Source organism: Cyprinodon tularosa, unplaced genomic scaffold (genome assembly GCF_016077235.1).
Source record: "Cyprinodon tularosa strain WSP-4 unplaced genomic scaffold, ASM1607723v1 ctg50, whole genome shotgun sequence".
NCBI classification, from domain to species: domain Eukaryota; kingdom Metazoa; phylum Chordata; class Actinopteri; order Cyprinodontiformes; family Cyprinodontidae; genus Cyprinodon; species Cyprinodon tularosa.
Genome location: NW_024039230.1, coordinates 977,349 through 1,049,437, shown reverse-complemented (window position 1 = coordinate 1,049,437; position 72,089 = coordinate 977,349). Strand labels below are relative to the sequence as shown.

At 38.4% G+C, this 72,089-nt stretch overlaps 1 long non-coding RNA gene across 1 annotated transcript; it reads right to left on the bottom strand.

Annotated features, from left to right (window-relative positions):
- Nucleotides 1-14,672: 14,672 nt before the first annotated feature.
- Nucleotides 14,673-44,226, bottom strand: LOC119795127. The gene is made up of 6 exons (XR_005282292.1): nucleotides 43,898-44,226; nucleotides 17,680-17,722; nucleotides 17,367-17,482; nucleotides 17,200-17,274; nucleotides 15,847-15,942; nucleotides 14,673-14,952 (listed from the first exon to the last, which is right to left on the bottom strand). It is a non-coding gene; the product is annotated as an uncharacterized LOC119795127 (long non-coding RNA).
- Nucleotides 44,227-72,089: the final 27,863 nt, after the last annotated feature.

Sequence of the window (72,089 nt, the reverse complement as noted above, 5' to 3'; positions counted from 1 at the left end):
GAATGACTGTCAGATAAGGAACTGCATTATTTAGATATTGGGATCACACCAGCAGAGGAGTAGCTTAGCAGAAAAACACAACACAATAATAATAAAAATGCTGCATATATATACATTTATACAAAATGTTTCTTGTACCTTGTACCTTGTACCTTGTACACTAAAAAGTGTCACATCTTATTAAGTTAAAACTTTGATGTACTTTATTAGGATTTTATGCAAACAGAAAACATTTTCTTATTTAAAAGTAAAAAGGAAAAATATCTATGGTTACCAGTACCGTTTAGAGATTGAAAATATATAGGATGTTTTGTACATTCATGGGTACCTGTATTCATAAAACCCTAAGTCAATCAAAATCAGTAACAAATAAATATGAGTATATGTGTAATTTGCTGAATCACTTTAAATTACATTGCTGAATTAATGTTGTGTTCTATGGAGTTCTTAAAAGTTTCATTATACCAGTTTCACTAGTCTCTGTTATGTGTGTGTTTAGTTCAGACCGTAATTTCTTCCATTGCTGGACCCAGCTCTTGATACCTAGAAAATACATCAATCCAGATGAAGAAGATAATCTGATTATGTGCAGTTGAACTGAACATGCTTTATGCATCTAACTCTGAATTCATCAGCCCTATGTTGAAAGATGGGGGCGGTAGCTTCATGATGAGGGATATTGGTTAGAGTTAAATAGTAGACAATGCTCAAAAAGAACATGATAAGGCTAAAATATATTTAGGAGTGTGGTGGCAGCTGAATATTCAGCACAACAGAATTCCTTAAAATAGATATGTAAAATGGTTTAGATTACTATTTATGTTGCACATTTTCAAAGAATATTGTGCAGAGCTCTACAAAGAAATGTAAAGTTGGTATAGGTATATTTTTTCTCTCAGAGTATCAGACTTCTTGGTAGTCTACTACACAAAATATCAATAAAATAAACTCTAATTGAAAATAGATGGAATCACCATCAGAATATGACAGGTCCAAAGAGGTATGATTACTTTTGCAAGGTCCAATAGCTTACAGACTTAAATAAACTTTTCCTAATGCAAGACTTAATGCCAGCCATTCACCAGAGGATGGCAGAATGGTTGATAAATCCAGCTTCATACAGCTTTGATTCTGACTGTGCCTGCCTTGGGTGCAGGGGAGGGCTTAAACAGTGAGATTTGGGGCCCATTAAGCACTACAAACCTTATTAGTTTTTCAGTTCCACACCTCTCTTGAAATCATTATACAATCTATGAATTGTGAGAAAGGAAGGAAACAGCAGAGAAATCTACTTCCAAAAGGAAATGTTGCAACGCTTTAAAAAAAATACCTCTAATCTTTTACAAAAGTTTTAACGGACAGGTTTGACGCTAATTCTCAGACTCTAATAAATAAGACTACATATACACCTACACACGAAATCCGTCCGTTCCATTCTGATAATCTAACCTGACAACCATGTCGGTAATGAACAGATACCTGTAAAGTTAAAGATTAACTTATTGAGTATTTTTAAAGCTATCCATTGTAGCACTAGAGATAAGGGTAAATCAAGTCTTAGCAGTGAGTGCCTCCAGCATTTTATATATATATAAAAAAAAATTAATAATTAGTCAATGGGCTGGTCACTTTTCAGCTGTATTTATCTCTCCATCTGGGTGTGGTTTCTAGATCTTTTGAGCCGTCTGTGGAGCTAAACCCTGTGTATGGTATGATCCTTTTGGCAGCTAAACATGCTGCACGCTAATGAAGAGGTAATGAGCCAGCAGATCCCTGCTATCTGAATGGGGGCCACAGTGCAAAAGTTTACGTTCCCAGGACATGGAGGGAGAGCATGCCGTACAAGCTGCAGGATGAAAGCTAGGCCTGAGTCGGCCGCATAGATCTACAGCCACAGAGGGGATTACTGACACCTACTTCCAGCTTAAGCTGGAGTTTTTGAAGTTTGGGCATAGAAGGGGAGGGATCCCTTTGGCAGAGTCCTGTTTGATTCTGGTGGGAGTCCATCCCTAATCCCCCCTTCCAGTTCTCACCTTCTGCCTGATCCACTGCAGCCTCTCATCCCCGTGGTCCAGGATCATTATCCACCTTGGCCAAGGGGCTCCCCCTCATTAATTTCCCTAAGCAGATTACAGAGTGTGTGTTTGTTGTTGTTGTTTGAGCCATCTGATTTGCCTAAGCCCTTTGTTTTTTCATCTGGTTTACACTTTAATGCCCCCCGAATGAGTTTCAATGATGGGGAGGATCAACCTGACCCACTGGCAATGCAGCAGAGAATTTAAGAGAAGTGGGACTAACCAAGGGGATGGATGAGTGAAGGAGTGCATCTCATTTCTCTCTACTGCAGATTTAGTTGTTTAGAAGGAAAAGACAGGTCTTGATTTAGCCTCAACTTATCTCCTCAGAGTGGGGCTAAATACTAGATATAGGACTGGATAAACGGCTGCAAGAGCTCAACCAACAAAGAAGCAGGTCCCAAGCTAAATGAGACATAACTATCCCCTCTGTCCAAATACCTCTTCGAAAAATTTACCTTCAGATTAACATTGTCAGTTGGCAGGCCACACAAACTGGAGGTGGGGGGTTAGTCCACAATGACTGCTTGGTCACTTTAGTTGTTCTGTCTTCTCTGTGTGACATCTCATTAGTGAGATGAACACAGCCTGACTTGGGTCCAACGGCACTTGGCAGTCCAGTAGATATAGACTACTGTCTGACACACCTCTCACACATCATTATTGGCTATTAACCACTTCAAGATAAATGTCACTTCATTCTTCCATCTCTTCATAAGCAAAAATTCCACAAATGGGTGGATTTACTTATATAATGCAGATCTATTGGACAAATATCACTGATTTTGTTACCAATCAATATAGAATTGGGAAAAGTATAATTTTTATATATATATTTGAGAAAAACAAATATGATAAGATTTCAGGGGTGTGGAAACATCCTGGATTGTCATCCCTGTATGGCTAAAGTGTCCACTGTCAGTACCTGATCTGTACCGGTAACTAACTGCATTGTGTACCGGTAGTTCTGTTGTACAACACCCTTGGTGGTTAAATTTTCATGTCCATAAAGTTTCTCCTCAGTTTAGCTGCTTTCTTTGCTTTATTCACATACTACCAGGTGACATAAGCTTTTCTCAACCCACAGAGATTATATTATATATGACACATAGGAGAAAAGGTTTAAAATGTTAACAATTATGAACATAAAGACAGAAATTACCAGAAAACACATAATATAAATAATGGGAGCCCCTATTATAATAGTAATATGCTAGTTACACTTTTAACTGTAAATACAATCTGACTAAATACCAACAAAACTAGACCCACCTTGGTTAAAACTAACTATTATAAACAGTCATGAATTGAGCTGTTTTTTTTAACAGACTGCTGTAGCAAAGAAATGTTACTGAGCTCATTAGGAGCAGCAGCAGGAGAACGACTGCTGCATCCATCTTCTCCAGTAGAGAAGGACATGAGAAGGTTTTACATAAATACCATCTACTGAGCATTCAATTATGGCCTTTCTGTGCAAACCTCAAACGTGGGCTTATAGAGTCTATCTGTGTTTAATGTGGTTAGTGTTATCGATGCACATTTGCTTAGGAGATCAGACAGAGCTAAGTTCCAAATAGAGGTTTCATTTTTTGCATAAAACTATCATTCTCCATCAGTGCTCAGCTTAGGGAGAAACCACAATTGCATGGCTGCTTTGATCTGATGAATCATTGACAGATACAGAACTACCTACCTGTTTTTTTTTTTTTTTTTTTTTTTTTTTGGATGGCCTTGAAGTGACTAAGATGGTAATATTTCAGCTTTTGTCAAAGTTCTTCAGTTGCAGTTTTAATATCAATTTATTGAATTATTAAGTCATAAACACAATAGAGGGCATTGAACTCTCACTGAAGATATGCTGACATGTTGTAAATTTTAGCTTTATAGATTTGCCATTAGATCTAGGAAGATAAGTTTAAAATGTAAATTCCAATATGAATTAAAGAGTAGTGGAGGCACTACTGTAAATGAACAAGGTTAGGGAAGGGTACAGCATATTCCACCAACAATTATAGAGATTGACCATTTCTCACTTAATGTCTAAAGAAAACTTTTTGTTTTATTTACAAATGATCAGACAGCCAGTTTCAGTATAAAAAAAGAAAAGAAAATAAGTGATCTTGTTTTTTTTTTACATCAGAATCACAATTTTTTTTTCTAGTCTGCCCTTTCCATTAATTCTGACCAGCATTTCTTTTGCTCTCGAACAAAAGTTTGCCCACAACATGATGCTTCCCTTACCATGTTGAAACATGGTAAGGGAAGCATCATGGAAGTGTTTTCAAGATGACATTAGGTGAATTTCTACCACACACTGCATTAGTTACATATTAGTCATTTTTATGTTTTAGAAAGAAATAGAAATTAAAAGTGTAGGTGGCAACACGACTTTTACAATGTTTATTTACCCAAAGATGGTTTAATCTTTTGGAGAAAAAGGAAAATGACATTGTGAGACTCGTGGAAAAATAGTTGAGTAAACACAGTTTTGTTAAACCTATAATGTACACAATTTACCACTGAGCTGCACCTGGAAAACGTTGTGGTTTGTTTTGCCCCGACCAGCAATCAAAGAATTATGTCTGTGTATATCTTCTCATTGTAGCGTCAAAGTGGCACGTTTGAATCACACACAGACCTCTACTGCATGTGGCAACGGAACCTAGGAATTTTTGTCTCAGTTTAGACTAGGACATAAATACACAACAACACAAGCATAAACTGTGATTTATGCATGTGTAAGCAAAGTATTTGTAAATGGCTCCCGTTTGTCTTAACTGCAAGTCTGGAGTGCTGACCACATCTGTGTTCTATAACCTGCTTATTTTCTTCCATGAGCAATATGCTTTGTTTATCTCCATCTAGATCTAGACAAAACATTTTTTCTTTCCCATTTATTTACCAAAATGATTATTTAAAGCATGTCAGCTAAGTAAAAAACAACAAAAAACAACAGCAATAGAAAAAAAAAGAACCTTATTTTGATTACATCAGCACCATGTGGTTTGGCTGATATGCACGTAACAAAGGTATAACATGGATGGATACTATCAATAATGTCTATAATCATCATAGCTTAAATAAATAAAAAGTTATTGTTCAATGTATTTTTGATTATTACATTAACCTAAAACAGTACTTATGATCGCTCTCTCTTTAGACAATCATCATCTGAAAGGTTTCCTTAGTTATGATCTGTTAGTTTCTACCTTCTTAAAAAAATTCAGGATTATGCTCAACATCTGGTTGAGCTCTTTTTCAGATGAACATCCTGCTGTGAGCATTTATTTTCCATGACATCCTCTGTACTAAGTATGTACCTAATGTATTTGAGATTGGCCATAACTGTCCTTATTTTTTATTTCTTATTTTTACAATATTTTATGTCCCTGTTACTACAAAACATTTACTACATAAAACATGACAAATGCATTTGACTAGGTTGTAAGTCTTTGGTTTGTCAAATATACAATGTAGTGCTTGAGTCTGATAAAACCTACTTATGTATGGCAAAACAGACCGTCTGTTTCTTTTAACGCCTTAAAGTGTTAGCAAAAGGTTTGCATTAACCAAGACTTAGCTTGTCAGATTCCTCTGCTTAAAAAGAGTGACATTGGAGGGAGTGGGTTAGGGTTGACCAGTAACCACACTGGGTTTAGTGGTAGAGAGAAGCTGCAGGCGTTGCCATGTGCTCCCTCACTGCCTTACACCGCATATCCCGCAAATTCTGTAAATTCTGAATGGAAATCAGTAGTCATGGATATTTAATAAGTGCCACTGCTTTGTGTTTACCCACAGAGCCCAGGCCTGTTGCTGGGAGGCACATGTGTGATGATTTACCCACAGACACTCATCGAGCTTTTGCTAAGGCAGACAGAGGGAAGTCCCTCTTAATGCTGCCTTTTTCTGTGCCAGAGAAGGAGCTGTGACCCCAGGGGCTGTGCTGCTCCAACCAATATAGACTCTGTACGTCCTGAGGGGGAATAATATGTAGGGCCGGTCCAATCCCGTTTCATTTCCCCTCCCTCCTTTTCCTCTCTTTACCTCCCTTCAAAGGCCGTGCTCAGCTGCGCCTGCCAGGCTACAGAGCTCTTTGAGTTAAAAGGACAGAGATACTCATTTGAAATCGAAGCCTTTGCTCCCTTGTTCCCATTTTCAGGGACTGGCTTGTGCTGGCCGTGCCACACTGTGCAGTGCTCTGCCATGACAACTAAATAGGCCCCCTAATACCACTTCATAAAGCAAAGGAGTGTCCTCCAGGCAAAGAGCTGTAAATTAAAGGCATAAATGTTGCCTTCTAGTAAGCGCAAAGAGTGAACCTTCCGTTAAAATGACAGGAATGGCTTAACAGAGCAGGCTAAATGATACCTTTAGCAGACATAATTTATAGGGGCATTCTGTGGTGAGAAATAAACGGATCTTCTGGTTATAAAGAACATGTTGCTTTGTGTGTGTGTTTAGGTTTCTGTGGGTGTGTGTGAGTGAAGGCAATGGTTTTATCAACAAGTATAAAAGAAAATGTCAGCTACTGGGTGAAAATAGAGATAAATGATGTTTTTTTGTTGTTAAGTGGGAACTGACAATGGTAGAGAAGTTTAACCTGAGGTATGTGTTGACAACACTACAAAGTACGCCCACTCACCCAGCAGGTGAGATATATTTATGTCTGTCATTTTCTGTGGTATATATATATATATATATATATATATATATATATATATATATATATATATATATATATATATATACATACATTCATCACTTATTTCTAGCAAATGGAAAAGAAGTGGGTATTACAATTTTAACTGTCATCACACATCACTGTCCATCATAGCCACACAAACAGTTTTTGTTAGTCTCAAAAACCTTTCAGCTGTCCTGCCCACCAGTTTGCTTGTCATTATTCATTTTCTGAAAGGAGGAACTCAAAAAGATGACAATAAAGGAGAGAAAATAAACAATATATATATATATATATATTTATATATTTTTTTTAACATCTCTGAGGCCCCATCCACACGAAGACGAACCCTGGCCTAAACGCACAAATTTTTCACCAAACCAGCCTCTCATCCACACGAAGCCGGCGTTTCGGGGGTCTGTAAACGATCTTTTTTTTATTTAGCCTTCAGAGTGGGAAGATTTCGAAACGCAGTTTTCGCGTTTCCATCTTTACGCTCTAACCGCATATTTTTTTTTACACGCATGCATACACGCCTCTAAACACGCATGCGCGACCAGTATCACAACAACAATGGCGCCGTTGCTGCTAATGCTACTCACCCTGCTGTCGGGCTTACAACAGAATCTTCTTCTTCTGGAATATCTCCAGGAAGAACAGAGCAATATCGACGACATAGTTCAGCACCTGAATTTGACTGAACCACGAAAATGGACCCGCAGGGCAACCATGTATAAATATTAGTGCGCATGCCCAACATTTCGTCGCCTATTTTTGCTTTGGCACCACAGCGCCACTTACAGGCCTGGCATACATTTTGCAGCGTTTTCATGCATTCGTGTGGACGCTCACATTTATTTTACGTCTCCGTCTTTACGGCAAACGTTTTGGAAAATATCAGCGTTTTGTGTTCGTTTTGACTTCGTGTGGACGGGGCCTAAATAAATGATGATTAGAAACTGGATTATTTGGACTTGGTTGCTTTTTTTATAGACAATAGAAAACTTAACAGCTTCATTTAAAAAATCTGATTAGAAAAGGTGAATACCAGAGCAGTCAATAAGAGCTTTTCTGACTTCAGAAACCATTACTAACTCAGGACACTGAAGATTATATTAGTACCAATAGGTTTGAGTGTTAAGATGTCTCAGAATGAAACTAGGAGAGCCTAAATAGGGTTGTAATATTTATGAAACACCTGTAGGGTGTGGTAACACTGCCACAGACGTAAAGAGGGCAGAAGAAGGAAGAGCAGGGTGAAAATAACAAACCAAGAAGTTAGAAAAGAGGCCCCTGTGTGGATTGCTTATGAGGGGGTCCACATAAATGCTACAGAAGAGTAAAATGTGTTGGTGTGAAGTCCAAAGCAAAAATTGATAGCTTATGAAACTCGAATGCAGCTCTGATGTTTTCCAATGTTGTTGTCTGTGTTTGCGCATGTGTGATAATAGGGAGGAGAGTCCTGTGCAAACCAGCCAATTTATTGCCAGTAATGTGGATTGGGCTGTCCATTTCACCTTTGCCTTCTGGAAGCAGGTTTGTATATATTTTCTAAAGATTCCTGAGGACAGGAACCCCTGGTGACTTGATTATTCAAGATAAGCTTTTTTGAAAAATAAATAAGACATAATTTTTAAGATAACAGAGAGGAAGACATTCTGCAAACAATTTGGAGAAAGATAACACTTCAAAAAATTAGGCTACATTCCAAAATTACTTAACAGAGCACAGCACTTACTCATCTACAGTGTTTTATAAATGTCAAACAATGTGGGGAGAGTATGATGGTCTGGGGATTCTTCAGGTCATGGAGGATTTCTTATAATTGATGGAACTACAAATTGAAATGCTCGCAGAAATGATCAAAGATTTAGCCATCGATTTCTAAACTTTACCTCTAAGGCCTCAAGGGATTCTCTTAAAATGTGTGGCAGGAATATTCTGCTCAAATCAATTGGAGTCTTTTCACCTGTTACAAACTCTATGTAAACAATCTTAGCATCAAAATACTGTAAACCAGACACTTAGGAATTTCTATAAGAGATTTAAGTATCACAGCAGCTGTTACTGTTTCAGAGACAATGAGGATAGAATATAGAAAAAAGGAGGCTGTACTCTAAATTAATAGGCAGTAGCTATTGGCTAAGCTTTTGACTATCTGTATATGCTCTTTATCCTTTTTGACATGAAAACCAGCTCTTTGTTTCTCAGACAGACTTATCTATGGAGTTAGTTTACTGTTACCATTTCTATCATATAAACTATCTATGGATCAGTGCTTCTCTGTTCCTTCTGTATGTCTGTTTCTGTCTCCTTCAACCCCAGTCGGCCTCAGCAGAAGGTTGTTCACACTGCTGGAGGTTAAAAGGGATGTTTTTCATCCCCACTGTTTCTGTATGCATGCTCGATATACAGTAAGGGATTGCTGAAGAGTAAAAGACACAATGCAATCAGCTAGGTTTTCTTAGATCGAAACTTTAAATGGCTTTGTCTCTATGATTTTATGAAAGTATTAACTACAGATGAAATGTGTTGTGAATTGGAAAATTTAATTACATACTATACGTACCTTTCAAAATGATAAAGAATGAGTTCACAGACATTTGAAAACCTTAGATCCCTTTTTCTCTGCAAACATTCATTCGGCTGAAACTAAAACAGAGGTTTTAGTAAACACATATTTATGACAAAATGTCGCACACCTTTAACCATCTATAAAAATAGTTATCTTGTGTTTTTTTTTTTTACTAGAAAAATTTATTTGAATTCTATTTACATTTATTAAATATCAAATGTAATATTTTGAAAACACACATGTTTAGTACCTCAATGAGCTTCTCTTTAAGCTCATTGAGGTACTAAACATTCATCTCAGAAAAATATTACTCAGCCTACAAAAATTAGAATATCCCGATTTCAGCTGCTTTTATTGGAATATTTCCCTTCAAAAATATCATAATTCAAAACCTGCATATTGATTTTTACTTCATCGATATCTTGTGAATATTCTGAAAAACAAAACAAAAAAGATATCTCTATCCATGAAGACATAATTCAAAAATTTCTTTCATTTTTTACCATGTTGTTTTGCTTTTTCCAGCAATCAAAATGCCTAAGTCTTGTGCTTATGGTGACTGAGGCAAGAAAGAAGAGCAGACTGACCTACCATAGAAGGATGCTGGGTATCTCTGAGGGCATGTTTGGTTTTGTAATTTCACCCTTGGAATTTGTGATTACAAACGGGACAACTTTTTTTAATTTTCTCTTTTGTCTGGATTCAGCTGGCTGACAGTCTGCCCCAGCAGCCAGGCCTTTTAATCAATCACCTAGATAATCAAATGTCACTGGGTATCTGCTCCATGTAATTACTTTTGCAATTAAAAATCAATCTCCAGTCACCCCATCTAATTAGAGGGATGGGCAGATCTTCATCTAGATTGACTTTATAATACATATTGACTTCAAATGCCACAACATTGCCATATTCTCTCATTTTCATGCATTGTCGCATCAAAACCAAATGCCAGAGATTATGGGGACATGCAACACGGGGTTGTTCCAATTCTGTGTACGAGGAAAAGGTCTGCTGTTTAGGAAAGGTTCACCTTGCTTGCATGTCTGTACTGACAGGACCCATTCTCTCGACTCAAATTGAAAGGGGAAGAGAGATACATGGAGGTCCAAAAAATCACATGAAAGACACCAACTACACAATGAAGTCTTTTCCCATAAAACATTTTCTCATCCCAGTCATTTATTAGGGTTACGATGCTTTGCAAAAACTGTTTCTTCATAACCAGTGACCATTGTTACATTTTTTGAAATCGCAACTAGATACACTCACCGGTCACTTTATTAGGTACACCTGTCCAACTGCTCGTTAACACTTAATTTCTAAGCAGCCAATCACATGGCGGCAACTCAGTGCATTTAGGCATGTAGACATGGTCAAGACAATCCCCTGCAGTTCAAACCGGGCATCAGTATGAGGAAGAAAGGTGATTTGAGTGACTTTGAACGTGGCATGATTGTTGGTGCCAGATGGGCTGGTCTGAGTATTTCAGAAATTGCTGATCTACTGGGATTTTCACGCACAACCATCTCTAGGGTTTACAGAGAATGGTCCGAAAAAGAAAAAACATCTAGTGAGCGGCAGTTCTGTGGGCGGAAATGCCTTGTTGATGCCAGAGGTCAGAGGAGAATGGCCAGACTGGTTCGAGCTGATAGAAGGGCAACAGTGACTCAAATAACCACCCGTTACAACGAAGGTGGGCAGAAGAGCACCTCTGAACGCACAGTACGTCGAACTTTGAGGCAGATGGGCTACAGCAGCAGAAGACCACACCGGGTGCCACTCCTTTCAGCTAAGAACAGGAAACTGAGGCTACAATTTGCACAAGCTCATCGAAATTGGACAATAAAAGAGATTGGAAAAATGTTGCCTGGTCTGATGAGTCTTGATTTCTGCTGCAACATTCGGATGGTAGGGTCAGAATTTTGGTTCTACAACATGAAAGCATGGATCCATCCTGCCTTGTATCAACGGTTCAGGCTGATGGTGGTGGTGTCATGGTGTGGGGAATATTTTCTTGGCACTCTTTGGGCCCCTTGGTACCAATTGAGCATCGTTGCAACGCCACAGCCTACCTGAATATTGTTGCTGACCATGTCCATCCCTTTATGACCACAATGTACCCAACTTCTGATGGCTACTTTCAGCAGGATAATGCGCCATGTCATAAAGCTGGAATCATCTCAGACTGGTTTCTTGAACATGACAATGAGTTCACTGTACTCAAATGGCCTCCACAGTCACCAGATCTCAATCCAATAGAGCATCTTTGGGATGTGGTGGAACGGGAGATTCGCATCATGGATCTGCAGCCGACAAATCCGCGGCAACTGTGTGATGCCATCATGTCAATATGGACCAAACTGAGGAATGCTTCCAGCACCTTGTTGAATCTATGCCACGAAGAATTGAGGCAGTTCTGAAGCCAAAAGGGGGTCCAACCTGTTACTAGCATGGGGTACCAAATAAAGTGGCCGGTGAGTGTATTTCTACATGTTTAATATAGATTTTTTTTTAAACGGCAATCATTTTCAAACTTAAATTTTTCACCTTATTAAAAAAGAAAACATACAATTAAAAAAATGTATGCCACAAAATATGTGCAGTACCTGTTTACATCTACAGCTCTTTTAACTTAGATTGAAAGAAATGCAGATTATGTATCAAATGTACCAGGTCAATGCTAAAAAGCAATAATGAAAATACAAAAAGAAAAATTTCTTATCAATTTCGGCACAATATCTATTTAAAATGACATGTCAAATGTTCATATAATTTCAACTACGTTTACTCTAAGTATGTCCTACCATTTTCATTGTTGTGATTTTTTTTTTTGAAGAGGATAAAAAAGCACACCTGCCTGTGATTTTGTCCATCGATACTCTTACTTTCTGAACCAGTATCAAAGACTTACAGAAAGTAGAGCATATTAACTTTGATAGACTGTAGGTGAACTCCAGTTTAACTAATTGTCAAAAAGTATGCTAAAAAAGTTTATCACAAAGCTATGAAGAATTTAATAATATCTCTGAGAAGAAAATGTATGCCGGGACTGCCAACCTCCCAAGAGAAAGGCACTGATTTAAAGGGACTTACTGGCCAAACAGAGCAATAATCAGAAGAGCAACACAGAAACAAAAATTAGCAGTGGGGGAACTTCATAGTTCCTTAGCTTAGGCGGGACAATGTGTTGAGCAAAAGACCACATACTGTATGTGTATATTGCAGTGTACATACATCTGTTTTTTTCCAGCGATTTATTGTCATTACGCTGACACAAGTTAGAGCAACGACATGAATCCTCTGCATTTAATGGCAGCTGTGGGCTGCCATTGTGTGGCACCTAGGGAGTAGTATGGGGGTTAAGGGTCTTTTCTCAGGGAGCCAGATCCAAGCACACTGCCTTACCACTACTCCGCCACTCCCCAAAGCAGGCATTATTGTGAAGGGTCTTGCATAAGGACCCACACTGGCAGCTCATACCCCCGAGCTGTCTCACGAACCCAGGCTTCCTGCTGGCAGGACAGGTGACCTAGGACTTGAGCTAGACAGCCACATTGGCCACTTTATTAAGTACACCTGTCAAACTGCTTGTTAACACAAATTTTTAATCAGCCAATCACATGGCAGGAACTTACTGAGAGAAATAGTTTAATTTGTGCCTCCCAGTCGTTGCCCATAGGAAGACGTTACTGGATATAACCTAACGGAATACCTTTAGAACAGCTCCAAATGCCACAAAACTCATATGGGTGAGCAGAACCTGATGTAATAATGTAAAATCAAGGGCCCAATGTTAAAAAACCAACATTCCCCTTTAAGCATAAATAAACTCAGACGTTTTTCTTTATTGAAATGGCCTGCCCAATCACCAGAACTCAATCTAATTTCAATCTAATAGAGCGCCGGAAACATCCTTGGGGATCTAGAAATGTGTATCTTGGAAGCATAACAAGAACAAAAGCCATTATTGAAAGGAAGACACAAATAACTCCCGTTTAACCATCTGAATGTAGCTGCTGTAGACGGTTAGAACAGGTTAGAATTGAGACTTTGCTGACCACAGATGGGACAACAACAAGGTAGAATCAACAGAAGTTTTTATATCAAAGCTTATTTATGTGCTTGAAAAGTCACAGTCCAAATCTACTTCAAATATTGAGTCTATGGAATAACTTGAAACCTGCTATTCATTCAAACATTCCACAACATGGGAGAATTTGGGATATTTCCTAACAAAAGTTTGTAGACACATTCCACTTAAAGAATGACGGCTGCTGTTACTGTAGTGAAATGTGTCATTAAAGCCCCATGTGTATATATATATATATATATATATATATATATATATATATATATATATATATATATATATATATATATATATATATATATATATATATATATATATATATATTTATATGAAGGAAAAATCTTCACTATTTAATTTGAATCTAACACAAAAAATACAATGCAATGTCAGCAACAGTAATATCAAAGAGTTAACACCTTAGTGAAGTCTCCAGTTAACATCAGTCTTGAAATTAAGGTAGCCGCCATAGCCTATATGGACAAATGATCTTCACAACAGACACGCTGTTGGGGATTTTCATTTTCCTGTGTTTCCAGGAAACAAACAGATGTGTCCATCTGTATGACATAGTAATGGCCGGAGTCCCTGCCAACGGGGACTGACGTGTGACAGCCATGTGTGTACCATTCCTCCCCATGTGTCTTTTTGTGTCTCATCTCCATCTTGTTGCCTTCAGGGAGACTTACAGCATTGACAGGTTCAATAATGACACTTTCGAAAGTAGGCTTTTTTAGACCTATGCATTGAGCTTCATACAGTAAAATAGTAGGAAAAAAAATACAAATGCAGACACCCATTATCAGTCACAGCCTCAGGGAAAGTGCCACTCATTCACACAGGCAAAACAGTGGAGCCTACAGGGAGACATGAACCTCAAGGACCAGCTGTGTGCAAAAAAAGTAGAATGCATATTAAAAGTGAAAAAAGATTTTGTCTAGCTTGTAATACAAATATGTACACAGCTAAGTACTTTGCTAGTGTATATTGAAGCCTCTCACTTGATTGCTGCTTCCTCTCCTGAGTGATTACACTGGCTGTAATGGATGAGTTCTCTTCTATTATGTCTATAAGTGATTAATTTTGTCCATAAGAGATGTGATGAGGAGTCTCCTTCCTCTCCTTGTCTGTTGATAATGAAGACCTCTGAAGTCTGTAATAGTCAACCGTGTAAGATGTTTATGAAAGGGGAAGAAAGTTTGTAACCATGGAGGAAGCCATAACAAGTTGATATACAACACATATTATGCTTTATTGTCACCAGGCAGCATAGGGAGTATGATTTAACCTGTTTTAGTCCAGCATTGTCTTCTCCCAGAGAGACCAGTAATAAGGGCAGCACTTATCATGTGTTGCCTCCAGCCACTACCACCTCCACTGGAGCAGCTCACTCAGAGGGAGAGGGGAGAGCCCACCAGTGTTGAGAAGTAATTAATCACCATGGAGTGGGAGCTGTCAAATCCCCAGGTCTTCTGAACTGATAACGCTGCCCACCACAATTTAGCCTGATGGAGATGAGATTTTCTTTTCACCTCTGGCAAGAAAGAGACAAATAAAGTGGGGGAGAAAAATAGAAAAGAGCAAAAGAGGGAGAGCAGCAAATATATTTTTTGAACAACAGCAGGCAGTTGTGTACTTAATGATTGCTTTGCTCCTCTTAAACCTGACGTCCTTATCAAGTCTAAGTGTCCCGATCAATACGTTTCCTCTCCGGCATTCCTGAAATAGCTCACACATCAGCTCTCTACAGCAACCGCCCGCCGCCCCTGTACTCTCCCTCTCTCTGTTACGGCACCATCTGTTATTATAGCCTGATCGCTTTCTCTGCCAGTCAGAAGAAATAGTCAATATTTGTTCTGTTACAAAAGTTATGCCTATTGCTATGCACTTTCAACCTCAATGTTAGTGCATGAGAACGGATTTTGTCAGCTAACTGCAGTAGTTACCAACTGGGGATGTCAATAATAGCTCTCATGCTTTGCTATAAATCAAAACAAAATTTGAAATCACACTTTTTATTATTACTTATTTTACCCTAAATGTTCAATTTCACACAGCTTTTGTTGAAACATGAACAGGGACAAAATATGCTTTGAATATAAAAACAGAACCTCAGGGCAAATAAACAATTTTTCAAGGATTCTGTCTGTAGAGATTTACCTCTGTTCAACATCTTATCAGGTTGTAAACTGATAATAATACAAGAAACACAAAACTTTAAAAGTTAAATTGAACAAACAGCAAATCTTGGTGTTTGATGTGCCTCCCCTGTTTTTCTTTGGTCAAGGTGCCCTCCAAGGTGCCAGAGTTCATGACCTCTGGTGGTATGTTTGCAAAACTAAGAGAAGGTGCTAAGAACTAGTTTTAACAAAAGGCTGGACTGGACATAGTATCTGCCTTACAGCCAGACATTGGAATGTTTTCTTACACTTTTAAAAGCACATTTCTGTCCAGGTTTATTAGGGTATTCAGTGTCAGGACCAAATCACCATGTTGTCTGTCCAGAATCCGGAAGCTGAAGAGCCTGCAAATAGAGTAAAGGCCATACAGTCAGACACAGAAGAGAGACAGCTGTGCTCACTGAAAAAAATTATTCAACCGTGTTTTGCATTTACTTAATCATATTTAGTTGCTTTAACAGAGTTGTTTCATGTTAGCAGGGTTGGACATACAACAATTGTGTTAAAGTAACTAAATATGATTAAGTAAATGCCAAAAATGGATGCAGATTTCTTTATTTTTATCAGATTCACTGGGTAGGGTGTTCAACTGTTATAATTGCATTGTATATAAAGTTCTCCGAACTGCATGCTTTAATCTATTCTTTAATTGTCCTGATATTTGCAACACACATATTTCAGATTGCTTTTTAACTTTGCACAAGTTACAAGGGCAAGAGCTGTATTATTTTATTGAGTTAAAGGTATAAATAAAGATGTAATTATGAGTAGTGCAGCTATACAATGTTCAGCAACTTTTAGATATCTCTGTTCGATGGCTCATTATTTCTTGGTCAACACATATAACCTTTATGCCAAGAGGTTGCCTTAGGTTCAACTTTTAGGTGTCTCTGTTTGATGGTTAGGATATCAGCCAATCACATGGCAGAAACTCAATATATCTACAGATCTAGATTAAGTCAATGATGCTAAATTATTAAGGTTCAAAGTAAAAGTAAAAAGAGTACTGAAAGAAGAATATTTTCTGTAGAGCATGGTTTTTAATACCTGGTCAAGTTAGGAATTAATTATGAACCATCTTTTGCGTTTCCAGGTAATGGTTCAGAAAGAGAACATATATTAAGGAAAGAATATTGGTAAGGTATTGGTTTGGGATTATAGAAAGGTTCAAAAAGTCCCTCAAATAACCAGACATCACAACCAATACCTCCTCTAAATGGTCAACACATATAACTTTCATGCCAAGAGGTTGCCTGATTAAAGGAGTTCTAGGAGTTTAAGTGTGGTACTCAGTTGTTGGGATTAGGATCATGAAAAAATAAAACAATTGACATGCTGCTATGATTCTTGAATCACAGAAAGTTTGGTTGTCCTAGAAAAGGTGCACCAGGGAGGCTCAGATTGGATCGTTCTGGGGAAGAGACACAATCAGTTATGTGGCTACAGGAGGAATCTTAGGTGATGAGAGAAGGTTGTGCAGTCCTTACGATTCTCATATGCCAGGAATTGTTTGGGGGGGAATTAAAGACATCCAGGCAGGATGGGAATTCGGTTGGGCTGCAGCGCACAAATACTGATTTACTCTTTCTTTCTTTACTGACCCAGAGGGAGTGTCGATGAGTCGACAGGCAGGTGAGCGCTTAAGGATGGATCCAGGAAGCAGCGGGGGAGACGGACTTGGAGTCAGTGCGAATGGAACGAGAGGAAAACAAGGAAGGTGAATTTTCAACAAGAATATCAAAATTAAAGGGGATAGCAGGTAAGTTACCACAGTGCAGAAGTTAACCAACTGGCATCCGTCCTGGGAAATCCACTCCTCTAAATTCTGCCTCCTGACTGCAGTGAAGTGGCATCAGCTAGGAGCTCATCCTGCCAAAACACACCCTGGGGAGGAGACAGGTAAAGCACTTAGACCCACAACTAAGTTAACAACAATGGGACAACCCTGCCACTTTTTTTGGTTGTGCTATCAGTAATATGGGGATATTGATTTGTAACATATGTCCACATAGTACTAAAAAAGCAACATTCGACATGACACTTTTTGACCAAATCAAACTCATACACTTGTTGTTACCTACCATAATTTGTGTCTTGAGCATGATCTCACCATTCTTTAATGGCCTGCAGAGTCAACAACAGAGTCAGCAGTGGAGCAAGTATAGGATTTTGGTGAAACGAAGGTTCAAATAATGTATGTGCACTTATAAATCTGCCGTAACTACATATTCTCAGGAATATTTCCTCAACCTATGCCACAAAGACATAATTCTGTTTTGAGGAAGAACTGTAATCTAACCAGGTATTTGAAAGAGACACCCAATAAAGCTCTACTTGTGTAGAATTTCTTATAACAATAGATTTTTTCTCATTTTAAATGTATTTGGTTAATACTACAGCTTTTTTTCCTTTCCTGACTCTGCTACTAAATTACCATGTCAACATGACAATCCTATTGACATTGGAGATGTTTTTTTCCCTTTGTCCTGACTTCACACTTTGAAGGTAGAACCTTCACCGATGGAGAACAGGTTCCCTTTTTATTGCCGTGACATATAGTCAATACTCAATATAGTTCTCAACGGCCTGAGGCCCAGTAGCAGTCACTTGTGTATAAAGAGTGTCAGCGAGTTATTTTGACCCCCTACTGTAATCATGACCTTTTCAATAACACAACTCCCCCACAGAGTCTCATTCCCCAAAGGGTACTCCAACTCGGGGGCCAAACTGCATTACCGCCAGTCGGCATTCACAGCTCAGCAGCTTCTAAACAAGCTACTGTTGACACACACTGAAGCACACATCCACTTGCTGTATGTACAGGATGCATTGCAAGGACAATAAATAGCTCACCAGCACACGCTCAAACCCGCGCATGCCACACATGCAGTAGCACAGACTTAAAACAGACATTCATCTGCAGAGGAGCAAGGCTTGGATATTTAGCTGAAGGGAACATAACGTGTAACCAGTGATATCATGCATAAATGAAAGGGAAAATGATATGGCATGCATTTCATTCTTTTGTAAGATTGCGTCCTCAGGTCATTGACTAAATAATTAGGCGATTGAAGTGACAGATTAAAGGCAGATTGGAAGTGACTGTGAAAGCAGGATAATGTTTCCCTAATCAGCTTGGTTGGAGAAATGCAGATTGTGAAATTTTCCAGCTACTTCCTTAGAAAAATGCATTTCACTTCTGATTAGAGATGATTAGTGTGCTGGTGGAGAAGGAGGGGTCAGGGCCTTGTGATCTTGGGTTCCTGAGGACAGAGCTGAAGTTTTGAGGAAGGGAGAGAGGCTGGGGCCATAGGTGGAGTGCCAGCAAACATACGTAAGGAGTTGTGCCTGGAAATGATGAAGCTGGAAAGAGTTAGAGAAAATACCAAAAAAAAATCCATACTTCCTTGCTAAAGAAGGATGATTTAGGAGTAGATAAGCTTTTAAAAGAAGAAAAGATCACATAAGAGGAAGCATGGGATTGCTCTCTGTCCTGTCTCATAAGGCAGGAAATAGCAACGTGAGCTCCTCTTATCACAGCATTTGAACTGGTGGATCATTTATTTGGTGGGCCAGGACAAATATGCCAGATTTATAATGGTTACAAAGTTACAATGTGTAGTCCACTCCAGTTATACGGGGTTAATAGTTTCTGAGCAACAGCACGGCAGAAGGTTAAATGCAGAACAGATGTAAAGTGTAAAATACAACAAGATCAAAGCTTAGGCACTCAAGACAGATACGAATTAAAATGATGATGAATGACTCTCTGCAGATTTGTAAAGTCTACACAAATGTAGCAAACTGCAAAGGTGGGAGATGTGGTGGGGGCTGCAGTGAGGGGGTGGAGTGGGGTAGACACCAAGGAGCAAAAACATTGTCCAAACTCATTGAAATGATCTGTTGCAGAAGGGCCCCGCGATTAAGTTCCTACAGCAAGAATCACAGTTTGGAAAATGTGTAATTGATTTCCCCAAAGGCTCAGAGAGCACCCTTAGTGATCCCTGGGATAGCCTCCCCTGTGAAAGTTTGCTTTTCTCCCAGGCTTGCGGACACAACTGAATGACATCATCAGCTTGTGCACATTTTTACTTTTATCTCTGAAAGATATATTATCCATGTGCAGCGCTCCTGCAAGTGGAGATCAAAGGCAGCACTCTTTCAGGCGGCATATTAAAGTGGAACACAGTTTTGCAACAGAAAAAAAGGTATGTTTATTTCAGGTTTGATTCAGGTACTCATCTTGATTTCACAATAATACACAACTCAACCCGACTACGGTGCTTTTAGACAGAAAAAACAACTAATAAACAACTCTGGTCGTCTATTGCTGGTGATGAAACAAACAAATAAAAAAAAGAAAATAACGAATAAAAAATTGTGTGCATCTGAGAGATAACAATTTATTGTAGTTCTTTTTTGTAAAAACAACCATGCAGATGCTTTTCATTCAACCGCAGTCATTTCACCCGTGTTACAGCTTAGGCATATCAGCCAGACTCTTGCTCAGATTTCTTACACCTTTACCAGCACACACACAAACCTGAAAACAGACATGCTGCTTAAAGCGTTGAAGCCTTGTCCACGATGATCTTTGGCTTGCTTGAAGCTGGTCGTCACGCTCAGAGGGAAACCAGACATTGGGACACATGTTTGTCCGCTCCTAAATGAAGTGTGACCACGGCACACCTCTGAAGCAGGGGTTTGGTTGGGGGCTAATATGGGGTTTGACAGCAGGGGGGCGCTGTGATAATTTGATGTGAACTAGCTTGATAAATCACTGTGTTGTTACCTTTGCTTTAGTATCTGTTTATGTCTCTACAAATTGAAACCCCACTGGCACAAGGCTGAGGCAAAGATGTACCCTGGCCCCCAGCGATTAGTTCAAGGTGGGGAGAGTTAAGATGGCTGGCCCTCATTGGCCATCTACATCTTGCTGTTTTGTCTCTCCCTGCTGAGGGAGAAAGCCGTGGACATGTGTAAGCAATAAAGCCAAAGGTCTGCCTTTCACCACAGCCTGAAAGAAAGGAATGCAGAACCAAACTATAAAATAATAATGGGCACTAGTGAAGAGAAGGAGCAGTAACGGGATGCAGTAGGAAATGGGGGGTAAAAGAGACACACAAAGAGTGTTAAGGTGGGGTTGAGTCCTAAAGTAGAGCTCTCCTCTGACCTCTGGATGTGCTGTTAAAGGCAGAGCGTAGCAAGCTGCCCAGACTGGCACCACATCAAAAGGCTGACAGATGAAGGGCAAAGACCAGTTTGACCTGGGCGCTAAGCTGCTGCTAAGCCTCTTAAAGCCATAGGAGAGGTGCAGCAAAAAGGAGAAAGTAAGAGAGGGAAGGGAGTAAGTGAGACTAAGAGTAAGAAATATCATTCGCAACTCCTTCCTCCTTTGTAATAATCAAAGGAAGGATGAAAAAAGGCGGTCGTGTAGACAGTAAATACAGATGCACAGAAGTCAGAAGAGATAACATTAAATACCTCATGTGAAACCACTGAACGAGGGGCACGCTTTATCTAAAGCTAATAAACCAACATCCCACAAGCCTGTTTAAAGCAGGTTTTCATAATCACGAAAATAAACTACAATCAGGACAATAAGACAGACAGATGGAGTCCTGAGGCATTTATCTGCTTTAAACATTTTCCCTTAGAAGCTACCAACTTATCATGAGCTTGTCAACACAGTGACACCATTCTTTCAAATGAAACGCTAATGCGCTGATCTGAGCGCACAGCGCCGGTATCTGTTCATAAAATCTGAGGGTTGATCAAAAGGTTTGCAACATCCAGTTCAGTGTATACCTTGGAAAATAAGTGGAAATCATCACAAGTATTCACATAACAAGGGTACAAACACAGTGGTTCTGCTTCTAATGTGAAGCAGTGTGACAAAGCTAAGCAAATAACATCAAGAAGGGGGGGAACGACAGACAGGAATGAAGGTGAGATTAAAAAGAAGGAGGAAAGAGAAAACCAAAAGGAAAAGAAGGAAAACTTTGGAAAAAAAATCTACTCAAAGGAGGCAGAGATATCCCATGATGCAATGGGACAGGAAATGCCTACTGTGAGGAAAGGATGCCCCTCTGGACCCCATTAAGGGAATGCATGAAAGTAATCGCGACACCATGTTGCTTAGTCAACAAACGCAGGTTGATTGATGAAGACAAACGGTCAGGGTGATAGCCAGTTGTTAGCTTTCTCTGGGATGTGTCATTTTCAGCTAGCCTCTACTTCCAGCTAGAGAAAGGGATACAGGCTGTCAAGCCAGCCCCGGTTCGAAAGCCAGTCCTGTCACTCAAACTCACTCTAGGATGATTTTCAACACTTGTGCGAGGTGGCTAAAAAAGACTGTGGCTGAAGTGCTGAAAAAATAATACTTTTCAGGTGTAATGTTAGAAATTCAAACATCAATCATTCTTTGGAAAAATACAGAGAGAGAGAGGATTTGGTTGCAGCTCAGCTTTTATTGAAAATGACAGATATAACAGTTGTAAGACACTTTTTTAGCTTTTATTATTAAAACAAATTTGAATCATATCCCCAAATAACATCCCTCATATGAAACTTAACAACTAATTTCACAAACAAAATAAAGTTACTTTCCAAGATTAGCATTTATATTGGAATTTCTTTTCAAGTGGAATAGTTATGAATCCTTTGCATGAATCAGACATAAATTATATTTTGAATTAAAAGAATGTTTTTGTTGTTCTTTATAATGAAGATAATATGGCAATTAAAACCTGTAGGAGAAATTAAGATATTGTCATATTTCACAAGTAATGGTTCTGTTCATTTATGATGCATTAAAAGAGTTCTGTATCATTCTCAAGTACTTTCTTTATGTTGATGATTCATAGTTCTGCTCTAAATGAGCACATTGTTTCTTTTGGCTGAAGCTGAAAAAGCATCAGGCTCTTAGTTTGTAGGCTGTTTTTTTAAAAATCTATTAGACGTGAGGAATAGAAAATATATTGAGCAGAGGATTGGATAACATTTTGCCTCAACAACATAAAACACCTCAAGATATTATGGAATCAGCTTCAGTTAGATCTACACTGCAAATTATCTTCAAGGTTATGTAAATGCATATTGCTCTGTTTGCCAAGGAGCATAAAATCTATATTTATATTCCAAGGGATAGGTGGCAAAGGTGGTACATTAGCTTATTAATTCCAAACAAGTTAGATCTGATTATTAACCAGGTAAAAAAGCTTTAGACATCACATGTCAGCAAAGAGCCTTGGCAATGCTGGAGGACATCACTAGTGGAAGAATGCAGAGGATAGTAGATGGATAATTACATGGTTTAAATTGTTCAGCATCACAGAGGGAAACCAGAAGGAACTCTGTGTCTATGTGCCCGTTCAAGATCTAATTTCCCCATTCTTTTTTAAAAGGTGCTGATTGACAGGTTGGGTATTTAACAGTCACCATGAGGTTGCCCCATAAAGCCACATCCATATGTTGCTCAGATATATAACATTCCTTGAAAATATGCTAAAATAGTTAAATATCTTCTCAAAATTTTAATTGTGCAGATGTGAACAGGTGTCTCCCATATGAAATGCATATTATACAGCTACAGTAATTATTATATCCCTTCTAAATAATAGTTGCACTGGATGCAGACTTCTAGCAGTCTCCATGGACAAAGAGTGGCTTCTATTTAGCCTGATCTGATTTATCTATTAGTCCCATTTATTTTTCGGTGAAATTTCCAACGTTAAGCGTGCATAACATGTTTGCGTGGTGGCTGTATCACTAATAGAAACTTGGGGATCATAAATATAGTCACCTGGGTACAATGCTAAGCACTAACCACTGCTAAGATGCTCGTTTTCATCTTGGCTCTTGCTGCACTCGAAAGAAGTAAAAAGCTGACGCCAGCTCCAATCAGATCATTTGAATCTGTGCCTTTTCTGTTTGATCATGCCTCTGCCATTCTTGTTGCCTGATGGCATTGTTTTGATTTCTTTTTTTTTTTTTTTTATCTTGTATTGGTTGTTGTTAAATAGGAAGACTGCACTAAATTCAGCAAATTTCATGATGGAAACAGAAATGTTGTGAATTGACTAACTCCAATACATCAAATGAAGATTAAGTCACTTGTTTTTTTCATAATATGGTAAATGGCCTGTACTTATATAGCTCTTTTTCAAGTCAGGAGACTTGACCAAAGCACTTTTCACTACATTCAGTCATTCACCCATTCACACACACACTCACACACTGATGGTGGCAAGCTACATTGTAGCCACAGCTGCCCTGCTCACTGACAGAAGCGAGGCTGCTGTACACTGGCACCACCGGGCCCTCTGACCACCATTAGTAGACAATGCAGGTGAAGTGTCTTGCCCAAGGACACAACGTCACTGAAAGTCGGAGCTGGGGCTTGAACCGTCAATCCTTCGATTTCAGGGAAAACTCCTACATCCGACACCACTGTCTCAGACTAAATAAATAAAAACTGGTCTGAGAGATTGAGACTGGAACATAAAGAGGTAGAAAAGTCAGATGAATTCAGTTTTATTTCAATTCAACTAAGTTTATTTATATCGCGCCAACTCACAACACGTCATCTCAAGGCACTTTACAAATCAACCAGATCATACAGTCAAATTGATTCAAAATTTTCTATCCAAGGAAAACCAGTTTATTGCATCGACTCATTGACTTGAAGGCAATCCCTCACACTAACCATGCTTGTGGCGACAGTGGAGTGGAAAAACTCCCTTTTAACAGGAAGAAACCTCCAGCAGAACCAGACTCAGTGTGAGCGGCCATCTGCCGAGGCCGACTGGGGTTAAAGGAGACAGAAGCAGACATAGAAAAAGAAGCAGAGATACAAAAGGCAACTGTAAACCAGCTCCACAGGCGGCCCCGTCCAGGCAACACACAGCCAGCACCCATGTCAGAGGATGAAAGAGAGCACATCCAGCCAGTAACAGTCAGAGAAACAGGACTACTCTGAAAAACAGGCCAATTTTGGAACATCTACAAACAAACAACAAACACGCCAGAACAGTTGGGTAGTCATAGTGTCTGGGATCCATTAAGAGTATGGCCAGCTACTCAGATTGATAAACCCAATATCCCAGGAGATTTCTAGGAAATGTAACATTTAGCTCAAATTTAAAAATACTTTCTGAACTTGCAAAAAACATCAAATTACATGCGACATTTCCAGGTGGATGATAACATAGAATAATTGAACAATAAAAATTACAAGTTATTAGCAGACATTTGACTAAACTGTGAACATCTGTATTTGTCTGAAGAAATTGTTTTGAGTAGAATAGCATTATTTTAATTTTTGTTCTTCTTGATCACAAGATTTTTCTCACCCTGGACACTGAAACATTTCTCTTCAAAGTGCTCATATTATAGTGTTTGGAAAATAAAACGGTTTCATCATCTCAAATTCTATGCAGCTGCTCAGGGGAAAGTAACTTTGATTTAGTAACTATCTCTGCACATCTCACGTTTTGAACATCAAAGACACATATACAGATATCAAAGCATAGTCCTGGATCGTCTATCTTTGGCAGTTTGAATGTATTTTCCATCTCAAGCATGAGGTACACCAGCAGTGCAAAGCAGAAAGAAATAAAAAAGCAAATATTTCACTTAGGATGGAACAAGTTTTTGAATTTTATGGTTATTCTGGTTTTCATTTCCAAGATCTGTTGGAATCTTTGTCATTTTGCACATACCTGGGTTGGCCTGTAACAGATACAATGTAAATAGCATCAGAAAGGTATCTACTAGCTAAATAGCTGTTGTTCTTGAACCTTTATTACTCATTATTCATGAGGTAATCCCAAAATAAGAAAATTAGCAAATCAAATCTCAATACTATTCAAAAAAATATTAAAGCAGGTGTTTTCTTCAACATAGTAAAGTAAAACACAGATGTACAGCTTAAATGTTTCCTGTGAGGTCAATGCATTTCATTGCAGATTATTAAGAAATCCACACACCTATCTTTAAAAAGTCCAACAGTTGATAAAGCAAGTCAGAACACAAACGCTAGCCATGGAAACAAAGGTTTTAACTATGGACCTCGGAAACAGGATTACATCTAGGAGGCATACATCTAGTGGAGGATACAATAAGAAATTCTGCTGCTTTAAATGTCTCAATAATCACACAGTTGCCTCATTAATAGTAATTGGAAGAAGTCTTATATCATTATGAGTCTTATCAAAGCTCTCCAGCTGTCTAAAATGAGTGATCAAAAAGAAAGTTTAGTTGGAGAAGTGACCAAAAACCCAATAGTCAATCCGTCAGAGCTCCGCCGTTCCTCTGTGGACAAAGAAAAACCTTCGAGAATTGACAACAGTCTCTGCAGCAATCCAATAATTTGTATGTATGGTCAGACAAAAGTTATGGCCATATGGCGCTCATTTTGAGTTTGCCAAAAAAAAAAATACATAAAGAAAGCATGGCTGAAACTGTCTAAAGATTGCATTGTTAAGCTTGTAATTGCTGCCAAAGGTGAAATAACAAATATTTCAGCACAGTCCCTGAATACATATACAAGTGTGTTTCTTAGTTTTTAATTTTAATACATTGGCAAAAATTAACATACAAAAAATTTTATAAAGTGAAAAATAAAGCCATATTATCATAATGGGTATTTGAGTAATGGTATTTTGTCCAAAATCTTTAGGACAGACATATAATTAAAAGTGTTTAGAAATATTCAATGACATAATTTAAGAGTGTTAAAAGTAAGGCACTGTGAACACTTTCTGGTTCACTGAAGACACTGGGGATTCATATTCAGCTGAGTATCTATGTTGAGTAAAACATTATTTTTACCTGCAGTCATTTTCTTCTGTGCATGTTTTTCATATGTACATTTACATGTGAGAATCATGTGAGAGGCCTGTTTTGCTACTACTAACACATCTATCAAGGTAGAAGGAAAAGTCCATTGTGTAAGGTTCATGTTGACTTATTATTTGTGTGAAATCAAAGATCCATAGACAAAGATGGAAGTGTTAAAAAAAAATAAAGAAAGGATTTTAGTAGCTTTTGATTGCTGTACTTCATATGACGGGAAAGGTTGTGAAACTGAAGTCCTGCAAGCTAAACCCTGCCATCATCTTCTTTGAGACCTGAAACAAACCCAAATAACAAAAGAGTTACACTAGAAACAGAATTATCTGATATATAATGATAACTTGCTTAGCAAATCCAGACTAGAAAAGCTACTATTAGTCTTAAAAATGGAGGTCTGAAATGTGGAAGAAATTTAGATGTAATTTGGTAATAGGAACATTTCAGCTTTTTTATATGCCGGCAGACCTGAGGTTAAGCAGGATATTACCCGTATGGCCATCACACTATGACTTTGTACGCTACAGCATTTGATATATCAAAGCCTGTTGAACAGAAGAAGCTGGCGGAAACATAAGGATATAGGATGGCAGAGATGCAAATTACTCCGTTTATGTTCATGTCCACATGGTGGTTTGGAGGAGATCACTCGACCAGTCCCACAGGTATAAGATGTTCTCAGTTGTAGTTTCATGGACAAATAACAAAGATCCAACATCAGATAAAGGAATTTGGCTCTTTGGGAACAGAGTGGGAAGCCCAGTGCAGCAAAGAGGCTGTCCTTCACTTGCGGAACCATTCTCCATACTTGGCACTGACATAAAAGCTGCTTCTACTCCACTTGAAGTGCTCACACATCCAGCACCTACACACATGCACAGTAACAAAGACAGACATGCACACATTTTCAGGCACACACACACACACACACCTTAACTCACGCAGAATGCAGGAAGTATGCCTGTCACGGACAAGCAGGGAAGGGAGGCAGCGAAAACAACTTTCTGTCGACAGGAATAAGAAAAACAACGGTTGAAAGGGGGTCTGCATGAGAGAGAAAACGCAAGTCAAAGGCAGTCGCTCCGTCAGAACTCAGTCTGCAGAGGGAAAATATGTAAGGAGATGCAACCATATGAGTCCTGTCACTGTCCTGCTGAACACAACAGGAAAGGGACAGGCTGTTGAAAAGCTTACTGAGCCGAAGAAACCTTCAGTAAAGACCCATCAGCATTAACAGAGGCATTGGTAGGTTTGTCTTTGGTATACACAGGTCTGTAAACTAGACAGACACTGTAAACACATGACCAAAACAAACTTTTTTTTAAGCAAGCAATATAAAACAGAGGTGTTTAAAGCTTCATAATTAGTCCCATCGCCCAAAGGCATAGGCATTGGTTAAAAAGAAAATAGAGAGAAAAGGAACAATTTGAAGAGCTCATCAGTGGGGGCCAGATTACCCTGGGGCCTTTAGGGCCACACTCCAGAAGAGAAGATAAAAGGGCTTATTAATAGCCCTTAGATTTACATGCTCCGAGTGGATGTTTATACTGGAACTTGCTGCTTATGTGTGAACATTCAAGAACTGTAAACAGTGCCATTCAGGTCTCATTTCCTTTACATCATTGATATTGTTTCAGCTAGCAACATCAGCAGCCAGAGTTTAAAAAACATCATTCGGGGCATTATCTTTTAAGTGGTTGCACAGTTGAGTCTCCCCAGGGCGGTAATCAAAAAGCTTCATTGTGGACTTCCTCATCTGCCTGCTCACATTTTGCTGACCTCGGTTTAAACAGCTGAGAATTGGCAGACTGAAAGTCCTCATATGATAAGAACTTCTCACCATGTTTGATTGAATTCATTATGCTCAGGTTTAGGTTCCATAAATACGAAGATCTTTTGCCTGTTCGAAAATTGTGCCCTTAAATGTTCTATTAGAATGAAAAAAACAACAACTTTTTATTGAATTTTAATGCTAGAAAACAGTTACACCCATGTGTGAGGAACCAGGAAGCCCCTCATTACCTCATCAACCACAAGAAAGAACAGTAGTCAAGGGAAGTAAGTTATGAGGAGGCATACAGAGTATATCTGTAACCACCAGTTCTTTTATTGGACAAATATAAAATTAACAACAGTCAAGAGCTGTAATCGTGCTCCGAGTGGCTTCCAACACAAATTTCCATTTTGAGGTCAGCTTTACGGTTCTATAAAACTTTACAAGGCGGCTAAAAGAAGAGCCCTCACTTTACAAGAGACAAACTTTTCTAATTATTCATTGTGTGAATAACCCTCAAGCTTTTAATGTGCTTTAGGTCTAATGTATGCCACTATTAAAGGTGAATGGAGGGCAAAACCCAACCTAATGACTACCTATGCAATTCAGTAAAAAGCCATTGTAAAATTTTCCGTTCTAGGGTAGCTAATATGAGGACTGTAAAAGCACAATGCACACCAAAGAGGAGTGACCCAGCTTTAAGTTGTAAATTTAATACCACCCATCTGCTCATGTTTTACAATGTCACTTTTAACAATGTCCTGTATGAGCAAGGTATTAATCGTGTAGTTGGTTGCAGTGTAATCAGAAAATTAAATGAGAGGGAATAAAACTAAAAAAATAAATATCTAATGATTTGATCCGAACACAAATAGAATTTAATTTCTTCACTGAAAAGGTAAAAGTGTTGGATTTGCCTTCCTTGTCACATTCATGAAATAAAATAACATGAAATAAAGCAAGACGTTTAACAGATACTCCTAACTTGTAGATCATGTGAACTATGGAGCATGGATGTGTTAATAGACTGGTTTACAAACTTATCATTTTCAGGATTCCATGCTTGAGTGTTCCTTAAGAGTGTAAGGACATGTCATCATTGTACTCCCAGGACATCAAAGGGACATGCCAAGCTATTTGAACAATGACTCCCATCTATATATAGAAGTGATGGATGAAAAGAGATGGATCTATGAGGTCATCGTCAGAATACAAGGAAAATCACTGCCAGCATCTACTTGATGATGAAAGAGGAGCAAACACTTATACTTCACTAGTACAGGGCTATTGACTGACTTCTTAATATGGAGCTGTCATACTGCTAAGAAAGGCTAAGTCACCTTTAAATTCCGTCTCTGGGTCATATTTCACTTTGAAAAAAAAAGACAAAAAAAAAAAAAAAACAGGGCAGCATTTTCCTGCTTAAGTAATATCCAAATCATTGAAGTAAGGCCCTGTAACATACGAGACCTCTCCCTGATAAGATCAGAAGGAGATTAGGCTCCTGTATCACAGATTAGGCAAAGTTTGTTTTCTTTCTGTTTGAACCTGGATGGGAAGAGTCCCAAAGCCTGCACTCCAGGGCCTGGACATAATGCTATTAGTGGTGTTTTGTTGACAGCAGGCAACGGTAAATGAGACCTGGCTTTAATCAGCTGCATGCTAGGATGGTGTCAAAGTTCCTCCGATGTCTCCCAGGTGAAAGATGAGCAGGGAAAAAGATGGTGTCTCCACCTTAATTAAAAGCTACTCTCCTCAACAGAGGACTCAGTGTGGTTACTACCAACTCATCCTTTAGAAAGCACTACTAAAATCTCAGCATAAACTCTGACTATTAGGTCACGCCAAGAGAGGGGGCTGAACTGCAAGACGTATAGTAATTACTCTGACTTAGAAATTTTATTATTAAAGCACAGAGGGGGGATTTCTTAGAAAAAAAGAAGAAAATTGCCAGACAGGACACTGTAAAAAAAACAACAAAAAAAGAAAAAAAAAACATTTTTATGGGGAACAAAATATAGCCCTGCAAAAACATTAGCATTGTGTTAACTGATTAATGTTGGTCTGTTACAATCACAAACATCAAAATGTTTAAATAAATTATCTATAATAAACCAGCTAGACAAATATTATTTGTCTGTTTGTTTTTTACAAAAAAAAGTAAATATAGATAGTTATAAAAACATTTAGGCACATTTAGGATGTCTCTGTACTATATTTGGTTGAACAGCATTATTGATCAAACACTTCTAGACTGATAGTTTTTTATTATGTATTTAATTATGTAATCCCTTTGAAACTGAACAGGCTTCCCTGTCCATCCTTAAAAATATTATTTCCACAGCCCAAAGAAGCCACCACCAGCTGATTTTTTTCTAGACTGGTTGCCTTAAAGTGACCTTTTGGGTAAATTTATCCAGAGTACGTCCTTCTACATGTATGTTGTGTCCCGACAAGGCTTGTGGCAAAGTGGAAATGGGACTCCCTATGGTTTTTTTCAGCAAGAGCATTGCTCTTCCAACTCTTCTGTTTAGACCATATTAATAGCGTTCATTTGTCTCTAGATTTGTCCACCGTTTCTTGGCTTCTCCACTGATCATTTCTATGAATGATGCCCGTCTTGCAGTTATCCAACACCTACTTACCCAACCCTGTTTAAATCTTCCTACAGCTTTCTTCTTGAGCCATCAAGTGTTCTTCCATCTTAATGATGCTGTTTGTTCTCTTATGTTTTCTTACTTTTCAATGAGTTAAAGCCTGATACTTTACACATAAAATCCTTCTGAAGTTGTATTCAAATTCATGTTTAATCATGTTTAGGTGATAACCATGAAATTAGCTAATTTGGATACAAATTCATGCCCCTTTTTTTCCTGATAAAGGTAAGCTTAAAGGGGAACACCTGTTTTTTTTTTTTTTTACATTGGCCCTTGATTTTACGTTATTACATCATGTTCTACTCACCCACGCGTGGGAGGAGCTGGCATGCGCAGAGAGTGATTTTCTTCTCTCGAAGCGGCATTTTTTCGCTCATGTGTGATTTTGTTGTGCAGTGGCAGATAAACCATGAGCAGAAGTAGTTTAACATACATGCGAGTATATTTATTTTGCTTGCAGGTGTTTTGAAATAAATGTGACGCCAAAGTAGTGGGTCAGTATTTCTATTTGTGCAGCTTAGCTATTTTGTAAGAGACCCAGAAGCAATGGTAAACTGTTAATGTTGCTAACGCTAAATCCATGTGACTGAGCATTCATTGAGGAAAATTCTGATGCGTACTCTTGTCAGAAACAAAATGGGGTACAAAATAATTTTAAATTAATTTAAAGACAAATTCTGAATTATATATATATTTAAAATTACATTTTTTCCAAAAGGTTAAAAAGTAAACTGTGTGCTATCTATTTTATGTTTTGCCACATATATTCCCATTAAAACACAGGGAGGTTTAAATTTCAGTGGGTAAAGAAAAACGTTTATAGGGCAGTATATCTGGGAACTATGTAGATTAGTTCTCTAGAAAGGAAGAAATAAGAAAAAATCCTACAAAATCAACTTTTTGCTCTCTGAAAACAAAGACTGTACAATGATCTGTGTCCTCTTTCTCTTTACCAAAACACTGAACCACACTGCATGTGGGAGATACATGAGAAACTTTCTTAGTCTGACTATTTACCAAGGAATCCCATCCTTCACTCCAACTTCCTGTTTCCTTGAAGTGAGACTTCCCTTCTGAAGGGATAAGCTCGTGGAACCAGACAGAGATTCTGGATGTGGATACTGATTTTGCCTGACCATGCCTAGGTGCAATAACACACTCATGCTGTTCATCCCTACTGCCTGCCGTGAAACACCAACCCCTTCTCAGCAGAGGTTCTTAGGCAGAAGGCATGCTGTGTCCTCGATTTGGCCTGGGTGGGTGAGACAAAGAAGGTTTGATAGAGGGTGGGTAAATGGGATGGAGATGGTTAGTGTGGGAGTCCCCAGTCTTTGCTTCCAAACACTATGAAGCCTCCTACCCTCTAATGCAAATGAAGTGTTGGAGGTAAAAAGAGGAAAACAACATGAGGGGAAAACAGACACAAAGGATAAATGGGTGGGAAAAAATCCAGCTAAAGGCGCTTGGATCATTATGTGTTTTCTTATTTATTTATTTTGTGTTTGGTTTTTTTTCTTTTTTAACAGTCTGAGTGTCAATCAAGCATGCTGCCTTAACAACATTAGACCAGTGCAGGCAGGGCTAATGTCCGCTGTGCTCTACCCTACCCCCTTTACCACGTTCCTCAAGCCCCCTTGTGACCACATGAATTCGACTAGTGACAGCTCGGCATCCTGTAATTTGCCAATTTGCATGCATGTCAAAAAGCCAGACTGTAGTGAATTATGGCCACAAAGTGGGAATATTCCAAAAGGAGGGCATGATGTCTGTAACACAGGGGAGGATAATGGGGATGACGGGGAGAAACAGCAGGATGAAATAGATTTGAGTGAAGGCTGCAATCACAGTTTGGGCCTCCATCAGGCGATAGTCAACTCTACATTTGACAGAACACAGCCTGTTGCGGCACACTCACACTCTGCGTATTTTGGTTTCTGACTCACTGCACGGAGAAGATTATCATGTATGCATTAGTTTATGAGACTGCATGTGTAGTTTGTATCATGAACACCGCAGGGAGTCAGTGAACAACTCTGATTGGGATAAAGAAGAAGAGATAAATGTGATTTTCCACCGTTGAGCCATTAATCACGAAAATTATCACCACATTGCTGGTAAAATCTTTTTAGATCCAACAATCCATGAATATGTTCTCATTAATCTTTATGTAGATGTGATGGTTAAAAGGGTGTACATAAACTATAAAACAAATAACCTCCCCATATTTAATCTTTCCAAGAACTGGAAAGAAGCATATCAGGGTATTAAAAAGTAATAGATCTAAGTAACAACTCAACCTCATATTTCTCTCAGTGAAAAAGGCTTTAATGCACATATACACTATATTGCCAAAAGTATTTGCTCACCTGCCTTGACTCACATATGAGCTTAAGTGACATCCCGTTCCTAATCCATAGGGTTCAATATGACGTCGGTCCACCCTTTGCAGCTAGAACAGCTTCAACTCTTCTGGGAAGGCTGTCCACAAGGTTTAGGAGTGTGTTTATGGGAATTTTTGACAGTTCTTCCAGAAGCGCATTTGTGAGGTCGCACACTGATGTTGGACGAGAAGGCCTGGCTCTCAGTCTCCGCTCTAATTCATCCCAAAGGTGTTCTATCGGGTTGAGGTCAGGACTCTGTGCAGGCCAGTCAAGTTCATCCACACCAGACTCTGTCATCCATGTCTTTATGGACCTTGCTTTGTGCACTGGTGCACAGTCATGTTGGAAGAGGAAGGGGCCAGCTCCAAACTGTTCCCACAAAGTTGGGAGCATGGAATTGTCCAAAATGTCTTGGTATGCTGAAGCATTCAGAGTTCCTTTCACTGGAACTAAGGGGCCAAGCCCAGCTCCTGAAAAACAACCCCACACCATAATCCCCCCTCCACCAAACTTTACACTTGGCACAATGCAGTCAGACAAGTACCGTTCTCCTGGCAACCGCCAAACCCAGACCCGTCCATCAGATTGCCAGATGGAGAAGCGCGATTCGTCACTCCAGAGAACGCGTCTCCACTGCTCTAGAGTCCAGTGGCGGCGTGCTTTACACCACCGCATCCGACGCTTTGCATTGCACTTGGTGATGTATGGCTTGGATGCAGCTGCTCGACCATGGAAACCCATTCCATGAAGCTCTCTGCGCACTGTTCTTGAGCTAATCTGAAGGCCACATGAAGTTTGGAGGTCTGTAGTGATTGACTCTGCAGAAAGTTGGCGACCTCTTCGCACTATGCGCGTCAGCATCCGCTGACCCCGCTCCGTCAGTTTACGTGGCCTACCACTTCGTGGCTGAGTTGCTGTCGTTCCCAAACACTTCCATTTTCTTATAATACAGCTGACAGTTGACTGTGGAATATTTAGGAGCGAGGAAATTTCACGACTGGATTTGTTGCACAGGTGGCATCCTATCACAGTTCCACGCTGGAATTCACTGAGCTCCTGAGAGCGACCCATTCTTTCACAAATGTTTGTAAAAACAGTCTGCATGCCTAGGTGCTTGAATTTATACACCTGTGGCCATGGAAGTGATTGGAACACCTGATTCCAATAATTTGGATGGGTGAGCAAATACTTTTGGCAATATAGTGTATGTGTCTCTCGAAACATGCTTCCTGCACACATACCCATAGTTTAACACAAGAAAGAGCCATGAAGCCTGTATAAATCTCTATCAGGAAGCCAGCCAACCTCTCTGCCCCTCGCTGTTGAAAACCATATAATAGTCTAAGGAACCAGAAACACATTTTCTGGATAGTTGGCAGCAAATGTTCCATAATCGTTTGGGCTGGGTAACTTTCTAAATGTTATTTTTATTGCCAGGTCTTAAAGGCTGGTCAAAAAGAATTGGCTGACAAATACACAAGTTTACAGTAGCGCTCTCTATATATGTCAAAATAGGAACAGAGAAGGCATATATATATGTGGAGTTTGTAACTCCACATTATGCAAACATAATTCAAGCAAAATGGCTGTAATTATACAAATACTGCACCAAAAGAGCCAGTGTGCATTTGTACTATTTGAAAATCCAGCAGCTGAGTCTACCCTTTACACTTGTTTAATAATGTTTTACATATTAGATAAGAAACCAAACACTGATTAACACCTGACAAAGGAGCAATCATTACCGCAGGAGATCTTCTAACCATCCATGAAAGTGAAAATGAGAAGCAATTCTGTTGAACACCACACATTATGATGGCTATTTACCACACCATTGTAACTCTAAAAGGTGGACCTTTAAATCTCTCACAAAGTAATCTTGCCTTTGGTACAGTTCACTGCATTCTAAGCCTTACAATCTGTCTTGCGTTATTTGCTTCCCTAAGTGTGAGATGTTAGAGGGCTGAAATAAGGACAAAGCTGACATTGCTTGTGACTTTTTAGCCTGAGCTAAGAACATCTTAAAGGGAGAAAAAGTGAAAAGGAAGCAGTTTATGTCTAGTGAAATTCTTGTCTCTAATCTGACGGAGCAAATTATACAAAATTAGATGTAAAATATGTAGTATGGATCCAGAAATGTGTGTGATTGAAAACAAATGTTTGTTTCAAATGAGTGATTGTGCAAGTAATTCTAAAGTTGTTGTACAGCAGTAAAATGGTGTACAGCATTTTGATACAAACCCATCAATTAAGCCTCTATCCTTATTTAATGATTTAGCCACAGCATTTGTTCTTTGCCATAAAAAAAATAAAAAAAAACACTGAAAAATAACATAGATATCAATTGCTATGGCTATGAAAATATTGTAGCTGGTGAATCATTAAAAACCAATTTAGGCAGGACATTAAAGGAATAGTACACCCAAAACATGATTAGCCTTTATTTTCTACTCACCCCCATGCTGAACAACACTCTGGAGTACTTTTTTGATATCTCAAATGCATCTGGAGATCTGGGAGGCTTCTTGCTGTCTGCTGACATTCAAATAATGGAGGTCTATGGCGCCCGAGGCAGAAAGGTCCATAAAAGTCCACAAAAAACGTGTCAATATTCCTCCATACTGCTCGTCCAATGTATTCCAAGTGTCCTGAGTGGGTAGTGTCCATAATTCACTCGAAACGAAGTCATTTAGAATGTTTTTAGAGCATAAACAGCAGTGTATAGGATTTCCTAAAAGCGCGTTCACGAGTCTACGGAAACCGCGGCAGACCAAACCAGATGAAAGTGCGCATTCAGCTCGGCAAAGAACTCATGCTCTTCCTCAACACTGAAGTCCTCAGACATTTTTCTTTCGTTGTTTCTTTCTTTGCACAGGTAAACAGCACATTTCTTCTTCTACGCTTGCATTATCGGCAGAGCAGACGCTGAATGTGCACTTTCATCTGGTTTGGTCTGCCGTGGTTTCCGTAGGATCGTGAACTCGCAGGCACGCGCTTTCAGGAAATCCTATACACTACGGTTTATGCTCTAAAAACATTCTAAATGACTTCGTTTCGAGTAAATTCTGGATGCTACCCACTCAGGACACTTGGAATACATTGGACGAGCAGTATGGAGGAATATTGACACGTTTTTTGTGGACTTTTATGGACCTTTCTGCCTCGGGCACCATAGACCTCCATTATTTGAATGTCAGCAGACAGCAAGAAGCCTCCCAGATCTCCAGATGCATTTGAGATATCAAAAAAGTACTCCAGAGTGTTGTTCAGCATGGGGGAGAGTAGAAAATGAAGGCTAATCATGTTTTGGGTGTACTGTTCCTTTAAGGACTTCATTTAGGGGTTAAACTAAATTCACTTTTTTTTTAAACAAGTCTATTTTCGCATGATTTGAGCACATAAGTTAAACAATCAGTAAATGGAATATGATTATTTAAGTAAAAATAAGGAATAAAAAATTTTTGTACTTATTCTTACTTATCTTGTGAGATTGATGTCTCATCAAACTCATTGTTACAGCATGAAGCCTACTTTATTTGTGACACACAAACATATGTAGAATAAGATATAAGCATTAGATAAAGGAATATTAATTTTAGATATTAAGCAGGAGTATTAACTAACACAACCAAGAAAGGATCAGATTGTATGTATGTTGTTCAAGTTGAGTGCATTTTTCTGCAAGTCCTGGCAGAACTTTGTACAGAGGAACTTGCATAATCAGATATCTGTATGTGTGAGGTGTCCTTTAAAAAAAAGATTACCGTATGTTTACTTTGGGAGTAATTCTGTTTTGGCCGAGGGATTAAATCTCAGCCTGCAAAGTCTTTCATGTCTTGTTTCTCTGTCCTGGCCCTTAGATGGACGAGTGACCTGCAGAGGTCATGCATTGTCTCTTTTCTGATGATTACAGTAAAATGCTTCAGCTACACACCGCTTAGAACAAACTATTTATATCAATTTGCAATAAGCCTAATAACCAATTTCCTTGTTGGTCAAATTTGTCTTTTACAGAAACTCTTTCTGAGACTTTTCAGTGATTATGATCAGAAATTTTCCCTTTTTCATATAAACTGCTCAATAGTAGTACAGGAACAGTTTAAAAACATCAGATCTCAATCAAAAAAAAATATTATCATGGATATTCTGTATGTACTAATACGTAACTGTTAATGGGTTAGGGACAAGAGGATAACACATCTTTTAAAATCAGTTATCAACACACAGAGAAAATGGAAGTGATGCAGCAGGCTTTTCCAATCTGCTAAAATGTCATTGCAGCTACTCAAAATATTATGCTGTTGTTGTTGTTTGGAGCCAAGCTCTCATATGCATGCCTGACAGCATGGGAACATGCTCTTTATTAGAGGAAGGATGATGTCTCCTTCCATTCTCCCATATCCTAACATCATCTGAGCTCATGGGCAACCCGGCGTGCCATATCACGCCGGTCTGATGGACCTAAACATGACCTAGAGCAGAGGTAGGAAACCTATGACTCACGAGCCAGGTGTGGCTCTTTTGATGATTGCATCTGGCTCGCAGATTTCGGCTTTTCATATAAAACACAAAACATTATAACTTGTTTTAATCCATCCATCAGTTTTCCACTGCTCATGCCCTGTTCAGGGCTGTAGTTGCCAGCCATCTATTGTACTTTTGTTTTATAGGGTTTATACTGTGTCATAAGAAGTGTTATTGTTGGATTGAGATTTAGTATAGGCAACGGCCTAATAACAGTATCAAAAGAATAATGAATTGGATATTACTGTCAAAAAGCCTAATTTAACTTGAAGCCAGCCACTTGAAGCCAATTTATTTTTACAAAAATTCAAAAATCTAATCATTTGGAACACAATACCCTCAATTTTGAGGGAAGTGTGTCATAAAAAGCTATTTTAACAGTCAAAACTAAGAAGCAATAGTTCTTTCAAATGCTCTACAGCAAATTCATTTTAATTCAACATTTGTTTGACACCTAAAACCCACATGCAAAACTACCGGTACATAGAAAACTGAGAGCTTACTATGGATCAAGCACAGCAAATAGAAAGAAAGGAAACAACCCCAAGGTAAACATTGATGTTAAAGTGCAGAGAAAATGAACTCACAGTTACCCATACAAAGAAAAATAAATGGCATAAAACAATTGCCAATCAAACCACTTGTTTACATGACAGTCCTTCCTTTTAGCCACAATTCTAAATTCCGGTATAAAGTAAATGAATGTGAAGATTTGCAAACATATCGACTCTAATTTGCTCTGTTCCTTTTGATGGAAACCAACCATATTTTGTGTTATAAATACAGTTAACACCATTGCTTGGAAGCACAGAACAGCAAAGTCATGGAATATTACCCAGGGAGGCAGGGTGGAGAATCAGTTTCCATTTCACCATGACCTTTCCCTGGTCCCATGGTGGCCAGCGCACCACTACCCCTTCCTTTCACATTCCCACAGAGCAGTCTCTGCTGCACTGCTGCTCTTTCCGGTTTTTCATTTGTCAACCTATCCATCTCCACATTTTTACACACATAGCACAGAGCAGTTGACCCCCCACCAACAACACGATCAAATTCCCATAGCTCATCTATCTTCTCATCAGCTGTTTGCCCCGATTTAAGTGTTAGCATTGCCCACAGTTCACATGCCTGACGAATACAGATTTGATGATTACTTGGAAAATTACCTGTAAACTATTTTATATCAAATAAAAGAGCATCAACTTAATTAGGGTGAATTTTCCTCTCAGGATGGGAGGCATAATTTTCCAAAAACCAAAGCTATTCTTAGTGCAGGTTACTATTGTATTCATCCACCAAATGCTAAGTACATATTAAAAACCTTGTGATGACGTCTTCTAACGTTGACAATGACGGGAAGCTTTTTGTCACCCAGCTGACCACACAGACTCAGACAAACTCTGGACACACCCTCCATAAAAACTGGAATCTTCCATAATCAGATATTTGTTTTTACTTTTATATAGCTTGATGTTCCAAAGCATTAAATATACAATAAAAGTAAGAAGTGGATAATCATGATTTATTTTGAGGCCTTAATACCAGTTTAAATCAAACTTTCAGAATATTATAAAGTAAGGACAAGCATATTAAGTACTTGTCCTTACTTCAGAATATGAAAAGAATATAAGATGAAAAGAGAGAGGTTAAACAATAAAAAAGGAACAAAAACAGGTTGGATAGTTTTGTAATTCTTTTTTTATACAGAAATTATGGAAAACAATTTTTGGTGATCAAGGAATAACCCACTACCTGTTAGATATAAAGTTTAATCAGTCACCAGTCATTGGAAAAACTCACATATGTATTCATGATATTTTGCAATCTACAATAAAGCTAAAGTTTAAACAGATCAGGAAACCAGACCCAAGCCCCATTTGAGGATGTAGCATCCCTCCAGCCACCTCATCTGAACCACTTACTGGAATGTTACCATGCCAGTAAAGAACACCCCTACCTGACTCATATCAGTTTCATAAAAGATCATATTTGGAACACCATGGAACCCCAAGAAGGACACACCACACATAGAGACAGACACACACACACACACACATATATATATATATATATATATAGTGATGGTGCAACGTAATAAGGGCCGGATATAACAACTGTGATTAATTGAAAATTCCATGAGATTTAGTAGGGTTCACCCAATTTCCAAGGGTCACTTCTGCGTGAAGGAGTACAAATTTACATGCTCATATTAAGGAGACGATGTGGCGGGATTGTGGAAGGGGGTGGGGGGCAAAAATTTGCCTGCTATTTACAATATAAATCCTTTCGACAGCAGCAAGGATGCTTTTCTTATAAAATGTGTAGAAGAAATTACATTAATTATACATGCATGATAAACTGCCAAAGAAACAGAACTAGGGCCCTTTGGCACCAATCATAGAAGTTTTACAAATTATTCTTTTTATTTTAGATTAAATTCCTTTTAGATGGAGCTGTAGTTCAACGGTCAGATCTCTGCAGGGGTTATTGTTTTTGGAATGTTCAACTAAAGTCTTAATTTTAGTTTGGCTTAGTTTGTCCGTGTGGTACAAAAAAAGTAATAGAGTACACAGGAGATACATTCTGAGTCTCCTACTAACAAATTAGGCAGAGATCTCTGTCTTTTTAGTAGTTTAGTAAAACAAACTTGCATAACAGAAAACACAAAGCAAGGGTAATCATCGCTGCAGTTGTGCTCTTCATACATTGATAAATGAACCCATTGTGAAGTGATTATCACAGTTATTCATAGCCGCTTTGCTATGGGGATGGTACATTTGTTGCATTGCATGGGAGCAGACACTGCTTAGCCCTGCACATGTTTCCCTGTCAATGTGCATTACAGAACTGCCAGTGACATTTATAAATACTTGGTAATCTGCACGGCTATAAACACTGAGTTATTAAATTGTCATTATTTTGGCTCCAACTTGGCCCAGCCAATGATTAATTGAGTACTATTAAGTTGAGGTAGCCTGTTTATAAATGCCGCTTTTACCTTATTTATAAGTCACGGACTAATTAAAATGTATAATTAAATGGCTGAGTTTTGCAAACATTTGGATTCTTTTAAATGATATATCACAATAATCATATTATCATATTATTACTTTATTTTTTCCACTGATGCTGTAGTAAAGCCTAGTTTAAGGAGTCTCTCAGTGTTAGTTTGGACATAATAACATAATACAAGGAATCCTCAAGAATTTGTCAGCCTGCTTTTCCCATCATTGTGAAAGACACTTGGGCTTTTAAATGAGCCTAATATAAACTGTGCTACACCTTCAGACCTGTGGATAGTGTTAATAATGATAATTGAACTTTACTGATCTCACATTGGATACATTTACCTCTGCATTTAACCTATCCCGTTGGGGAGCAGTGTCCTGCCATTGTGTGGCGCCCAGGGAGCAGTGTGGGGTTAAGGGTCTTGCTCAGGGACCCAGAGTGCAGGCTGTGGGGATCAAATCGGGAATCTGCAACCTTCTCAGAGCATAAGCGCACTGCTCTAACCATTAGGCCAAAACTCCAATAAGAACACAAAAGTAGTAGTAGAGCATTAGAGTTTTGTACTTGGATAGTTGCTTTCATTATTAAGTTGCACTGAACCCATAAAAAGGAAAAGTTAAAATAACAATTTGACAATTAATTTTTTATCAACCAGAAAAGGAATATTTTTTAAAAAGCTTTCTTTTTTAGGGGTTAGCCTGCAGTATTATTATAAGCAAAAATTACCATGAAGAAGAAGTTGTATAAAAGTGGAGTTGTTGGTGTTTATTTTTGGACTCCAAAAAAAGACACCAACAATATTGTTCTCCATCCAGTAAATAAGGTTTACATGAAAAGCCAGCCTGGGAGAATAAATATATTTTTTTTATGTTCAAGAAAAGTGAAACAGCTCTGCTTAAACATGAGTGTAAACTGTGGCAAGTGTTTGAAATCAATATCTCAGTTAACATTAAAATTTGAAAAATTTGCATGCAATTAATATTAGATTTTCTAAACTGGTACTTGCAGTTTTATCCATATTCTAACAAAACACTATAGTCACTGCAGCATCAAACAGGAGCTCAAAGTACTACCACTCGGTTACCTGAACTAGCTAAAAGTTGGGATGAGACAGCTGTGGTAAACATTTCAGAGCAATCTTAATGTTTACCATCTAAAGCTTTTTCTGTATCTTGTTAACCAACCAACAGCTCCAAGACAGTAAAAAAAGTGAGTATCGAAATTTATACAGAGAAGCTACTTTTTGGTGCATCCAGTGTGCATTTGATTTAAATACTTGCTTCACCCTAAATTATTATCTCCACACATGTATGAATGTGCTAGATATTTATTAGTAAAGCAAGGCATTCAATAACCCAAAGTTTATCATAAACAGTAAATTCCACAGTGTTAAATATGTAATGTCAAATACATTGACTCTTTTAAAGTCATTACAAATGGAGTAACTATGTAGAGAATTTAACACAAACTCATACCTGGACCAATGCACTCGGATTGGTGTTAAATTACACTCTTAAAGAGTAAATTTAACACTGCATAATTTAATGTGTATCTGAAAATATAGGGATGTTGAGAGAATTAAGTTTGCCTGTTGATTCAGTTTGATCTGTGTAGATTTACTCGAAACTGTCATTCAGCAAAATTAGAAAAAACTTAAGCAGAGCTGAATGTAGCGTAAAATTTGTTCCAAGTAATGGTCTAACACTCTAAATGCTGGACAAAAAGGCAAGTAACAACACCTATTGTTACCATATCTCTGTGACTAATATGTTAAAATGTGCACCTAATAGGCAGCAGAAACAGTTTAGAGAAACAAGTGAAGAGAATGTGATAAACAAAGTCCTGATAACAAAAATTATTGCTTAAGAAGCTACAAGTCTTAGGTTGTATAGCTTAAGTCTGTTTTTGAGCCTTTTCTGTATTTCTATTTAGTGCAGTCACTGGTTATTAATAGCTTTTGTCATCCTCCTCCAACAGGTTGCCATTCTGCAAAGCCCTCAAGGTCTTTTAAACATCTCTATAAAGATAATGCATAACTTTGTTTCCATTCCCTTTTTCAGCACTCACAAGCTACATTACACTGGCACTTCTTATAAATGGCAATTCCCATACCATCCTTACAGTTGATGCTTAGATTTTCTTTTTGTATTTCGCAAGTAGTATCCTTTGTCTAGCCCTGTAATGCTAAAACGAGTGCAATTCTGTTAGTGGACCGGTGTAGAAGCAGTTTGTCTGTGTTCATTTTGGGTATCTATCTTTGCTTTGGTACAACCTAGTCTTCAACCTCAATAAGAGGTGACATGGAGTACAGAGGAAGACCTGCCCATCACTAAAACCTGAAGAAAAGGGCACCTGGTAGCCTAAGCACCGCTTACTCATTCTAACCATCATCGATCCTCTAGCTTTGACAGAAGGTATGTATTTTAGGAGAGACCCCTGTTGATGTGATGGACATGAGGGCCCCATTTGAAATGGAAACCTAGGCATTCTGCCCTACCAGGGGAGATACAGAAATACCCCAGAATAGTTGGTGAAAGGAAATGGAACACGTAGAAAAAAATGCTCTCTTTATTGAGGGTTTCCTTTCAAAAACACCAGCAAAATATAGCACGACACTTCCAATTCAGGATATGATGCTGTAAAATGCACCAACGTCAAAAGAGTACTCAATGGCCTCCATGGGCACTGATAGTTTCGTTTTACTCACATCATCGCTCACACTTGTACACACTGACAACACATGCTGACTCAGATAAGCGAGAAAATAAAAACATGATAAGAGAAATGAATGTACTTCAGGAGAAGAGATAAATCGAGCGACAGACAAGATTATCCTCCCTGTGTGCCCCGCTGCCTTCCATTTACCATTTAATCTTTTGTCTTCATTCAAGTTTCAGCTTGAAAGAATACAAACTTCAAGAGAAGACTTTTTGTTATTGAACATGCCCATTGTCAGTGTATGTTCATAGCAGTGTCTATGAGTGTACATGTACAACCCTGCTTTTTTAAGTTTGTGTATATATAGACGCTGTATATGCATGTAAATGTCGGAATGTAAAAGAAAAATAATGTGCTGCCCCTTATCCTCTTTATAACTCACCTTGACTGATAAAGAAATCCAAAGAACCGTTTCCTACGCCTGCTACTCATTCAAATAGCTGGCGTTTGTAAACATGAGCTGCAGTTATCCATGTAGCGGTCAGATAAGAGGAGGAAGGAGACCTCCGGAGTGATGGATCACGAAGGGGCTCCCAGTTCTCCTCTCTTCCCAGCACCGTCCTGCCACCTTGGGATAATAAACAGCCACGGAGCAGGGGGCCAGATAAGAACCATCACTCACATTGTCCGAGCTGATAAGACACAGACGCTCTCTGTCACCCTCCATGACATTTGTTTTTCATTCCACTTCAGACTCAGGGAGAAGTCAACCTCATCAATGGGTTCGGCTCAGGATCCCCCGCTGAGTGGGTGCCACCCTTTGACACTGATGGTAGTCAGGTAACGGACCGTGTTTTTCCTGCAAGAAAACAACAACATGATACATTGTGTCCTGATTGTGTCTTCTTCCACAAATTAATTCTCTCATACTGAAAAAAAACAGTTCAGAAAATAAACTCTTCAGCTCTGCTAAATTGTCTAGATTTCGAATTTTATGCAGTAGAGCAACAGTAATGGATAATAGGGAAGCAGGACATAACAAGTTTATACAACTATTAATCTGAAAAGTGTGATGTACATGTGTATAGTCTCTTTTAAGCAGAGATGGCAAAAGTACTCACTTTCCGTACTTGAGTAAAAGTACAGATACTTGTGTTAAAAAATACTCTGGTAAAAGTGGAAGTACTGATTAAACTTCTTTACTCAAGTAAAAGTAACAAAGTACAGGCTTGTAAATTTACTTATAAAAGTAAAAGTATAAAAGTAAAAGTAGAAACCACTTTTTTCATGCCGTTGCCTACATTTTAAATGGATGTCTGCCAATAGGACTAGATCTCCATTGTGTTCATTTTCAATCATCTCGTCGTCCATGCTACTATGCTAACGCCACCGCCACCAAGCTGCAATGATTTGCCGCCAATGAATACCGCCGAATCTGTCGATTCATCTTGTAGTGGTGCGTCAAATGCAACGTAGATTCCCATCCAATTAGACTGAATTTGGTATTGATGACGTGAAAAATAATAACGGTAACTCCATTGAAATGATTCAAAACTAAAGTAACGAGCCAATTTTTTAAAATGTAAGGAGTAGAAAGTACAGATATTTGTGTAAAAATGTAAGGAGTAGAAGTAAAAAGTCGCCATAAAAATAAGTAGTAAAGTAAAAATATCAGAAAAATCTACTTGAGTACAGTAACAAAGTATTTGTACTTCGTTACTTCCCATCTCTGCTTTTAAGTCAAAGTTAAACAACCATTTGTTTAGAACTGCCTTTGACTGTTAAAAGCCTCTTTCCCACTCAAATTAACAGTTTAACAAGGATTTTTTTAAACACAGGTTGACCTGCTAACAATTTGCATTTGGCTCCCTTCCCATAAAAAAAAGCTGGGTCTGACCTCCCGCTGGCAAGCTGAAAGGTCTCTGTCCCCTTACTGCTGCGTCTCTGCTAATGGCATCACGCTGGGTTAGCGTTGATGATGTCATCAGTGAGACAGAAATCAGGAAAGTAAAAAATAAAGAGCAATCTAGAAGGGAACCAGAGCGTAGTCGGTGTGCTTTATTGTTTGTTTTTTTTGTCCTTGTGAATCTCTCTCACTAGCGCTGCGTCATCTTTGCAATGTAAGCAGAGTTGTTTTGGCTTGTTAGATTAGATGCGACTGGTGCGACGTGTTGACGTCCATACGTCCTGCTCAATGGCATCACATCAATTAGCGACTCAATCCTGGTCTGATGTTCCCAGTGTATGCCGATCGGGGCTGAGCAGTTTGAAGTAGATTATAACCCGAGTCGCTTCAAAGGGGTCGACAAATGTCAGTGAACCATTCCCACTGCCACTAAAATCTGATTGTTCCGTAGTTTAAACAGGTTTTTAAGCCAATGTGAAAGGGGTAAAAGATAAACTTACCTGAGGTTTCATCGGTTTAAGTTTGTTGTCCAACAGTTGCATTTGCTTTGCTACTTGTTTTGACCATATATTTACCTTCTCTTGTATAATTCTGCTTTTATATTCCTTTTATTTAATTGTTTAATTCATGTAAAGCACTTTATATTGAATTTTTATCGAGAAAATAAACTTGCCTTGCCTTCGGTTTAAACCTTTGAAAAAATAAAAACAACTCCCTTCAATTTTTAGCTAAAATAATTTGAAAACCATGTAAAATTTTCTTGTCACTTCTTTTTTATTTGTAAATTTATGTTAGTTTATCATGTTAAAATTTGAATCAGGTACACTGATAATTGTAATTTTAAAGCAACGAAATGTTCTAAATGTCTAGGTGGAAAAATATTTTGCAAGGCATGTAATTGATTAAATGTTAGTTTTAAGAATAGAAATATTCTACTGAAGGAGTATAGACAAAGGGTCTGATAAATCCTGACGTTATTTCTAAAGATGAGGACATTGTTCATCAAAATAAGAAAAAAAAAAATGTTCACACCCAAACCTCTAGAGCAGTGTTGTATTATCTTCATCATTTATATCTGTATAGCTATGCTTGAACTATTTTTACATGCCATGTGTCATTTTAATAGACCATCCTAGAGAGACTTCAAATTCAGAAACAACCAGGAAAAAAAAAGAGGTGGGTCTCTATTCATCCCTCGCGTGCTGTAAAACTAAAGGCACATATCAATGTGATTTTTGTGTGTGTGTGTGTGTGTGTGTGTGTGTGAATAAATGCAATGCTAAGGCAACAAGTTGTAAATTATGCTTTAGAGACTTATATTTCTGACTAGCTGCATAGTTGCATTATTTGATTCATTTTACATTTTTGCACCTTTAACTCTCTAAAAACACAGAGGGCTATCAGAGGGAATATGCAGCAATTGTAAATCTCCCTAGCCCAACTCTGCTTCTACCAGGGTCACCAGCAAGTCACAGATTTAAGAAAGTATAAAACGGTTACTTTATAGTCATCCCGATTGTTATACATAAGACTTATGTGCATTGTACTTGCGCTAATGAAGGTCATAAATTCTCAGTTTACGACTGGACCTAAACATTGAGGGGGGTTGTAAAGCACACGCTTTTTGTGTTACTTGTGTCGCTCATCAGATTTCTGCTGTTCAGACTGTGCACACGCTGTTTCTATTAGTCAGGAAGGGCTCCTAAGAGAGGCCTCCTGCATTAACACAGCCAGTCTGTGAGAGGACAACATGTCGTCAGCTGGTCACAGTTGAGATTTAACAGACGTTGCCCAACTTCCTGAGCAATAGAAATTGCTTAATTCCTCATACTGGAGATGCAAAAAATCTGATGTAGGGACCTGTGGGACAAAAGTCATCTGGAGGTTTCAACTCATATATTTAGTTTGCAAAAGTCAAATAAATTTGACTGTTATTTTTAATTCACTTTGAAAATGCAAGTAAAAGAACTTTAAAATGAACTAAAAACACACACTGAATTTATCAATCTGCATCAGTTAAAAATTATAAAATTTCAAATTTGAGGTAAGGTCCTTGTGTATATTTGTGTTTTATTTTGTGAGCATTCCCTCATCACCTAATCTGAAATCCCCCAAGGGAAAATGGAACATCCTTTCAAAAAGCTTTTTTGGTTTTAGGGTATGCAAAAAGATGTGTTGTGGATATTTGCTCTTTTTTGTGAAAAAAAAAAAAAAAAAAAAAACTTGTGAGTTTCTATGTGAATGTTCAAGATAAAATAATGCTCTCTGTTTGGTGAGGTGAAAATAAAATGCAATCCTCTAAAGATTTTGCAGTATCCCTGAGTAGTGTTGGGCAAGTTACTTAAAAAAGTAAATAGTTGCTACTAGATATGTCTCCAAAAAAGTAAGTGAGTGAAGTAACTCATTACTAACCTAAATGTGCACTTAGTTTTTATTAGCTAAAGTGTCAAAAAATACGGAACACTTTCCTGTTAATGGACTTTCAAATACAACTAGTCATTCAGTTATAAAATATAAGGTGTTTGCTATTGATTAATAAAATAAGTTATTAATTTAAAGGTCTACACATCTAAAAATATTGAAACTTAGTCTGCACTTTTTTTATGTGTGATTTGATAAGTGAGTTGTGATATGATTATTTAGATCCGATCCCGTTCGGATCTATATAATCACATCTATATAATCATATAAATAAGGTGTTTTAGCATTTATTTTTTTGCAGATTGATAGCCTTCAATTGGCTATAAACAATATGAACCTGTAAAGTATTGCTTTTAAAGCAATAAAAAAAAGGAAATAAAATAAGATGTATAATTTGCAATAAAATTAAATAGGAGTTACCTTATTCCAGTAAAATAATAAACTGTATTATCCCAGGATTCTTGATAGAGAAAACGTAAACCATGCCACCTAAATCATTGCAGTGCTGAGAAAGTAATGAACATGTCTTGGTTAAAGGGAGCTGCTGTCAGTCAATGCTGAGATGATCTACGGAGCTTCTTTAGATCACATTTTATAAATAATGTTTATAAAATATTTCTTCCTGCACATACTGAGCAAAACACAACACGCTTTTTGCCTTTGGCACGCTGTCATTGTATCAGTGGCTCTGCCGCATCATCTCTACTATATAATATGTGCATCAGGCACGTGCAGAGGGGGGGGGGGGGGGGGGGGGGGGGGGGGGGGGGCTAAGGGGGCTTGAGCACCTGCCCCTTTTGCTCCATGATCCCAATGTGCCCTTTTGGTCCCTTTTATTTATTTTTTTTTTTTATTTGACACATGTACTGAAATTATTATTATTATCTTTTTTTTTTGGCAAGACAAACAATACAATAAGCCCTCTGATCACATTGTTACCTTTGACCTTTTGCCGGTGACGACGCACTTGCCTCTCGCACAGTCAGATAAGGCGGCTAACTGCGGAGCTAAAGGTAGCGAATATTCCACATTACACTGTGGCCGCTGCTCATTTGGCCCTAAGCAAGATCAACCATGATCGGAGGGATGGCTATGTCTTCAGTCTGCACCACCTCTCCAATGTCAACCTGAATAGAGATGTAATTGAAACCAAATGAGCCCCATGGATGATGCAGTATTGTTTGATCTAAAACACTGTTTACTCTGTGCTTTTAGTCTTTTACATTGAAAATTATGTTTTTTAATTCACAAAAAAACTGTTCTGTAATGATTACAGAACAGTTTTTTTGTGAATTAAAAAACATAATTTTTGGTGAAAATACTGGAGTAGGCTTCCTACTTCTCAGACAACGGAAAACTTTGAACGTTATATAATTTCTCTACTTTAGCAAAGAGTAGCGGTTTAAACGGAGGAAAGTATAGGAGGCGGCGCACCTTTCTCTGAAGAACTACTGAGCAGGAGGAGACAGCCAGGTGAGGAAAAGCTGTTCTTATCTATCGATTCAGTATTTTTATCATACAGACATTAGGCTGTTGTTCTTGTGCTATGAGCTAGCTGCTAGCTAATGACTTTGCTAGCAAAGCAAGATAACTAAAAAGCTTCCCTGTGTCGTTAATGATAGTAGGACATTCTTCAGTATTACTTATGCAATAGGGGCACATCGCCCGTCAAAAACCTATCATCTCCATAATGGATATATGTCTGATTTTCTAATTTCCTTTGCTGCATGATGTACATTTCATTTATTCTAGCGTTAGGTAAATGTATCTTGAAGGAGAACTCATCCAGAACTACCATGATAGATATATGATAGATATAATGTATGAAGCTGGTGAAAACATAACTGCGCAGCTGCTGCAAGGAGGATCGGTTGTCAGACCTTCTTTTGTTGGCAATCGAGAAGGATGTGCCAATCATTCACAGTGAGGTCATTAACATTTTTAAAGACATGGCTAACAGAAAACTGCTGCTGTGAACAAAAGAGAACAAAAATAGCAAAAATGCTTAAAAGATGGAAATTTGTTTTTAAACAGTTAAATCACCATGACGGAAAATAAGTTTTTGGATCATAATCTTGGATTTAGTTTGGGGGAAAAAGAAAGGCAAGAGACTGAAATAAATAAGACATTGACCTTCACTCAACACAGAAAAGATGAGACAATGAGGAAAAAAAGAAAAGAGAAACTGACAAGAAAAAACGAAGAGGAAAGATTAAAGAAAATGTATATAGGTACTTACAAAATACACTAAGACACAAACAGAGTAGGCTTTTCTCATGGTGACATGCGTTAATAAAATGTTTGTTTTGTTCTTTTTTTTCTGCAGTTCCATGTTAAAGTTTGATGCAGCAGCTCAGCTTTTCTGAATGGACCGTCTCCATCTCCACTGTCAGTACAGCAAACCAGGCAGACATTCTTTTTTATAGATTACAGTACACTAAAAGGTTGCATTGTGCCCTTGTATGCATTTTTAACAGTTTAATTCTGTAAAGACAAAATATGTCTGGTGGTCCAGCTCTGATTTACATCTTTGGCTAAATTGCAGGTTTGAATATTGTAATACTTTCCTATAACTAAATAGACCTGCAGAAAGAAATTACTAATAAAATATTTTACATATGCATAGTTCTATGTTCTATGTAGAGATTTCCCTTAGCTTTGATTGTATGTCTCACAATTTTGTAATTTATCATTGTTCATTAAACTCTGAAAGCTATGTGACTTTTTTAATATTCTGTCCTAAAATGCGATAAGATGTGCCCTTTTTTTTTGAGCACCTGCCCCTTTAGTGGTCTCTGCACGGCCCTGATGTGCATACTGTAGCTGCACATCGCTGTAAAGTGCGCCAGTTGCGCTTACACATGTAGGTTGCTATCACTTGCACTTAAACCAGGAAACTATAGTCCTTATTTATACATGATAAGTAATGAATAAGGAATCTGCATAGTAATGATTAGAACGTTACTCTCTGTTACAAACTAATTAGTTACAGTGCTAGTTACAGGAGAAGTAACATAGTTAATGCAACGCTTTACAATGTGCAAGTCCCAACACTGTCCCAGAGTGTACTGTGGTGTTTCAACCAAAGGGCTGTGTTCTGCCATTGATGTTTGCATAACTTGGAATGTGGGCCAAAAAGTTCCATTTTGGGCTTATCATCTGAACAGTGCATCTTCCTTTAAATGTTTTTGCTTTGTCCCAAACATGGCTTAAGGCTAACTGAAAACCTTTATGGCTTTCTTTCAGTAATTGTTTTATTCTTGCCATTGATTCATGAATGTACAATTGTCCAGTACATGACGTAGCTCCTCCATAGTTAGAAGGGCCTCTTTGTTGCTTCTCTGATAACAATTTTTCACTGTTTACACACACTCTGAAAACATGCCTCATATTCAACTCTACACAATTAAGAAATAAACATACATAGTCTTCAAAACCCCTCAACCAAAATTTACTGTTAAAACAATATGAATCCGTCTCAGAAGCCTATTATGTTTACAAATCACTCACACAAACCATCGAATGACTAATCACTATTTAGTGCTTTCCTTCTTCATGTTTACGCCCTTTTTGCATTATGTTTTGATACACAAAAACTCAGAATAAACTAATCAGTTTATCTCATAAACTATATGACATTTTATTTCTCCCACAAACAAAACTTCATTCATACACAAAGTTGAAAATATTGGTACACATAAAAAACTTAACTTTACTGTACATGTAGTAAGCAGTCAAAAAAGTGTTTTTAAATTATAAAACTTATTTTATTGATTTAAATTATTAGAGGACAGGACAAACAGGCTCTAACCAGAGTAGAAAAAGAAGTTGGAGGCTGCGTTGCACAACTGAGCAAGAAGATAAGTACATTAACTCTAGTTTGAGAAACAGATGCCTCACAGGTCCCCAACTGGTCATCATTAAATAGTACCCGCACTAGCCTGTTTGTGCTGTCCTCTGAAGGGAGTAGTACACACCGTTGTAGGAAATCTTAAATTTCTTAGCAATTTCTCACATGGAATAGCCTTCATTTCTAAGAACAAGAATAAACTGTCGAGTTTCAGATGAAAATTCTCTTTTTCTGACCATTTTAGTGTTTAATTGACCCCACAAATGTGATGTTCCAGAAACTCAATCTGCTCAAAGGAAGGTCAGTTTTGTAGCTTCTGTAACAGGCTAAACTTTTTTCAGATGTGTGAACATGATTGCACAAGGGTTTTCTATTCATCAATTAGCCTTCTGAGTCAATGAGCAAACACATTGTACCATTAGAACACTGGAGTGATGGTTGCTGGAAATGGGCTTATATACACCTAAGTAGATATTGCACCAAAAACCAGACATTTGCAGCTAGAATAGTCATTTGACACATTAGCAATTTATAGAGTGTATTTCTCTAAAGTTAAGACTAGTTTAAAGTTATTTTCATTGAAAAGTACAGTGCTTTTCCTTCAAAAATAAGGACATTTCAATGTGACCCCAACCTTTTGAACGGTAGTGTATATCAGTGGTAGCCTCGATGCCCGAATAGTGCAGGCAGTTAGAACGGTGCTAGAATGAGAGAGGAGTATGCTTCTTAGTGTCAATGCAGTCAGCATAGGGACCTACCGTCATCTTTAGACACTGCTAGGAGTTAGATTGCCTACAATCCTTTGAGTGAAGCCATATATGCACAGGTCACGTCACAGAGTTTAACAAAATACACTATTTTGTGACATTGTTCTGTGTGACACATGCTAATACACACTTTCCTATTTTCTGGCTTTCATAAGGGAGAAATTCAACTATTTCTTACTATTTTGTAACTATTATTTTTGTAGTTCTTTTTGGAAAGGCTGTAGTACCAAATCAACCAGAGTCATTCATGTGCATGTTTGCCCAGTCTTGACATCTGTGAGGCTGTTTGGGTTCAGCACAGCAGTCCAGAGCTCCTTTCCTACCGTGGATAGCGTTTTTACTGTTCGCCTGATGAAATGTTAAGGGATAGGAGCTGAGAACAGGAGCTAGGAGGCATAACTTGTGGTATCTGTTTTGAGCAAAGGACTCACCTGGGGCCCTTTTGTACTTAAACTGATAGTTAAATGTAAAACAGTGTGACAAGTGTTTGCCTGTGTGATAAGCTGTTTAATAACTTGGGCAACCTCCATTTAGATTTTGAATCACAGTTTGTTTCTTTCAAAAACAGGATATTTATCTCATAAAAATTGTGCTTAATGCATGAGAATTATTACAAGTGTGTTTAAGAACTATATGTAGAATGGAGAGAATTAATTATGTTTATAGCTCAGCAGAATTGGTTCAAAGGGTTGGTCCATTTACACGATTTTCTCATTGTGCCTCAACCAGTTATTGTGCATAAATAGAAAAACTGTAATGCTCTTTTCATTCCAGAGGATACATACACATTGAGTATTTGTGGATTGATTGACTAATGCTAGCCAATATGTGTATTTATATTACACATATTATAACAAAAAGTTGAATGTATTTAGATAATTGATAATAGTTTTATTTAGGGGTATGTGAATGCATTCATGCAGAGTGAATGCATTCCAGCTTTTTCATATTGTTATTTGAAGCACTTATTGAAAACTATATATCATTTTCTGTCACTTTTCCGTTCCAGGATTGTGCAATACTTTGTTTAGCTAATAAAAATCCAGAATATTCTTTTGACATTTAAAGGGTGTGAATACTCTGCAACACTGCAATTTAATGATGAGTGATAGAGTGTTGCTTCACTAGCTTTCAATATGTGATTAGATTGCCACTATCTGGGCCCGATTATGTTCATGACATGAAATACTGACTTTTGTATTTATAGCTTACTGTGACAAACATGTATTTCACTATGCAAATTCTAGACCTTATTGCTATATATATTTAAAGGGGAGCAGTGCTGGACTGGGAGGGATTGACAAATCAAGCAATTAAATGGGAGGTGATTATGTCATCATTTTCTCGGGCTGGCGGAAGAAAAATGTCTTGCCGTATTTCATATTCACACTGAAAGAATGAATAAGCTAATGTACGGAGGGATGGGGATTCAAATATCTCACAGGGACATTCTGCTCACTTCTTTTTCAGACAGGCCTTATCTCCGCACGTTCAGCCCTGTTAATATGATGATGAACAATATTTCATGAAGTGCAACTTAAAATGTCTCTCATGGAAAAAGCCTGGGCACATTCTGTCTCCTCCCCATGTTTTCATCTTTTCTTTGTAACACCCTTTTCTGTGAGCATAAGGGTGAAGTGGTGGGGTGGGGGGCTGGGCTTGTAAGAGAGATGAGTGAAGGAAAAGAGAGGTAGATTAAAACCACGCATATCCCTCAGAAACACACCACTTTGTGAACCCTCCTCTTTCCCATGACTCCCCCTTAAAACATTTTCATATCAATAATCAGGCAATTTTTCTCCTTGCTAATCCATCAAAGCGTGCTGGAGCTAATCTGCAGACGAAGGGCTGGCTGGTGTGTGTGGCATCCCCTTTGCAGGTGAGCCAGGCAGATGTTTGTCCCGCCATGTGGCACACAAAGCCCCCTGCGCTGTCAGCACAGAATGATCAGTGGCCCGCTAAAAAAAGAGTAAAGCAGCACACCCTATCAATGATGCTCAACATCCGTACCTGAAAAGAACCTTCGTCTCTTACTGCAACAGGCTCAATGCATTAGATAATGAAAGCCATGCTGTTAACGGCTCCTTCAGCTCTGGTTTTTGTCATGTGTAAATAGACAAAGTGTTTACTTCTAAGATGTAGGGAAAAGGAAGATAAAGGAAAAAAATGGGCCTGGTATGAAGATTATCTTAATGTCTACAACTGCTGACAGGGTTGAATTTCAGTGGCTCATTTTACAGATTAACTGGGCTTTTTAAGCAGAGTGCATTTGAAGAACAATGTGAATATGTGTTTGATTTTAATTTTCTGACAATCTCTCACAGCATGTACAGGATATGTGTGGATGCTTTTTTTCTGTACTCTGTATTGTTAGGATTTAGTGAGGGTAAGGGTGCTTTTCAGAAGCTTGGCAGGCAGCTCCAGGAGTCAGGGCAATCCTGCAGGAGGCAGAGTGAGAGATAAAATGCAGAGGCCTCATTAGTACCACATTTATCATCTCCTGTCTGTGATTTAAAAGAATGACTGGGTCAAATCACTTTAAATACCTCGAGGGAAATCAACATTTGTCATTGCAAAGCAAACCTGCCTCTCCCCTCTTTTTTGGGCATTAATTTATTCTGGTATAGCAGTCCCATTCTCAGCTGCACAGATGTTAATTTCATCCTAGCAAAACCTCCTCTAAATGTCTATCTCAATTCTTTGCTTTAACACAGAATTGTCTCCTTCGATTCATTTAAGTAATACTCTGAGCTAGCAAGGCTAAGCCCTCATTCACAAACACTGGGCAGGTGATGCAAATGATCTTTAAAGCATGGGAGACAGTGCAAATTATTCCTGTGATGTCTACAATTAAAGACGAGTACCACCAGTGCCAGAGGAAAAAAAAAGGGTACATGGGAGGAACAAGGAAGAGATTATGTATTATAAATGTGTTATTAATGTGTAACTTGGCAAGGTCAGGGAAGTCAAGATAGGTGTTGAAATATGGATGTCACCCTCAAAGAGCCTCCAAACATCGCTGCAAGTGGACCCTCTGGACACACCACCAGACAGAATATTTATGTGCATGCCTGTATACTCGCTCACATTTCTTTGAGAATCACTTGAAGTGATTAGAGCCCAAATATTGTAATGGCAGAGACTGCATCCTGTGCACAAACCATTCTGTATAGATCTAATGATAAAGGGTGTGAATGCTACACTGCAATTTAATTATGTTTATATATAGATACAGCTAAGTGAGGTTATTTTGCTTTTTTAATTTATGCTACATAACGTGGGGCCGAAATGTATAATAGTTTGCAGCAACAATTAATAAGCTTTAAGAACATTGAAGGAATGATCATTTGATTAAAGATATTTGATTGATATTGACAGTTTTTAGTAACATCCTGAAAAAAAATATACTGGCACCCTCAAAGGTGTAACTTGAGAGCTTCATTAATTCTCATTTACTCTCATTAATTATCATAACTCGTTATATTTTTGCTTTTTTTTTTAAACAAATAGGAATACATTCTCTTTTATTTAATACAATAACAGTAAATAAATGTGCCCATCTCTCATGTTAATTTGTAAAAAATATTGAAAAACATAAAAATGGGAATTAGATGTGTTTTCTTGTGGTTTTCAGAAAGCGAAGGAAATGATGCAAAGCGTACAGTCATTGTATATTGCAGCTATGTTTGGCTGTAATAAACAGGAAGTAGATGTAGCATAGACCACAGATCAGTAATAGAGCGAGGTTTTGTAGGGGTGGTGCCTTTGATGGTACAAGAGCTCGGACAGTCCTCCTGGACAGGCTGTACCTAAGCTGAAATCTTGCATTTTTTGTTTTTGTTTTAATTTGACTTGGAAGGTTATATTTAATTTATCGTGTCATCTGGAGAACATAACAGAAACATAATTCAAATGCGTGCATTCAGGATAGAACGCCCATGCCTGATCAGCAGTAGAAATAGATGATCAATCATGTGAGGTAAATGTTCGCTACTTTAGAACTTATTCAACAAATGTGCATTTGCTTTTCTTTGAAAAAGTCTAAAACTACCTCAAGTGAGCATTTAATGTGACACTTTAAAGTGCACAAAAACATTTATGTAAGCACATCCACTGACTCTGAAGGGCAAGAAGTTAAGAGCCTTGCTGTACAATGCTGGTAGATATATACAACAAAACACTCAAATTATAGCCAAAGGTGGTTTGTGTGTTGACATAAATGTAACATGCTTAGTATGAGAAACTACGGTGGCCCTGAAGTGCAAACTGCAACTACAAATCTAAAAGCGCAACTACATTAAGAAAAACAAAACTACAAATCTAAAACCGCTACTACATTAAGAAAAACAAAACTACATAAAGAAAATCGCTACTGCATTGAGAAAAACAAAACTACATAAAGCAAAGCGCAACTACATTAAGAAAAACAAAACTACATAAAGCTTTTAGATTTGTAGTTGCAGTTTGCACTTCAGGGCCACTGTAGAAATCGCTGCAAATGCCTTAAAATGTGATAATTCATAACGCACCACCTTACGATTCATAAGAAGCAGGAATTTGTCTAAAGTCAGAGACCTGATGCAATATGGTGACTTTCTCCGACTACATATGATTGGTTTGGATTCACTGGCATTCTGTAGGTTTAATAAATCTGTCTCATAAAGCACTTTAAATTGGATTATAAATTGAATTAACTCAGCTAACAGGTTTAATAATTTTAATGGGAAAAATACATTTAAAAAAAGTCCAATAAAATACACTGAAGTTGAGGTTTTGGAAGAGGAATCGAATGATCTGATACTCCTGTCCACCTTCACCTAAGAGACTATAACATGTTAATATACAAGTTTGGAAAAAAGGACAAATTACAAATATTCTGTCATAGAAGAAAAAGTTTACTGTCAAATACCATGCTACTTTATGCCACACATTTTTTTTAAATAGTTTTAACTAGTGGTCAGGTAAAATGATCTGAAAGTCAGCAACTATGTCCATTTAAACATTCTTATTTTTTTTAACACCTTTTTAATAAAATCATTAATCATGAGCCCTTATGAGTACGGTTTTTGTAGCTTATTTTGATTTCACATAATGATTTTGTTTGTTTATTGTGTTTTTTCGAGATGATTATTCAATACAGTGTATTACTTTGTCCATTTATGTTATTTTTTTTTTTTACATAAAAGCCAATCATGAGATGCAAGGTAATGAAATAAATACAAAAATCCTACAACAAAAGGCAGGAGATGCTGAGCAAGTATCTAGAGTAGGATGGGGTGAAGCAAGAGCAGAATAAACACATGTCTGTTTTATGCAAGTTCAGACAGAATAGTTTGCCATATGTAAATAGGGGTTCAATAATGAATGCACTTCCCTGCTTTTATTTGCTTTAAGCCCTCACAGTCATCCACACATTGGCACCATGTGAGACACAAATTAGAGAGCATTTTGAAGAAAATATTCAAAGAGCAGTCTGCTGCCGGAATATCAGTTATTATTTTTGATGTTGCAATTTTTGACACTTTGATGCAATCAGTGAGTAGCCTCGGCATTCAGCACTCTCCAGGGAGAGAGCTGTCAAGAGTGAGGAGCCGGTGGGTAGATAATTATGGGAGATCAAACCTTGCTAGTCAGTAGGCAGGAACGGGAGGCAAATGCCAAAAACCAGCCAATGTTTCGCAAACGCTTGTTCAAGGATATCCTAATTGCTATAAGTGGTTCCTTCAGGACTGGCACTTCAAGCACTGCGTGCTGCATGATGTCATTTCTCTGGCTTCCCCTCACACACTCACAATAGGCAAATTAGGGTAGAGGGCACAACAAAACATAGCAAAAGACTGTGTCTTTTAATGTACTCAAATTCCATGTGTGTACTTACATGCAATAAATTCCAGTTTAGAATCAAATACTTAAAGAATTTGTCAAGGTGAAATTATCTGTTAGTTTTGTATGCAAAATTTGAAGATGTTAATGTGTATTGTTTTATGCTAATATATTGTAAATACAACACAGTTAATTCAGGACGCAAGGTAATTTACATGCAGGGCACAACAAGTACACCCACACTGTGTGTACATATTAGTGTTGCATGATTTCAAAAGCTACACATTCTGACATCTAACTTTGTGCTACCTAATTCAAAGTGAGAACACAGTCCAATATGTCAGTACTGCTTCAAGCATACCTCTCAGTTTTGCTTCTTACCTTTGCAGTTCAAAGGGAAGGAGAGGGGAAGGTGAGAACAATTAGTCAAAATCAGTCAGAACAAATTGTCCAACAAGCACTGTACAATGCTTAGGCATCATAGCCCATTTGCAGATTGTAAAGTAACCCTCTCACTGTGACCCACTTATTTCAACAACGTGCATAAAAAACGGTTACCTTATATACTCCTTATATTTCTCATTGATGGATACCTGATTTAATCCATAAACTTACTTAAAGTAGAATTCTAAACCTGTTTCTGTCTCCCTCAGCTACATCAAAGGAAATCCAGCCCTCTGCAATCAAAAAGAAGGATTTCATGTTCCAAAAACAATTCACATTTTCAAAGGGGGACCACAGCTGACATAGAATCGCAGTAAAAACCCATTGAGTCTCCAGCTCCCTCATTCTTTTTCTCTCCCTGTTGTGAATGCGAATTTTTAGGGTCATTGATCATCTCATTAAATTCACCCCCAAAGAAAGCAATCCCTTTTCACACACAGCTAAGGAATTCAGACGAAAACGCTCCCCGTCCCCTCTCTTCAGACGTGCAACAAACAACGCCAAATGACTGCCATTCGTAGACAAGAAAGCCTGCAATAAAATGATAAAATAATGTCTATTTTGTTCAAAAAGGGGAAAAGAGGTCATCTTCTGCATAGAGTGCTGAACTGTTAGCATAACAAAGCACTGGCTGGCCAGCTAATGGTTCTTCATCTGTGACAAGGAGGTCCCTAGCTTTTCACTTTTTGTGTTCCTCTTTAAGTATCCTCAAACTACTCTGAACTTCAAAACCTCACCTTTTAATGGTCCAACAAAGGACGAACTGTTGTCAGACTCTGTCCTTAGACATACAGTATAGGCACCAACATGCAAAGTAAAGTAAAACTTCAAAATAAAAAAATATGCAGGGAGTGTGCTCATCTGGAATTAAACACAGTAAGTAAAATACACCCCCGTACTTAGTAGGCACCACATCTTTTTGACTACTTAATAGCCCTAAGTTACTTGATTGAGTTCAATTCAATTCAGTTTACTTATATAGCACCAATTCACAACACGTCATCTCAAGGCACTTTACAGTTCACCAGATCATACAGTCAAATTGATTCAAAGTTTTCTCTCTAAGGAAAACTAGTTGATTGCATCAACTCATTGGCTCGAATGCAATCCCTCACACTAAGCATGCTTGTAGCGACAGTGGAGAGGAAAAGCTCCCTTTTAACAGGAAGAAACCTCCAGCAGAACCAGGCTCAGCTATCTGCCAAGGCCGACTAGGGTTCAAACAGACAGAAGCAGAGATAAAAAACAAACAAACAAAAAAAAAAACTGTAAAAGCCCGTCCAGGTAACACACAGCCAGGCAGATGAGCTCCGACCCAACTCCCATGTCAGAGGACGAAGAGAGCACATCCAGCCAGACACAGTCAGAGAAACAGGACTACACCAGAAAAACAGACTGATCTCCAACATCTATAAACAAAGGTGTTGATGGCAGCAGCACAGCTGATATTTCTCTCCAGGCTGGCATCACAGCCAAACAGGAACAGACGAGCCAAAGCTACTATGAGAAAAAGCAGAGAGAGCATGAAGTTAGAGATTGAACTAACAGATTCTGCAGAGTGGGAGAATAGAGATAGAATGAAGCAAAATGATGAATTAGGGGTCCATATGTCCTCCAGAAGTCTAAGCCTATAGCAACATATCTACAGAGATAGCTCAGTTCCATTGTCTCTCTAATTAGTGTTGTCTAAAGGGGTCTTCTCCTAATTTTTTTTGGGTGGAGCAGTATGCCCTCATTGAAGGTAAATTACAACAGCCTGAAACATAACAGGGAACCTACAAATGACAGTGAGAGAGAACAAATGAGATCAGTGAACAAAGATCGGATAGCGTTGATTATTAATATTATAATTTTATTTACCGCTGGGAAACATGTTAAGAATATAGAGTTTCAGGAGGAAAAACATCCATTTTGCCCCCCTTCCCAAAAGCCCATTGATCTACTCTATCATTCCAACTCCAAGCTCCGTATGTTAAGGGTGAGGTCATGCTGCACTCAGCGAGACAGGCCTCATTCTCTGGTCCTCAACCCTGACGCTTTATCTGGGAGGCCAGCCTTTGATGTGCTCTTAATATGAAGGACGGTGGGCTATCAGCTAGCTGTCAGCTCTGTAACTACCCTGCATCGCTCCCAGGGGCAACAGAGCCAGTCAAGCCAGCATGGCTGCCCAGCACCAGAAGCTCTGGAGCTGATGGACCTGATTAATTCCCCGGAACGCTGGTTTGTCTTCCTGCAGTTCAGTCAATGACTTCATTCAGCGGGGTGAGGTCACCAGAGGCCTGGTAATAAAGGGGCTGCACTTCACAGTAAAGACAGCAGCATGCCTGTGGAGCTCTAAAAAAAATCCTTAAAGCAAGAAAAGAGAAAAAAAGGACGCCATCCAAGTGTCTTTGGCTCCAGCAGTCCTCAAGCAAGAGAAGTGCAAGCATCTGACTTCTGCTCCTTTTCTCTTTCCTTACTCTTTCATATGTCAAAGAAATAATTGGCAGGTCAATGAATTATTAGCATAAGCAGAAGCAAAGAAGAACAACAATGTCCCATACAAGAGAAGGCTCTATTAAAATAGACTTTCCCTAAAAGAACAAAGCTTCACAAAAGTAAGTGGATTTCTTAAATAAGAAATAAAGTGGGTGTCACTTTCTTCCATTTGACTCTGAACACCTTCAGTTCTGGTTGAAAATTCCCAGCATTTTTATTGAGAATAATATTTCAGTGTGATGAATGAAGGTTCAATAAAACCAGTGATGATGATAGAAGTTGTCCTCTCTTCTCCTTGGGTCATAACTGATGTGGCACAGCACTTTAGAACAGTAGTTTCATATAACAATGCTTATTATGGGGCTGAGGCCTTTAAACAAGTCAAATAAAATTGATGTCATTCAGTTTTGGAAACTTAATGGCAATCCAGGGAGTTTGACTCCAACAAACGGCATGGGAAAATGACACAACTTATGAGAGCAAGTAACTCACTCTTGCGCTTATAGGATTGTAAAAACTGACAATTTCTTGAACTGTACCATAAATTTGCTGAATTGCTCTTGCCATCCCATGTTGATGGTTGCTTCTACTCTGTAGACCAAGAAAATCTAGTCACTTCATATAATTTAAAGCTGCAAATCACAAAAAGGGTCCCAGACACAGAGGGGTAATAAGGGTTTTGGGAGGGTTTTGGTGGCTCAGGTAAGCCAAGCAGACGGAGAACAATAATATTGTGGTTTGAGGTTTGACTATCTATCTGTTGTGAACAAGAAGGGGGACGTGAATTACACATGGGGCCAGCAGTGATGCACGGCACGGCAAGCTCATAAAGCAGGCCATCAGCTGACCTTTGAGGTGTGGGGGGTGGGGAGGGTTGGCAGGCAGGGCCTTTACGACCATCACCAGATTTAATAGCCAATAATGACTGGAATAAGAGCTTAAACCTTTAAGGGCCTGCACAGTCACATGGAGGCAGTGACAGCAGATTCATGGCAGGAGGAAAGAAAGGGAGAGTGATGGGTTCAGCCGGAGCACTGACAGGGGCCATGTTTCAATTGGAAGGCAAAATGACAGATGGAAAGGGAGAGGGTCGTGATATGTGTGTCTCTTTTAGTGGAGCCAACTGGCAAGTCCATCCGTATCCTGATGAATGCACAACACTGAACGGTAAGGTAGAAGACAGGAGTAATACATGTGGTAAGATTTGTTGCAAAAATGGACGGACAATAAAGCATTTTTTTGTAGCTTTTTGTTTTCGAAGGGGATTTTTATGTAGGAAAGCAATGTAAACAAGAAAAATATTGACTCAATGCTTTTTTAAACTTCTCAAAGTCACCTATAGGAAAATAAATAATAAGACAATGCCTTTAGCACTATTAAGGCTTAATTAATAATGAAATATATATTTTTTTCTTCCAACCCCAAAGAAAATCACTTCTCTCCAAAGCAAAGCCAGCTCTCCCCATCTTGATGCTATCCACTTATTTACATCACCATAACACACCACTTTTGAAGACTGAACAAAGTCTGAAACCTCTTGATGCCAAAAAGAACAGATTTTCTTGACTTGGAGATTATCTAAAAAAGAGAAGTTGCTGCCCTTTGCAAATTAGCAGCTAAAATAGCCACTTTCTCTCAACTTTAAACCATGATCACCACGCTCTGCCTCACATTACCCCTCCCTGATCAGAGAAAATGGGCATTCTGTTACAGTGCGGGCACAGCTCGATTAAGTAGCTGCTTCCTGGAGAGGCTCATTCTTACATAGAAATTCTTCAACCACTCATTTTCACAAAGCAGGGGCCGGCAGCTGCTCTTCAAGCAGAATTCACAAGGCTTACATAGAGGGGCATACATCAAACAAAATACAACTTTGTGCATGATTTTGATGAAAAAAGCATTGCAACAAATTTAAAGCTCAAAAAAGTCCATTTTCATGGTATTTCCTTTCAAGTAAATTTAAGGTTTATTTTGGCTAATTATACTATAACTGCACAACAATTATTTCAGCATTGTTTGAAAAGTAAAACTTATATATTGTTTTCATATAAAGGAAGTGATATATGCATTTTAAGATGTCCTCCCCTGTTAATTTGGATGGTTACCGGACATGACAAAACTTAGCATTAATCTCCTTTGAACATTATCTAGTGACTGAATTCAAACTGCACTAAAGCAACCTCAATTTGAATTTTCAACTCTACCTCCAGACTCAGAGACCTCTATCAAAACCTAAAAGGTAAGCTTTAAACTATTCATTAACTCTGCAGTTTTATTTCTCCTTTTTTGAGGTTAGATTTCAATATTGTTTCTTGTCAAAGTGTTGCTGAACACAAGCACAATGACAGTAGCCCATGTCCTACGAAATATACTGCATCTTTTTTTGCCACCCTTAAAGCTCTACCTACATCCACAGCTCAAACTGTCTCCCAACCTAATGAATGGGCATTGCCTGACGGTCCTGAAAAGCCTACAGTTCTTCCTATTACTTGTGTCCTTGTCATGATCTTGGCACCAATGACTGGCTTGATTGTTCATTCCATTCTCATCCCAGTTCATATGTGTCATCTTCTCTAGTCTCTATTCAACCAGCCTGCTTCAAGTCATCAATGCCAGATTATTTGAGCCTTTGGTGAGAGTTCTCTAGCATACATGATTGTGTTCTGATTGCCTGATCCTGACCTGTTCTGCCTTGGAACCTCTGAGCCTTCCTATTCCTGTTCTGATCTGTTTGCATGACCCATCTTCGGTCTCCGGCTGCATTCTGCCTGGTGACCTAATCTGGATCTGCTTCCTGACAACCACGTGGATTTCCCTTTGGTACCTCTTCGTATCTCTGATCTTCTGGCCCAGACTCCTGAACCTCTTTGACACTGGCTTTGCCCTCTGGATTGTCCTGCCTTCCTTCATCTGCTTTGACGGGATCTCCTGCGAGTTCTGCAGTCTTTAAGGCTTCAGCTTCTGGAACTCTCTGGGTAGTGTTCGCCACATGGAATCCACCTCTTCTTCTGGGCACAGGCTGAACTTTAATTCCAGGTTAGTGACCTGTGCGTTCATAATCATCCTTCGCCAGATTAAGGTGGTCACTAACCTGTGTGCTCCTTCTGCAGACGTTCCTGCCATAGATGCCCAAGCTGCTCACTGCAGATCTGCTGTTTTTAAATAAATGCCCTTTGAAATATCTTACTGTCTATCTGTCTAAATACTGGGTCCTCTGTGCTGAGCCATGACAGTCCTATTTTTTTCAAAGACATTTTCCTTTCACTTATATTGCAACTGCATTACAACTTACATGCTTAAAATTATCCATCCATCCTTTACCACTTGTTGGAAAGGGTCACGGGGTGCAGTTTTCCGGCAGCCTTTGGAAGAAATGCCCCACACAGTTCTATTCATAGCTTGACAAGAGAGAGAGAGAGAGAGAGAGAGAGCAATTTAAAGATGCCACTTAACCTAATAGTCCTGTTTTGGGACTGTTGGAGGAAGCCAGAGTACCTGTAGAGAAACAGTGCATGCACAGAGAGAACATGTAAATTCCATATAGAAGGAATCGAACCCAGGACTTTCTTGCTGCAAGGCAACAGTGCTACAAACTGCATCTTGTATGGTTTACCTTAAGTATGGAGATAATAAATGTCTCTCATTGGTATTACATCTTTTTAAAATGCTCCTAAAACTTCTTGTCTAACAATTGAAAACAAGAGCAATTAAATCTTTACGATAAACATTATGAAAAGGTTTTCTATTTCAAAGATTTTAACTGATCTGATAGATAACCCAGACAATGATCCAGTTGACTAAAAAAGAGTCCTTTAGCAGCCATAGAAGAAAAAAGGAATAGAAAACAATTCTTAGTTACAGCATGCTCACATCCTTTGGCCAAAGATCATAACGTCAATTCATTAACTGTTGGCACCAAACTAATTCCCCTTTTCCATAAACTCTTTAAACCTAATACAGTACTCATGAAAGGGAGGCCCATTTCACAGGCTGGCACATGTTCAAGCAACATATGCCACATAATCTCTTAAAAAGCATGATCCGAGTCCAAATTTAATTATGTAATAGCACAAACGAAATCAGACTGCCGACACAGCAGAGCCCTTGATACGCAGCATTCTGCCACTCCACTCTCATTCTCCTCATTTGTTTATTGCTCTCTCCATTCCCTGCAGCCGCAAAGGCCCTGACGTCCAGAGTCCACTTAGAGCTCTACAGATGGCTCCCAGGCTCAGCACTCTTTTACATGGCTGTTTTTCTTTTTAATAAGGTTTGGTTTCAAAATATTACCATTGTTATATGATCATAATATCTTTTCATTGTCTTCCAAGCCATTTTTTTTAGCGCACTGTGTTTTAACATACTGAGTGCAGTCTTTAAATGTGTTTTTTTCCTCCTTCTCATGGATTTATTGCGGTTTGCCCTGGTTGCATCCAGTGATGGCAGATGAGCTTTAGCAGTGTGAGGGTGGGGAGCTCAGGGAATGTTCATGGTTCCCTGAGCCTTGCACTTCCTCTGGCAGTGGCACTCAGCTTGCAAAGCATTGAGCTGAGGCTCTTGATCTCTGTAGAATACAGATAAAATTTTACCCGCTAACAGTGACGGACCTTCGCTGAATATGATATTGTCCCTAAACATTGCTGAGGAGGAGTAAAAAATATATATATGGGTATAAAAACCACAAAAGGAGATCTGCTGAGGACTATATCCTAGATGCCAGGTCACCTTTTTTTCAGTTACACTATCAATAAATCCTTGGACGAAACTGCATATCTTAAGCACCTTACTGGCGACTTTTACAGAGCAGTCAGCTCTTGGCACGCATACGATAACATTCCCCTCACACAATGGTCTAATCTTCATGGCACAGGTAGCACCGGGATTGTCTTGGATGTGCACTCTGCCGTCGCCTGGGTTTGTCCCAGCATTAGAGCCCTGTGCATTCTTTTGTGCTTTTTAACCAATGAATTAAAGAGGATTTCTTTGTGGAAATGCTTATCAGTAAAAAAAAATTACCCATTTTACTCAGAGATAAACAAATTAAACTAAAATCGTTGGAAAGAGTTTCACAAACTCGTTCTGTAATAGCAAGAGCTTCTTTAGATAACAACAGCTGAATTAGACATTTTGAAACACAAAGGGTTGTGGAAAAGTGAGCCCATAAGCTATATAGGACAGGGGTTCATTTTGAGCTTTGTAAAATAGTTTACAATTTGTATTTTTAGGAACCAATCAGATTGCTGTACACTGAGTGAATAAATCAAATTGTTGGGTTACATTGTCTGTAGATTAAATATTCAGGTCACTTCTCCCAAGAAATCTTTTAATTTTTTAATCCATGCAGATGTTTGTTTTCAGGAAAACTTTCCGAAGTGCATCCCCAGATGAGCACTGAAAGCATTCCTAAGCAGCTGAGTTGCTCTTATACAAAATACCTCAAAGCGCCAAAGATAATACATGTGGATTGAAATGCAATCTGCCTCTCACTTCTACCCAAGATAAGTACAGCCATTGACAAGACCTGGCTTCCTCCTCTTATCTTGCAAACACTTGATACCAGAAACTCTGTGCATGGAAAAGTCTTTCAAGATTGTGATGTAAATATATCCGATTAATCACAACAAGGAAAACTGCAACAAGCAGCTCTCCCCACCCCATCCCTCAACAACATTGTAAAAATGTTGCTTTGCATGCACTTGACTCAAAAGTACTTTTCTTATCCATATTTCACATTGAGGAGTCTGAGATCACGTTGTCCTCAGTCATATAGCCGCAATGCCATGTGCTTTAATCTATGCTAATCTATTGTAATATTTTCTTTTTTTAATGACTGCTATTAACAATAATTTATAGCAAGACAATATGGGAAAACTCCAAGCAAAACCTGCCTTGTGATAATCTATGCAAAAGCTAATTTTCCTTCCTGATGGATTTAGTGACATATCCACCCCCACTACCACCCCCAGCAGTAAAATATTTAATTTTACTGAGTAGATCCGCAGGACACAAAGGAAAACCATCAGGTCCATGTTCAAGTTTAATTACTGATTTAAAGCCAGTCTGAAGCCTCCAGGCCCATCTCTGCTGCTCTTAGTGAGAGAGAAGTGCATAAAATTGAGAAAAATTAAGATAACAGTGTATGCGTGGTTCTTTTATAGTGTTTAAACATACAGCTGGATGGTAACTTATATATGGAACAAAAATAGGCTTTCACTTGGGAGCAGAAAATATAGGGAGGCGCTTTCTAAAAGATTTATCATCAAGAATACTAAAAAGATCAGAGAATTGAATAAGGTTAGTAGTTCTTCCAGTCCACAGAGTGGCGCTCTGCTCTCTGTCTGATTGACTGAATTGAAACAGATTGAGATGAGCTTTGTTTTGGCACCTACCATCTGTCCCTACCACACTTTTCAGACTATTAAGCGAGAGTGAGCCCGTGTGTGCATGTGTTTGATTAAGCTCTGTCTAGCAACCCTTATTGCTGCCAATTCCTCTGAATCTATTACAATCCCTTCATCACACAAACCCCTTCATTTACATTTGTCTGGTTTCCTCCGCTGAAGAATATCTCAGGTGGGGGGATATACTTTCCAAATGACACTCTTATAGATTTACCCAGATTTTGGTGGGCTTGAAAAGTTGCAGCAGTTCACCAAGGGAGGCATTTTCACCTAATGAAACTCAAGATCAATAGAGCCGTTCTCTCTTCTCATATAGAGTGTATGTACACAAGGGAAATAAAGTATTATTTTTCTTCCTCAAATGTATAATGGATATCATTCTTTTTTAATGTTTAGCTCAATTCCACACATGGCGCAAAAGGGAAACACTTCCTCTGATGATGTCCTTAAATTGGAAAAAGGAGACATAAAAGTGAAAAACTTAAGATAGAAACAACAACAGACTGCTATATATTCATCATCACATCAGAGCACCCTGGCACAATACAATTAATGTTATATAATTAAAAAGCTTGAAGACATTTACATAATAATCTGCTCTGCTGACTGCAATCAACATGTTTTAAATCAGAAGCTCAGGCTTTAAAGAAAAAAAAGAAAGCAAGCGTAGGAACGCAAGGTGAAGAAAAGAGCTGATAAGCGGGGAGAAGAGGCAAAATGAGGGAGAGGAGGATGAGAGCAGCCACTTCAGGTGCAGCCCTTATCGGCGGCAGAGAGAGGACCTTTCTTATGTAATCTGTGATTTCATTCAGCCTCCATATCAGATGATTGTCTGAGAGAAGAAAAAGCCATTTTGAGGGGAACGGGCTGCGTGAAAAGGATCGCCTCCCCAGTAGCTCACCCTTCCATGTCGAACCAGCCGTATGGCATCGAAGGTCAGCTGAATTATTGGAGACGGGGGTGGCTCTGCCAGAGAAGACAATGATATGGCCTTAACCCTCATTTAGAGGTGCCATTTCCCCACCTGACCCCCCTGCTAAAGTGTTATTTTTCCATGTTATGAAATGTGATAGCTCTCTGGTGAAACAGGAGTCTCTAGTTAGAAAGGTAATACTTTGGCGTGCTGCGACAGCGAGTCAGGCTCAGCCTCTCCCCTAAATGGCCCGGCTTGGCGGCCTTACTCCTCCTTGCAATTGCAGACAGTTCAATCAGGGCAAAACAACGTTCTTTTAACCGCTTGGCTAACAACAACCAGTGGCTCACAGAGCTGCACACAGGAGCCTAGAGATTGCACACTTAGGGGAGATGATGATAATGTCTTTGTGAATTTCACCCAAACATGTCATTTTAAAATAAGGCTCTCCACAGGCCTGTGTTAGATGTCACAAACTGTTGTTTTCAGTGCTTGCTCTTCTTCACCCTCCCAACATAATACCAAACACTTTTTTGTGCCATAAATAAAAATTACTTTTTTTTCTCTCTAACAATTCAGTTAATCATTCATGAACTGCAAACTGCTGCAGCAATTGAGGGGGATATTTCTACAAGAGATGAGAACCGTGTTTGAACCGCTTGTCCACCACTTACTTAGTACACTTTTACATGTAGTGCGATATTAATGAGTAAGGTAGAAAAACCATAAATGGCTAGTGGTTCATTAATTTCATATTATATTTTCATTCATGTAAAATGATGGGAGCAGTGCTCTGAATAATTTCATTTCAAAGCAAACCAAGTGATATATAATATGTAAGTCAAATTCTTATCAAACAATACCTTGGGAAACGTTCTGACTGAGTCCCTGCATCCTCATTTTTTTTCACCGTGCTGCAGTGTTTTAATCTTCTTCTAAAATTAGTTCTGCCATCCCTAATCAGGACATTTACTATGCAGCTAACAGTCAAAGAAAGAAAATGAAAAACAAAAATGGAATATATGAACAAAGAACATGAATGCAATTGCATTAAATGAATATCATAAATTATAACAATAATAAAAAATAACATGTTTTTTTTTTTTTTTAAAGAGTATTGCTGTCAGAACAAATGTATTTCTAAACAGACAATAAAAATAAAAGAAGAACAATGGATCCATGGTGGGGCTGCAGGCTGGTACAAGCCTTGTAACAAAAGCTGTGGGCTCAGCCCCTGGCCTAAGGTCTTTCTGCACTGAATATGCATGTTCTTCTGGTGCATGCATGATATCTCTCCAGGTGCTCAGGCTTCCTCCCACATTCCTAAACATGACTATTCAATTTATTTGTATCTATAAATTTCCTTTATGTGTACTGTAGGTGGGCACAGATGTGTGTCTCTGTGTTGCTTAAAGACTATTGAGGTATTATCCTTTGGCTTCGCTAGACTCACACGATGAAGAAATGTGTAGTATAACAGCTTAAACAAAAAAAAACAAAAGATCAATAAAAAAAGATGCATTACTTAAAACACAGGTACTGATGCTAATTCATTTGTTGTTGGTTTATCTAGAGTTATTTTTACATTGATAATTACACTATCTCTTTTAGCAGGTCTTCTCTTCATAGATTAACACCTGAAATATAGCAACATGATTTTAGCTGGTTAATAGGTCACGCTATGATTGCTCAGATAGCCAGCCTGCACTGATCACTGATTAATCGCTTGGTCTTGCCTGCCTTTGGTATGCATTCCAGCAAAATTTGGAAATGGCTGCATTAGTCTTGAAAGAAAGCAAACTATATTTTGTGGCTTTTGAAGCAGCTGATCAGCAGAGTGCAACAATAGTATTCAGAGGTCAACTGTTTAAACTAGAGTAAAACATTGGTCAATGCAGCATTTTCATACCATTTAGTAAAAATGAATTGTGAAATTATTATTTAATCTAATCTAGGGAATTGGTAAAACTATTAATTTATTTGTTTTATACTTTGCAAATAAAAACTTTGAAAACCTTGAAACATGCACATGTAAGTATCTTATCCTTTTTACATGTTTGAGTACAGGCTCTACTACATTTCATTCATTGTATGGGTTCCTCCTTTTTTGCTTATTACTAAATAATAACTATTATCCAATTTTTTTTTGCCCTCTATGAATATGAGCACCTACAAACTCATGAAAGACAGACCACAACCAATACCGACAAACATTTTGGACTTTTTAATAACCGACTATGCAAAAATTTACTTCATGCTCTTCTTTTTCAGATGCCTTTTTTCTTTAATCACAAATCATGCAAGATTGATGATTTGTTCAGTGTTTGTAATCCAGCATTTAATTTAGATATAGAACAACAGTTATTAGCAGGGTGCAGACAGATCTGTTCAGCAGGTCCGTAATAACTTTGACATTAAACCACCACATTTTTCCGAAAATGTGGGCATACTTTCCAATCGAAGGCAAGAGTACTTTAGGATGTGATCTAGCTCTGTGAGTTTTGTATGAATATGTGATGTACAACAAAGAAACAAATGTTAAGGCACTCCAGCAGTCCTATCTAATTTTATATTACCTGTGCTACAGAGGATTCATAGATGCTCAACCTAAAACCCCTAATCTGAAGAAAAAAAGGCTGATTTGGAAAATCTTGAGTGAAACATGACATGCAGCGTGTTCCCACACGTTATCAAAATGCAGCTGTACTGGAGGACACCACAAACGCAAAAAAATATATTAATAGTTATATTTGCACTAATCCCAAGCAACTAAATTAAATAAAAATGCAATCCTGTCAGGACATCACGTTTCAGGAGTTTAATGTATAACTGTCTGCCAGGATATGTTTAGTGGTCCATGAGCTGTAATCTGTAGGCTCCTGTCAAACATGGAGAAAGGTAGTGAATGGGGAGCATCAGAGAGATGCACATCCTCACACACTCTCAGGTGCTCCATCTAGGGGAGCTAGCTTGCCTCTACCCTGAAAACCTGAGAATCTTCTCCACTCTCTCTAAATCTTAAAAACAGCTGTTAGACAGTTTGTTGAAGCTTGATGTAACATCAGCAAATCATTACTGATTGCTGCTAATCACTTCTTAGATCTGTGGGGAAAGCACACATGGCTACAGGGTCCAGTCTGACACAAGACCTTTTTTTCTTGAGTAATGTTGCCCAGAGGGCCCTGGCACGGGGCAATGCCGGGGGGGTCAGAGAAACAGGCAGATTATGGGGTGAGGTTTTGAATTTGTCACCTCGGGGCCTACAGTCACTCAGAGAGAAGGAACTCAGTCCTTCCTTCATCCAAAGAAGATGGCATTTTTTTAAGTGTCAGGGCTTATTTTTGGGATGCAGCCTCTGGCAGGCTCTGGAAAGACTACTTATTAGACATGTACGCTTATAATTTAGTTAACCCAGAGAGGGTTTGGAAACAAACCCGGAAGCCTCAAACTGAAATGCTTCCTCTCTCCCATCTCCCTTTTTTTCTGCCATTTAATTAAAAAGAAAATAAAATAAATACAATAAAAACTGTTTGATAAATGATAAAAGAACAACATGTAGCATACTTGATCATATAGGACCTTGGAAAAAACAAAAAAAAAAAACAAAGAAAACATGTACACATTTTGCTAC